Source organism: Ambystoma mexicanum, chromosome 7q (assembly GCF_040938575.1).
Source record: "Ambystoma mexicanum isolate Mex_15411 chromosome 7q, UKY_AmexF1_1, whole genome shotgun sequence".
In the NCBI taxonomy this organism is placed as follows: Eukaryota; Metazoa; Chordata; class Amphibia; order Caudata; family Ambystomatidae; genus Ambystoma; species Ambystoma mexicanum.
Genome location: NC_090941.1, coordinates 1,136,536,801 through 1,136,608,889, shown reverse-complemented (window position 1 = coordinate 1,136,608,889; position 72,089 = coordinate 1,136,536,801). Strand labels below are relative to the sequence as shown.

Below are 72,089 nucleotides of genomic sequence, written 5' to 3'. Positions count from 1 at the left end.
TGGAAAGATGGCAATTGAAGGTCACGTGCAGTAATCAGGTGCAAATTGTCAACTGCGGTCCGAAGGGATACATGAAAACCCAAACCCAAGGCCGGGCTATGGTTTGGAGGCACCACATGGGTGACCCATAGCAGTTATAACTACACAGCCTCACCTGGCACTCAATCAGAACACATCAACCAAGCAACATACACATTGTTTGCACACACATGCATGGCCACTCACCGGACATTGCCTCAAGATCTGGTAGGTCTCCCACGCCTTGGATCTGATCCTGTGTGATGAAGCCTCCAGCGATAGACTCATGTTATGTGAGTACTTCCTCCTCTGGTGGAGACCCACTGCCAGTCACCAGAGTAGAGGCATGATTGGAAGCCAGCTTGTTCTTTGCTCTGCATTTGAGGTCATTCCACCGCTTAGAGCAATCATCAGGTGTACACCTGACAAATCCAAGGGCACTAATCTGGTCCGCGATGCACTGCCAGTGGGCTCTACGTTGAGCAGTCGTAGTCTTGCACCCTGCAGTCACCAGCATTTTGCGGCCAATGGCCGACACGTAGCCCACAAGTGCGTCTAGTTCCACATCATTGAAACTACGCTTCCTTGACGTGCGGAGGGAGGAGCCGTGTCTGGGGTCCCAGCCTATACCGCAAGAGCACCCTTCTTTCTCTTGGGAGGTGGTGCGGACCCTGAGTGGCTTACGCCGCTCTGGTTGGTAGGGGCAGAAGCGCAGGTGGACTTGGCACTGGAAGTAGCCAAAGGCACGATGACCAAAGGTCTCATTGCAGGCATTGGCTGCTGGATGATGTTGGCAGGACCAACCTCGGTGTGATGGACTTGGCTGGGAACACTGAAACACTGTCCCGGCTGGGAGACTTGGATCTGGGGTGGATTGAGCTGCAGCTGCCCCTGCAGCTTCCTCACCCTGCCTACTTGGGGCAGCAGATGACATTACTGCCCCAGATCCACGGGACCTGGTGACAGCAACTTTCACCGCCACACATGGCTTTGACTTGGTGACACGGAAGTCAGCCTGGGAGTCATCATGTGCCGGTTTGGTTGACAATATGGGCCGGGTTAACAAGGCCTGAGCTGGGATGGTGTCTGCTGCATCTCCCCGACCTATTGGGGATGGGGGGGCATAGGTGTCCCTGATTGGTCCTCCACACACTGGCCTCTTGGGCCACCCTGCACATCCTGGCCACGTCCCCTACCGCGCCCACCTCTTGGAGGTCGGCCACCTTTGCCTCCCTTACCGCTTGGTCGCCTCCCAACGATGGCACTGATGTTCTTGTGCAAATGGGAGGTGCAGTAAACAATTGTCCAGGGCAATTGAGGTGAAAGGGGCAGGGTTCTAGATGGAATACGTACCCTTGTGCTCTAGCAAGGCTGTCTGTGACCCCTGGGGGAAGATGACGGGTCACGCAATGCTCAGGTACCCCGAAAACAAAATTTAACGTGCACGCAACCCCTGGTAGCCCACATGCGTGGAATAAAGAACCCGCACTATGGTGTGGCACCCAGAAACACAAAAAGAATCATACGCGTGGTACACGCTGGCTACAATGACCTCTGAATGGGAACGCGACACACAGGGGCAACCACAGTTGTAAAATACGTGCACGACTCACTGTCTGCCTGGAAAAAGAACGTGAAAAAGACACGTGTGTGCGCGTTGGCAATACCCCCGCCAAAAGAAGAATTGAACGCTGTCTGAGTATACAAGAAGTACGAACTGGAACCGTTGTGAAGTAATCGCGTGTGAACCGACAAGAAGTACAAGAATCACCCGCTCAACCTCCACAAAAAGCACGTACAAGAAAAACGGCATCCTACGCTTACCTTTTAACCCAGCCCACACGTGCGACGTCACTTACGCGCTTATGCGCTAAGGGCCTTTCCTCCAATTACCTGCAGTGACACCCAGACGTGCAGTTGTTGCATGTGTACAATCAACATGCACCCGTGTGGAGGGAAACGCCCGTGTGTGTTACGTCATAGAGGGGCGTTAGTGCTAAGGGCCTTTTCTCGAATTACACGCTGACGTGCAGTTTTTTCAAGTGCCAAATCACTCTGTATCAAGCTGGCCACGCAACAACACACGGAAGACCACGCTCCTGCCCAGAAGGCCATTTTCCTGCCCCCCCAGAGTCCCGAGCACGCTCCCACTTGCCATCTGCTGCTGCCTGCCTGCCTGCTGGCCACGTGCTCTGCTGTTTGGTGCCTGCACGACAGCCATCTGCAGGGGTCCAGTTGCTGTGACCACCCCTGCTGGAACAGAAGACTCCCGACTGGCATTCCATCGCTCCACAGCCCAGCCCCAGGACCCAGCTGCCCACCCACACCTGCCTCAGGGGTTGCCATGTCCGTCACAACACCATCTGGCACCAGTGGCAACCCCCCAGCAGAGAGGCAGAGGTATGCCAGCTTCAGTGCCAATGAAGTTGTCATCCTGGTGGAGCAAGTCCTGGGGCATTATGATGCCCTCTTTGGAAGTTCACGCGCCGACAATGAAGGACGGAAGAGGATCTGGAACGACATCATGGCTACCATCAACGTGGAGCGGGTGGCAGCCCGTGACATGCAACACGTCCGGAAGCGCTGGGAGAACTTCAGGTCCAGGACCCTCAGCAAGGCCCAGCGCCTCTTGAAGGCAAAGCATGCAGAGGGGTCCGCCTTACCAACATCCAGATGAGGGTCCTGGAAAGCATACACCCAGCGCTCCACCTCCAGATCCTTCAGAGGCAGACCCGTCTGGAGTCGAGCGGTAAGTGTCCATGCGTACTGATTGGACGCTGTGCATGTTGAGGTGTGGCGGGAGTGTGCAGGTTGCACATATGTCTTGGATGGGCCATGTATGGATGTGTATGTACAGGGACATGAGCCTGCCGCATGCGTGTCCAGTCATGTGTGAGGCACATCAATGGTGCATGTGTTCAAATGCATGGTGCCCAAATGCATGTGTCGGTGCACACATGTGAATAATTATGTGTATGTACTGTGGTATGGTTGTGGTGTGACACATGAAAGCTGGTTCCACCTTCATGTATGTGCACAATGTACATGTGCGTGTGTGTGTATTTGACATGTGTGCCACTGTGATACACCATGGATGCATGTGACACTGACATGTAGGAGGCTGACTGGCAGATGTGACATGGATGCTGATGATTTAACTGCGACAGGTAGTGGAGATGTACAGATGCATGTATGTCTGGTGGCGTGTGTGCATGTTTTTGGCACTCCCCGTTTTGCATATGACGTCAGGCTAACCTTCGGATGCTCATGCTGTTGTATGTGTATGGATGGTGCTGCCTGCTGCAACATTCCTGTTAATTTGCGCATGTGTGTGGGTTCAAATGATAGGTGTGTTGGGGATTGTGATGACATGTGTGAAGTTTGACACTGCCACTCATGTGCAACTGTCATGTGTGTATCAGACCATTGTACAGTGCCCTGATGGCTGTGTTCTGTCTCTCCCTGTCTGCAGCGTCAACTGATGAAGAGGGCGGAGACGGTGCTGTGGAGCACAGCGGCAGGGATCCCACCGCCAGCCGGAGATGCAAGGCCCAGCTCCCCTCCCAGGTTGTCATTTCGTCAGGGAGTAAGGGGTCTGGTGCCGTGTCTGCGGCCGCCGCTGCCGATGGTAGGTCCAAGAGGTGGAGGTTGGAGGTGGACTCCTCGGCAGCAGACGGGGCAGCTGAGACCCCACAGGGGCATATGGAGGAAGATGGCACAGCATCATCCAGGTTGGTGGAGGGTTTGGTTGAGGAGGAGGCCATGGAAGGGCCACACATGGGGTCTGGAGGGGGGATTCCACTGGTGCAGTCCAGGGGCAGGGACAGGAGGCAGCACAGGCAGCTGTGGATGTGCCTGTGTATAATCCTGTCCCCGATCCTGTGACTGCATCATCCCGGACCAGCAGGGATACCTTCGTCCAGACCCGTTTTCAGGGAGGGGATCCGCTAACAACAACTGGTTCCTCTCCCTGCGGACGTGGCAATCCGGGACCGTGTTGAGCCTGTCCTGGCTGGGGTGGCGTTGTGTCAACTTGGCATCCAGGGTAACGTGCAGGGTTCTCGTGAGGACGCTGCACGTTACTTCAGATGCCTCATTGACCGCATCGACTGGCTAGGAGGGATCACCGGTGCTGGGTTCCTCTGTGTGCTGGGCCTTGTGCCGACCCCCTCGTCAACTGAACCCCCTATGCGCCAGTCTTCCTCCGTGCCATCTTCCGGGCCAAGTATCACCTGGCCACCCTGTGGAGCTGCCTCTGACCCAGCAGCCAGGCTGGTGGAGGACACATCCCTGCCACAGTCGGGAGTCGGAGGTCCAGCAACTGGAGCCCAGCAGGAGGACGGCATGCAGGCATCAACAGGCAGGGCATAAGCACGGCAGCAGCAGGCTCAAGGTGGGAGACTCTGTGAAACTCCCCGCGTACCCCCCAAATACACGTACCCTGCTCTCGCCTGGAGTATCGCATGTGCGTGCACCCCCAAAATACACGTACCCCTCTCGCACAAGGCCTATCGCGTGCGAAACTTCCTGCGCACCCCCAAAATACATGTATCCCGCTCGCACAAGACCTATCGCGTGTGAAACTCCCCGCGTACCTCCCAAATACACGTACCCTGCTCGCACGATGCCAAATAGGGTGTGAAACTCCCCGCATACCCCCCAAATACATGTACCCCGCTCGCACAAAGCCTATCGCGTGTGAAACTTCCTATGCACCCCCAAAATACACATACCCTGCTCGCACAAGGCCTATCGCGTACGAAACGTCCCGCGCACCCCCAAAATACATGTACCCCGCTCGCACAAAGCCTATCGCGTGTGAAACTCCCCGCGCACCCCCAAAATACATGTACCCTGCTCGCACAAGGCCTATTGCGTGTGAAACTCCCGGCTCTCGCCTGGAGTATCGCGTGTGCGTGCACCCCCAAAATACACGTACCCCGCTCGCACAAGGCCTATCGCGTGCGAAACTTCCTGCGCACCCCCAAAATACATGTATCCCGCTCGCACAAGGCCTATCGCTTGTGAAACTCCCCGCATACCCCCCAAATACATGTACCCCGCTCTCGCCTGCAGTATCGCGTGTGAAACTTCCAGTGCACCCCCAAAATACATGTACCCCGCTCGCACAGGGCCTATCGCGTGAGAAACTTCCCGTGCACCCCCAAAATACACATACCCCGCTCGCACAAGGCCTATCGCATGTGAAACTCCCCACGTACCCCCAAAATACACGTACCCCGCTCTCGCCTGGAGTATCGCGTGTGAAACTTCCTGCGTACCCCAAAATACATGTACCCCACTCGCACAATGCCTATCGCGTGTGAAACCGCCCACGCACCCCCAAAATACACGGACCCTGCTCTCGCCTGGAGTATCGTGTGTGAAACTTCCCACGCACCCCCAAAATACACGTACCCCACTCGCACAAGGCCTATTGCGTGTGAAACTCCCCGCGTACCCCCCAAATACACGTACCCCACTCTCGCCTGCAGTATCGCGTGTGAAACTTCCCGCGCACCACCAAAATACACGTACCCCACTCGAACAAGGCCTATCGCATGTGAAACTCCCCGCGTACCCCCAAATACACGTACCCCGCTCTCGCCTGGAGTATCGCGTGTGAAACTTCCCACGCACCCCAAAAATACACGTACCCCGCTCTCACAAGGCCTATCGCATGTGAAACTCCCCACGTACCCCCCAAATACACGCACCCCGCTCTCTCCTGGAGTATCGCGTGGGAAACTTCCCGCGCACCCCCAAAATACACATACCCTGCTCGCACAAGGCCTATCGCATGTGAAACTGCCCGTGCACCCCCAAAATACATGTACCCCCCTCTCGCCTGGAGTATCGCGTGTGTAACTTCCCGCGCATCCCCAAAATACACGTACCCCGCTCGCACAAGGCTTATCACGTGTGATACTCCCCGCGCACCACTGAAATACACGCAGGCATCCCATTCACCCTGGCCATGCCCCAAAGGCAGCCCACTCACCCTCCCCATGTCACGCAGGCAGCCCATACACCCTGGGCATGCCCCACAGGCAGCCCACACCACAGGGGGGTGCTTTTTCTACACAATTTATCTGGCGAGAGCGGAGTACGCGTATTCCGAGGGGTGCGCCAGTACATTTTCACGCTTTTGGGTACCATGAGCGGGGAGCGTAGTATTTTCACGCGATTACAGTGTACCGGCCCTGTAAGCTGGTGCAGGATTAGCACGGCCCTTTGCGCTGCATTGGGGATTTCAATGCCATTTCCTTGCGCAAGGGGCATTCTTGGGGGCGTAACTGGCATTGCGGGATGTTCTCTGCGCCAGTGCTCAAAATGGCTTAGGAATTCCATGAATATGCAGTGTGCCAGAATGCTGTTTAGCGCACACGGCTGGCGCACTCTCCCTCTCTGCGCTGCTTGCGTGTGCTGCCTCTGTGCTGAAATCTATGAATTACCCCGGGAATCTTGTGAGCATCTTGAAGTGGAATCCCCTAATGAACAAACACAGATGGGCAACAATAATCCACATCAAGAGATCAGACTAGATCCTGATCATAAGGTGGTGGAAGACTCTCAAGTTATAAAAATAATGTGCTGTAATCCCTTGTCTAAAAATGCACAGTCAAATAATATGAAACAAATGAATTTAGCTGGGTTCTATCAGGTTACTAAAAACAAAACAACATTTAAGAGAGATGGCTGTAATGGAAATAGAGGCAAATTAATTGAACTTAAAGACCCTCAAATAAAAGTAGACTGTTACGCTCACATGGCTCCCACGGGAGCGTCGATCTGAACTGGCCAGCTGTTGTTTCCACCAGTGAGACGCGTAGTGCCGAGATGATGGACTGGACTGGCTCACCCAGCTTCGTTTGTTTGACTCGTAGGAATATCCTTCTGTAATGGAGAAAGGAATTAACCACCTGTGGAGTTTGAGCGCTAACCCTATCTTCCCCTCTCCCGTAGTTCTTCCCACAGGTCACTTTTGGATTCCCTCTATGCTCTCACCTGATGGTTTGGAAAGATGAGCTCTTCATCCTGCTTCGAGCGCAGGGGCGCGTAGATGACCAGTTTCTTCACTGGCGTGGAGGAGTTGGAGAGTTCCAGAACGGTATTGACTTAAAGAATGCCGGCGAGACGCTGTAAGTCTGTAGCTCGTAAGAGTTAAAAACGTCTGACCTTCACTCTGTCCAATTCCTTTTAGGTTGCTGAATTGCCCTTATGAAGAATTCCACGTGGCAACCGGTAAGATGCAGGTAAGGGTTTATATTATCTGGCTCAGTTCGATAAAATGGTGTCAATGTTTAACATGTGGCTTTTCCCCCATTCAGGCGCTGATGTGGTATGAGGTCTTGGGGATTGATGCCTCCAGCGGTAAAACCAGGTAAGTCTATTGGGAAAAAATCGGTTTCCCCTTATTGCGCCTTGCTGTTCTGTTGTTTCCCCATAGGGGCCGGGGCACGGCAGAGATGCAGTGGAGGCTGTGCCGACCCGAAATGAGGTAAGTACCTCCTGTGGTAAATCAGGTAAGTCTTAGGGGGTAGCTTGTACAGTCTTAGAGTATCCCCTTGGCTCACCTTGCTGTTTTTGTCTCCTTAGGTGTCGGAGAGCGGCCGCGAGATGGAGAAGAGCGTGATGGAATGCTGAAGTGCTGCAAGGCAGGTGAGTACAGCGCGGCGCAGCAGGATGCGAAGTAAGGCGTTTTTAAAGACTTCTTCTCCAGCTCCGTGGCGTGATGGATCAGGATTCAGGTAAGGATTAAAGGTAAAACTCCTGTTCTGACCTTTCCTCCTTCTTTCTTCTTGTTTCCAGGAGCTCCGGGCTCGAGGCGGGCGTGGCTGAAGACTGGAAGCTGCTGCAGGCACGGTGAGCGTTACGCTGCTGGATGCAGAATAACACGAAGCGTGTGCTGCTGTCCGGGCGTGGTTTAAATAGCCTTGGAAGTAGTTCCAGGTATGTATTCTTCCACAGCCCCCCACCTAGTAAAAAGTAGTCCCTCCTAAGCCTCATTTGGCTTGTGGCTTCTTGCAGCATGGTCAGCATCAGGTAAGTTTGCAGCATGGTCTGCATCAGGTAGGTTTTCTACTATGAGCCTGGCGCCCATGGCGCCAGGACTGACTCTATTCTTATGAGCCTGGCGCCATAGGCGCCAGGACTGCACCCAAACAGCCCCTAGCTGGGGTTTTTGGGCTTGCTCCAAATGGCATGATGCCTGCTTCTGGGGTTGCTGGGCCTGGTCTGGTTTCCCGGGGGCAGGCATCATGACATAGACCTAAAAAGCTCTAATATACCCTTGGAACATCCTACTCCAAAGATATCTAACATCGATATTTTAGGTAGTCAGACTGGAGCAAATATTGATCTACCAAAAAATATGGATGAAGTGGACCGAAGTGAGCCTTTCAGTGACTTTGTAAAAAAAAAAAAAATTCTTTAGAAGATCTGGGACACATTCCACAGCAACAGGGATCTCAAGGTGGAGTGAATCAGAGCACCTCAAATGATGCAAAAGAGAAACACTTAAATGTTTTTGGGCCTCATTCCGAGTAGGACGGTAAGGGATACCGGGCACCGTTAAGGAGACCGGTGCCAGTAATCCCTTACTGCCCTACTACGAGATCCCTTAGCGGGTCCCTCCTTTAACGCCTGGTCTGACCAGGCATTATGGACGGGACTCGTTAACGGACTTCAGAGCTAATAACGGTACCGCAAATTGTGGTACCGTTATTAACTACTTCCCCATTCCCATTGAGCCCTATAGGGGCTCAAATGGGAATGGGGAATGGCTTTTTCAATGGGGATTTACCAGTCCTGCAAAGGTCAGACTACACCGGTAAGTCCCCATTGAACGAGACCGGTACCGTTATTGGGGGCAGTCATGGTGCAAATAGCGCCATGACTACCTACAATCTCTGAATGAGGCCCTTTGATTCAGAGGGCAGTGCTGAGATCATGAAGGAAATGCAAATGGTTATCGGATGGAGTAGTGATTCACAAACACTTGGTAACGAGAGAATTAATTGTTCGCACCTTTTACATATATTCCAAAAAATACCTACACTCAGGAGTCTGATTTCCTGTGATATTGATTGGATCAAACTATCCATTGCTAATAATCATAGAATGGTATGTAAGGTGCAATCCACTTTAATTGCAAAACTGTTACCGGAACAAAGTGAACATTTTGAGATGCTGGGCTATGAAATACATGGCTTTGATGATATGAATGAAGTGACCAGTTTTATAGAATTTCAGAAACCACATATGTCATGTCCTTCAACAATAGGAACGAATTTGAGCGCTGATATACTCATTACACAAAACTTACTTATGCAGCTTACTTCAGTAGTTAATGCCATTAAGGGTCTGGCTGGGCTGGAAAACTTACTGAAAGAAGCTGGGTCATCTAAACCATCGCACAGTCACTCATAACTCTCTTCAACTTCGATATTAAGCTGGAATTGTTGTGGTTTTAACAATTTACAGAAATGTATTAAGAATAAGATGCTACCACCCAATTCCAGTGTAATAATGATACAAGAGACAATGGCGTTGAGTCCCATTAACATAGATGGATTCACCGCCTTTAGTCATCCCGCAAAGCGGGGAGAGTATGGGCTTCCGTCTGGTGGACTACTTAAGTTAGTAAATAATGCTTGCAAAATGGATGCAAATTTGATTTATTCACCTGATGCGTTACTACTTATTGAAATCAAAGTTGGCATTACCATGGTATTAATGATTAACTTGTACTGTAAGCCGAATGTTGGCCAATGCGTCAGCACTATCAATGAATTAGATGCTGTATTGCAGAATGCTTTGCTGAGGAATGTTGAGTATGAAGTTGTTTTGGGAGGTGACTTTAGCTCTATTCTTAGTGATTCTGCTCCCTCTAATACAACCTCACTAAGAAGGGCATACCCAGCCTGTGCAATGAATCAAGGGTACCACTGGTCGAAATTTCTATATAACTGGAATTTGCATATACTTTCACATGCCTCAGATCAGAAACAATGCACGTGGTTTAGAGGTACACTATGCTCAAAAATTGATTACTTTGTGGTCTCTAAATGTCTGCTTAAAATTGCTACAGCCATTGATGTGAAATATATGGGTTGCAGTGATCATTTGATGCGGAATTTAAAGCTGAATGTAGAACTGGAGTGTCATACGAAAATTACTCATCTATCACTAATTGAAATTGACAAACCTACAAAGTCTGTTAGATGGAACCCGAAATTATGCATGGAACTTATATTTGGTAAACTGTGACATTTGGTGCAAAGAAATCATGTCAGGATTAGTGTGGAATAAAAACAAGATTATACAATTAAATACAAATATAATAAAAGGCCATTTGATAATCTTAGCAAATGCCCAAAAAAACTCCATAAATTCACGTGCGTGTAAATTTAGTGTTCAATTTGCAGAAATCAAAAGTAAACGCAACTGGGACATTAGAGGAGTTAAATCCTCCATTGAAGATCTCAAGGAGTTTGCAACTGTAAGAAAACAGATACAAAACAGTTGTAGACAAGACATTAAGGGGATTAAGACCTTGCAACATTTAGCTGAAAACCAAAAGCTTATTAGTTTGTTATGCAAGCGTAAAATCAAGGATATCTGGGGTATTCTACGTTCCCAAGCGACCCGGCCCAGCTTTCACGCAGGAATCTCTGATAAGACCTGAAATCAGTAAAAATTGGCGAGATATAGGCTACCGTCAAGTTTCAAGTCTATTAATATCTCTGATTTCACTAAGAGTTTAGCGTGTATATGTCCCTGGACACTGGATGATGTTATATGGGCAATTCATAAACTATCATATTCGAAGGTTGCTGGCCCTGATGGGATTCCCTCTTGTGTATTAAAAGATTATCCCCATTTTTGGTCAAAAATGATTAAGCCTACCTTTGACTCAATTTTTCAATCTAAGAATATTCCACAATCGTGGCTGTCTGCCATAATTGTACCTATTCACAAAAAAGGTCCAATTGATAACTCTGCCAACTTTCGTCCGATATCCTTGATTGATGTGCCAGCTAAGGTGTTCTCTACCCTTTTGCTGAGGGAACTAGAGTTGTGTGTTACTAGCAAGCAACTATTATCAAAATACCAGGTTGGATTTAGAAAGTCAATGGGAACTACACTTAATGCTCCGATCCTTGCTCACTTGCTAGAATCTTCTCTTTCATCTAACTCGGGGGCTGTATATATGGCATCTTTGGATCTCTCAGATGCCTTTGACAGCATCATAAGTGAGCGGTTATTGAACAAGTTATTAAGTTATGGGGTACCTAGTCATATAGTAGTGCTTATAGCACTATTACACTTTAACACATTCTATATGGTACGGATTAAACAAGATGGAACTACCACAGATGCTATCATCACAGAGATAGGTGTCAAACAAGGATGCCAATTGGCAGCTACATTGTTCAATCTTTATATATGTGATATTGATAAGTTGTGGGAACAATTGGTGGTATTTCCTGTGAAATTGGGTGATACCCAAATCAATTGGTTAGCATTCGCTGATGACATTATTCTGTGCGACCGTACTCCGTGTGGGTTGCAGACCAAATTGAATGCATTTTATGTGTACGCAAAAAGTAATAATCTTGCCTTTAATGCTAATAAATCAAAGATAATGGTATTTGCCAATAGAAAAAAGGTATGTAGATATACATGGAAGATGAACTATATGGTCATTCAGCGTGCGCTGAAAATCAGGTATTTGGGATATACCCTATGTGACTCGAACTCTTTGGCAATGTGGAATACCACTTTGATCCAGAAAGTAATTTCTCTTATATCACAGATAAAACATATTTATAACAAGTATGCAAAGTTTTCTCTTAAACCTTTGTTTGAGTTTTACACCTTAAAGGTAGAAGCTGTATTATTGTATAGTTTAGAACTGTGTATTTTGGACTTAACAACGATACTTAATAGGATTCAAGGGAAGATATGGAAAGCGGTGTTGGGTTTGCCTAAATCCTTGCCTAATACAATTATAATTCATGAATTTGGGTTGAATTCGTTGGCCTCTAAATTTTGGTGCCGTAAGTTAACAAATGATGGCAAAATGTTAGATCCACCTGCTAACTCTTTGTATCAAGATTTCTCTACCATGGTTATGAAGCGATATCTGATATCAATCCATCGATATGTTATGAAGATGGAATCTCTATTAAAAAATATAGCCATGGATCCGAAGGACCTATACGAACGTCCGAATGTGGTAAAAAGGAAGTTCTTCGAAATGGACTAGACTAACACGATTGAGATCAATGCAAAATATAAAGGCTTCAAAGATCAATATTGCTTCTTCCACAAACAGCTACCAAGATTGCAATATTTGCTTATCTTTCCGTGTTCCAAAGCAAGGAATTTGTATTTGAGATTTAAATTAAATCTTATACACACAGCAGAAAGAACCAAGTATTGGTCTAAAGACTGTACACTCAGAGAACGAGTGTGTTGTAGATTTTGTTGTAATAAGGATACCCCTGAGTCTCTTAAACATCTTGTGATATATAGTACCCATCTTGAAAAAATTTGAAGCTTTTACATGGGCAAATATTACAACAGTCATTTGGTATACTCTAGAGAGCTGTTATAGTCACAATGCATGTGGGGAAAATCTCAGATGCTGATTCTTGCATTAACACGCTTTATTGCAGTTCTTGAGGAAAAATGTTCTCTGGCTCTGTAAGTCTGTTTCTTTAAATGGTGTAAAGTTATAATTGTTAATTTTGTTTATGTGACGGTTTTAAGTTTGAAGAGACTTTTAATGTATGTATTTTATGAATATGATGTTATTGTTTTATAAAGTACTTGATGAATTCTAAAGAAGACAAACTCAATGTTTTTATTGTTGTTTTAATGTATTTGTAAAGGTGTTCTACACCAAAAACAAATAAAGAATAAACAAATACATATATTTGGCAGATTAAGTATCACACAAAACTATCTACTAAAGAACATGTATACAGTCACATTAGTTAGTGCACACACACATCAATTACTTCACCAGTACATGCAAAGGAAGAAGGTAAGTAATTTAGTTTGCACCAACACTTTTCGGAAATTACAACCCTCACTTTAGAAGTCCAACCCTAAGAGGAATGGGGCCTTGTGCCCAATGTTCAAGGTGTGCATAAAGGTGCACAGGAATGCATAAAGTTCCAATACTTTTCGAAGACTGGATAAAGTTATATTTATGAAGATGTGAGTAAGGATTAAAAAGTCAAGTAAATATCTATTATTGCTAATAAAACTGTTCCACGCTTTTGCAATGTGTTGGACAGCAGGTACTACAAAGCCAAATAGTGACAAAACATAGCTCAAAGTTAGAAAACACATTGGAAGAAATAACGCTACCGCCAAGTATCCTCACTACTCAACGCCCCACTTTAGTTTTGGTCAAGACATGGCAGGTCCAGAGGTGGTGAGTTTTCCCACCTTCCTTTCGGTTCCCAGATGCAACGGGTGCATAAACAGGCCTGACTGGTCACAGGAGCTGTTGCACTCCATTGCCGAGGAAAAATCCAAAATGCACCACTGCAGCATGTCTCAGGACACTGGACTTGATGCGGGAAACTAGTCTTCGGCGACCATCACTGTTGCATGGCGACGCAAAGGGAATCGGCTACCACAGCCTGACCTTCTATCTCACAAACCAAAGGTGCTGGGAAGACGAAAATCGGCAGAAGGGCATCTTGTGGGATACGCTGGTGATCCCCAAAGCTCTGGGTCGAAACACAGGATGACAGTGCTCCTATCGCAGTAGCCCAAATTTGAGCTGGCTAGCCCACTGGATGCCCCAGAGACACGTCCAAGCAGGCTCACTTGCAGGGCTACCAGGAGATGTCTGGAATGGTTGGCCCCACCACTCCAAAGGGTTAAAGCACCCAATGAAGGCGTTTGGAGATCTGTCGCCAAGCAGGGCTTTGCTCGGAGAGCAGTGGGATTCGGTTGCCAGGCCTTGTGGAGTACGCCTCATGATAGTCCTTCGTCTGCTCAGCTTCTAAAGATATGTGGCTCCTTCAGATCTGCTGGAACGGCTGCAGGGCTCCTCTTCTTATCCAAAGTCAGGTGAGTGATCAGACTCAGCCCTTCAATGGTAAGATCTGCCCCACACATGCACACCAGCAGTGGTCCCATCATGGACCACGGTGGGTCTCATGCATGCATGCATGCACACCAGACTTTCTGGAGTCAGGTTGTGGATCAGGACCAGACGGTCCCAAGCCGCTTCCTGGATCCACCCACACATGCTGTTCACTAGCCCACAAAACCTTTGTTTCCGGGGCAAGTGCATGACCATGCAAGAATTTTGACCTGAAAGGGCAGGAAGAAGGCAGAAACACAAGATAGCCAAGGTACAAATGAAAACCTTGTGACACGGCCATTGTAGGAAACTTGCCATTGTTGGTAGCCAAACGTGGTGAGGCCAACCAATAATAAAGTAACAAGTACCAAAATGTAACTGCTGCCACCAATTTGTCCTTTAGCACATCTTGGGTAAACAAAATAAATCACTTGAGTGAGTGGAGTCTAGGGAGCTCCGATTGCTGGCCCCCTGGTGGGGCTGTGTGGCAGGGCCTTTGGCTCCCTCAGGTGCGGCAAGACTCCTGGGTTCCCTGCGGCGCTCGGGACCCAGTCGAGTCAGGCTCCCTTGCCTGGTTTCTGCTGGGCTATGGCCAGCGCAGGGCATCATGGTCCGGATCTTTGGAAATGGACAATGTTCGAGCGGATCTTCTCAGCCGCTGGTTTCCCTCCTCGGTGGAACTGGTCCGGTCGACCCAGGTCTTTGGAGAGATCTGTGTCAGGTTCGGGACCCCTGTTCTGGACCTGTTTGCATCTCCGGCCTCAGCGAAAGTTCCCCTCTTCTGCTCTCGTTTTCAGGCCGAGGGTGCGTGGGGGGTGGACATCCTCTCCGTGCAGTGGCCTCAGGGTCTCCTTTATGCTTTTCCACCCATTCCTCTTCTGTCCCGGGTGGTTCAGCGCATCAGAGTGTCCAGGGTGACTGTATTGTTGTTGGCTCCGTTCTGGCCTGGCTGGAGTTGGTTCCCCTCTCTGTTAGAGCTTCGGTCCCAGGAGCCTTGGCTGGTTCCAAAGTGGCCTTGTCCCCTTCTAGGGGATCTGCAGTTGGGGGTCCGCCAGATACAATGGGCAGTGTGGCTATTGAGCGGGCTAGGCTGATATCTCAGGGGTTCTCTGGTCCTGTGGTAGAGTCCATAATGAATGCTCTTAGACCCTCCACTCTGAAGCCTTACGGCAGGCATTGGAGCCATTTCTGGGACTTGTGTGGGCGGTATGGGATCCCTCCCCTAGGTTCTGGCCTTCCCGCTATCCTTCAATTCCTCCAGGATGGGTTTGACAAGGGCCTGGCGGTTTCCACGCTTCGCTCTCAGTGGGCCTCCATAAAATTCCTTTTGGAGGACTCTGATGGGCACTTGGATGGGGAGGTGTTAGTGGGGAAGTTGCTCAGGGATTTTTCTTCTTCCCGTCCTTGTACTTATAAGGGGCTTCCACCTTGGGATCTCCCTCTTGTCTTAAAGTTCCTTCAAGGGCCTCCTTTTGCGCCCATTTCCGAGACTGATATGAAACATCTGACGCTGAAGACTGCCTTTCTGATTGCCATAACTTCTGCACGTAGGCTTGGCGAGATTGGTGCTCTATTATGTCACCCCCTTTTCCTGAGGGTTCTGCCAGACTCGCTGGTGCTGAGATGTGACCCGAAGTTTCTCCCTAAAGTTGTTTTCTCAGTTTCACACCTCTCAGGATCTGGTTCTCCCTGCCTTTTTTCAGAATCCGCAAAAATCCAGAGGAAGTGGCTTGGTATAACATTGATGTGCGGCGGGCGGTGTTGGAGTATTTGGCTAGGACTGCCCCTTTCCGCCACTCTGACAGTCTTCTGATTACTTTTGGCCCGGCTGGGGCTGCGCGCAAGGCATCTGTAGTGTCCATTAGCCAGTGTATCCGTGTTGTGGTCTCCATGGCCTATGTGGCTTCTGGCCTGCCTCTGCCTGCTCACGTTCAGGGGCGGTCCACCAGAGGGTTGGCAGCCTCATGGGCTGATGCAAGGGTGGTTTCTCTACAGGAGATTTGTAGGGCTGACACTTGGGCTGATCAGAGCACCTTCATCAACCACTATAGGTTGAATGTCTCCCACATTCGGGGGTTGGTTCCTTCGGGGTTGGAGTTTTGTCTGTGGGGATGTACATTTGGAGTTATTAAAGGTGTGTGTTTCTGCACTGTTTTGACTCTGTGGGCCTCACTATGAGTATGGAGGTAGCCATGGTGCTATTAGCGCCATGGCTGCCTCCATATTGGGCTCCAATACTGGGTTCTGTGAATGAGGAATTACTGGGTAATTCCGACCTTGGAGGACCCGGTAATTCCTCATGCAGAGAACCATTCCCCATTCCCGTTTGAGCCCCCATAGGGCTCAATGGGAATGGGAATGGAGCTAATAACGGGCCCGTTAATGATGGACCCGTTATTAGCTCCTTGGACCCCTCGCGGGACCCGGAAAGGACATCTGGTTTTACCAAACATCTGTTCCGGGTCCCGCAAGGGAACCTCATAATAGGGCATCCCGTAATGAAGGGCGCGGTCCTGTACCGGCACCCTTCATTACGGGACCGCCAGGGTCGTAATGAGGCCCTGTGTCTCGTTGGGACCTTTTCCCCGTTGCTGCTTTGGTATACCTCATGAGGTAAGTACTGGGACAAGGAAGAGGGGACGTGGAGGTAATGCTCTGATTACTTACTGATAATCTTCATTACTCCTAGCCCTACTTTTCCTCGTCACAGTACTGACGACACTTCTCATCCTCCCTGCGGGGAAGGTCACATGCTACGGCTTGGTAATATGAAACTAAGTGACGTGGGTGTGGGAGAGGAGTTGCAGAAATGAAAATAAATAAAAGAAGGTCCTGTGTCGGAGGCAGGGGCCTCATGAGGTAAGTAATGTGACGAGGAAGAGTAGGACTAGGAGTAATGAAGATTACCGGTAAGTAATCAGAGCGAGCATTTGCATTGCAATAAGGCCAGGTATTAAGAGCCATTAACACATTGTTTCAATCACAAATGGGGCAAGCCAAACGTGAATGACGCTGTGACATCAGCACTGCAATGTGGGCAAGTGTCCTGCAAAAGGATCTCAAAAAGTTGCCCACCCTAGATCCCAGCCATACATGCTTATGTGACATGTGACTCCTAAATCATTAAGCAGGAAGTAATCCCCACCGCCCAGGGTCACCCAGTCACGCTGGCTAGCCTTAAACATGGGTTTCTCTGTCACTTTGGTGCAATGTGGAAAAAGCTGCACACCTGCAGGATGTACTGTCTGGATTCCACTGGACCAAGCGTCTAGATTCGCACAATGTTCTCGGCGGTTGCCATGGTGCGGGGGCGAGGGGGCAAATGCACTCGCCTGAAAGTCATGCATGCACCGGGAGTGTGAGCGCGTGCAATGGACTGCAGGACAGGTGCTGCACAGAGGCCAAACCTGCCGCATTGCATAACTGGGAACTTCTGCTTAGAAACCGTCCTGCGCATGCTCTGGTTCTGCACAGCCTCAGTGCAGCATTGGGGGGGTTGTATTGCTCTTAGACTGTCCTGCGCACGCTCTGCTAACTTGTGTCTCTAGTTTCGCGCAACCTCAGTGCAGCGTTGGGAATCTTCTGCTCTTAGACCGTGCTGCGCACGCGCTGCTGATGGGTCTCTGGTTCTGCGCAGCCTCAGTGCAGCGTTGGGAATCTTCTGCTCTTAGACCGTCCTGCGCACGCGCTGCTGATGCGTCTCTGGTTCTGCGCAGCCTCAGTGCAGCGTTGGGAATCTTCTGCTCTTAGACCGTGCTGCGCACGCGCTGCTGAAGGCTCTCTGGTTCTGCGCAGCCTCAGTGCAGCGTTGGGAATCTTCTGCTCTTAGACCGTGCGCACGCGCTGCTGAACGGTCTCTGGTTCTGCACAGCCTCAGTGCAGCGTTGGGAATCTTCTGCTCTTAGACCGTCCTGCGCACGCGCTGCTGATGTGTCTCTGGTTCTGCGCAGCCTCAGTGCAGCGTTGGGAATCTTCCGCTCTTAGACCGTCCTGTGCACGCGCTGCTGAAGGCTCTCTGATTCTGCGCAGCCTCAGTGCAGCGTTGGGAATCTTCTGCTCTTAGACCGTCCTGAGCTGAAACACTTTGATTACTCACAGCCGAGAGATGTTGACTGTATCCGAGCCGCTGCCGTCTCTACCCTACTGAGTGTTGCTCCGATTTCTGTGAGAGGTGCTTGACGAGAAATCCCCCAGGATCAAAGGCGGGAAATCCCCCACGATCAAAGGAGGGAAATGTCCGGGCAGAGTCCAGATGATGTGGGTTGTTTTATTGGGGTCTACTATACTCTCTGCTGCCAACTGGACCCAGGTCACGAGGGTCCCCTTCAGCCAGCACTGACCTTGCAGCCAACATTGGTTTAAATTCTGGAAGTTGGAGTTTAAAGTTCTCGCATTAAAGAAGATGCTGTAAGGTCTGTAGTTCCCAGAATGCAGGGTGCTGTCTTTTAAACACACATACATGGCTAAAGGTGTACTTTATGACCTGGGGCTAGTGGCCAGCTATCAGCACATGTATTCTGTATGTATTGAAGGCCCAGGTGCTGCAACCAGTCAACCCTCTCAGCCTCTGATGCTACCCACTCACTGCATCACCTCGCTCTGGTACTGCTACCCTCTCACTGCAGTGCCTCACTCTGATACTTCACCATGCTACCCACTCACTGCACCACCTCACTGATACTTCAGCATGCTACCCACTCACTGCATCACCCCACCCTGGTACTTCAGCATTCTACCCACTCACTGCACCACCTCGCTCTGGTACTTCAGCTTGCTACCCACTCACTCCATCACCTCACTCTGATACTTCAGCATGCTACCCACTCACTGCACCACCTCGCTCTGGCACTTTAGCATGCTACCCATGCACTGCATCACCTCACTCTGGTACTTCAGCATGCTACCCACTCACTGCACCGCCTCGCTCTGGCACTTTAGCATGCTACCCATGCACTGCATCACCTCACTCTGGTACTTCAGCATGCTACCCACTCACTGCATCGCCTCGCTCTGGTACTTCAGCATGCTAACCACTCACTTCATCACCCCACTCTGGTACTTCAGCATGCTACCCACTCACTGCACCACCTCGCTCTGGCACTTTAGCATGCTACCCATTCACTGCACCACCTCACTCTGGCACTTCACCATGCTACCCACTCACTGCACCACCTCACTCTGTCACTTCAGCATGCTACCCACTCACTGCATCACCCCACCCTGGTACTTCAGCATTCTACCCACTCACTGCACCACCTCGCTCTGGTACTTCAGCATGCTACCCACTCACTCCATCACCTCACTCTGATACTTCAGCATGCTATCCACTCACTGCACCACATCGCTCTGGCACTTCAGCATGCTACCCATTCACTGCATCACCCCACTCTGGTACTTCAGCATGCTACCCACTCACTGCATCACCCCACTCTGGTACGTCAGCATGCTACCCACTCACTGCATCACCCCACTCTGGTACTTCAGCATGCTACCCACTCACTGCATCACCTCACTCTGGTACTTCAGCATGCTACCCACTCACTGCATCACCCCACTCTGGTACGTCAGCATGCTACCCACTCACTGCATCACCCCACTCTGGTACTTCAGCATGCTACCCACTCACTGCATCACCTCACTCTGGTACTCAGCATGCTACCCACTCACTGCATCACCTCACTCTGGTACTTCAGCACACTCTCAGAGCCTGACCTCTGATTTCTGTCTTCATCTGGATGATAGAAATGCACTCCCAGTCTCCTGGAGTACTCATGGATACTCAGGCTCTTAAAGCATGTACATGCTACACCGCTTCCTGAGCGCATGCTCATGCAGGATGATAGGAAGGGGCTTCAATATGGAGTACTCGCGGATACCACAGGTTCTTAAAGCATGTGCATGTTACACCTCTCCCTGTGTGCATGCACATGTATACATTGGGTACATGGGTATGTGAATGCTCACTTCTAGTGCTCATCGCAAAGCTGGACAACTGTAAGACATTATTCTTGTGGCAAGGAACCCCTACAAACAATGGCATCAGTTTTAACTTGACCTACCACAACTAAATTTGTGAAATGAAAATAGTTTTCTGTTTGGCAAAAATACAAATTCCTATTCATTATCTCAGAGTGGAAGATTTTACATGAACACAGAATGGGCCTCATTACAAGTACGGTGTTCAGTATAAAACAGCAGTTATTGAGTGGTAATTCTGTTACTGCTGCATTTTCGTACCAGAAAATTATCGCTGGCAGTAATTCCCTTGAAATCCCCATGAGTCCTCTGGGCTCCAATAAATGGGGACTAACACCGCCTGCCGCTACTTGTAATCCGGTGGTAAATCTGCCGGCTCAAGTGGCAGTAACAGTAAACCCTTTTGGTGCGTTTTCAGCAGATTTACTACTGAAATACCACCAAACCTGTAATGAGGCCCATTGTATCCATATAAACAATAATGGGAATAACAAATTGGATATATTTAAGATTGAGGGTATTTAATGCTATAAAATGCCTCTCTACGGAGTTACCTGTTTGAAGTATCCTACACATGCTGAATTTATGGGCCTTACAAAACCTGCACCGGCAGTGAGGGATTTGTGGGGGAGGGCCATGTTAGACAGGCAAGACAACCTCAGCCCGAGGACACTTGTCGGGGAGAGGCAGGTTATGGACCGGAAGAGGTGTGCATGGAGTTACACCTCGTTATTACCCATTCGGTATTAACAGTTAAATCTCTGCTGAGCAAGATAAGTCATTGAGAAGATATATGAAGGATAATGATACCAACTAACCCAAACCTTTGGGCATATTAAGGGATCAAGGGGGATCTGCACTGAGAATTAGAGGATCATACGAATATTAAAGGATCAAGGGGGCTCTGCATCAGGCATTAAAGGATCATAGCAATATTAAGGGATCAAGGGGGCTCTGCATCGGGCATTAGAGGATCATAGGAATATTAAGGGATCAAGGGGGCTCTGCATCAGGCATTAGATGATCATAGGAATATTAAGGGATCAAGGGGGCTCTGCATTGGGCATTAGAGGATCATAGGAATATTAATGGATCAAGGGAGCTCTGCATCGGGCATTAGAGGATCATACGAATATTAAAGGATCAAGGGGGCTCTGCATCGGGCATTAGATGATCAAAGGAATATTAAGGGATCAAGGGGGCTCAGCATCGGGCATTAGAGGATCATAGGAATATTAAGGGATCAAGGGGGCTCTGCATCGGGCATTAGGAGATCATAGGGATATTAAGGGATCAAGGGGGCTCTGCATCAGGCATTAGAGGATCAAGCATAATGGGAAAAGAATAAGGGACGATTTGTGACTTTGTGATTGTAGAGTGCACATATCTCTGGGCATCAGGGCGCTATAGTATCAGATAAAACAGAGAACTCTTGGGATTATCACTCCTTTTATGTAATAATGAAGGATGTTAATTGTTAGCAAAGTCTGATATATTTTGTGTCCAGGAGACTTGGTTGTTGCAGCCATGTTATGTTGATGACTTTATTCTGAAACAAAGGGCCTCATTATGAGTCTGCCGGTCTGGAAATAAGGCTGCCAGTAGCAACGTACCAACACAGTTTCTGGACTGGCAGATTACAACTCTGCTTTTCTGGGTCTATGTGCCCAGCAGGTCTGACCTGATGTGCACAACAGCCCCAGAAAACAGAGTTATCATGGAAGCACCAGGACCGTTGGCAACAGTGCTGGTGCTTCTGTCTCCCCACTCCCATGGAGCCCAATAGGGGACCAACATTTTCCGACGCCCGATATCCCGGGCTGCCGGGACTTGCGGTGGCACTGGGATATCAAGTGGCGGAAACAATGTTTCAGTCCGTCGGTAACCTACCGGTAGCACTGGTGGGTTACCGACGGACTTGGAATGAGGCCCAAAGAATGGCAACAAAAAAAGGATCTGGGGAGACCTACTGGGGGCTAGATGGTTGGTGCAACATGTGATTATAAGATAGTAGAGTACATGCCTCAGTGGCAAGTTAAACACGTGTTTTCAGTTGTTGTATCTGGGCTAGGAATCAGGCAATTTGAGCTTCTTGTGATTAATTGATATCATCCTTCCGGTGGGTCAAATAACAAACTATTGCAAGATTATATAGTGATGACCTTGCACCACTGGGTTTATCATAATAAAGGACAATATTATTGGTCATAGGATTTTAATACATTCTGTCGTTAAGAGACTACGATGTTCTTCGAAGAGATGTAATCAAACATCTTGTATTGACTATACATTTTTGTCTAATTCTCTCAAAGTGGTTCTTTCTGACTATACCCCCCCTTTTTTACTAGTCTTAGCGATCATATTGTACTCAGATGCATATTCAATATTGGGAATATCTATAGACAGAATGTTCTTATTCGAGAAGTACTGCAATCTGCAAACAAAGCAATTTAAATTGCTCCGGGTACAATTGTTTAATACTGTAATCCTGCAATAATTCCATTAGGAATCTTGGGCTAGTAATTATGGTGCAGCACAAAGTGAGACTTTTATGGCATATATTCTGTCCAAGATCGATATGATAGCATAGACTATACAATATAAGTGTAAAAGAATGATTCCTCCTATTACTATGATAGGTGAAGTTTATGATGCTAAGAGGAAATTGAATCGAGCCGCCATCAGGAAAGTAAGGAAAGACTGGGCACAAGATCATATAGCTAAAATGAAGACCAATGCTAACTAAATAACCAAATATAATAATTGGTTAAGAACATATAAGCAGTCACAGCTCAGTGCACATTGGTCTTTTGGTCACCCACTTTGTTCTTTTTCTTTTGTCTATAACGGCGGTCAGCTGCTAACTTGCATTGTTCACGGAGGTGGACCTCTGCACTGTAATAGTGCTTCACTACTTACAACACTGATCCTTGTTGTCATAATGAACCAGGAGTCTGTTCGCTATTTGCATCCCAAGTGGGCGGAGCCTCACTGCAACTGGACCCAGCAGACTACAGAAAAGCACCAGTTTTGCGCAGAGCACAATTGGAGCCAAGTGGTCTTCTGGTCTTCTGGGTGTGTCGTGTCTACCTTACTCTACTTCCATTGCCATGGTAAGCAGGGCATTGTGGGCCTGTAAGTAACTAATGTGAAGGCAGTGAAGGAGACATCATGTCCATCCCTAAATTGTGGAGTGGTAGGCTTCTAATTACTGAGAAGGGCTTAGCAGCACTTAAAGAGAGAGAGGGGGAAGGCACCCTCTGACTCTGAGGGCAGCTTTCTAACCAGAGGGGCGCCAATCAATGCACATCAGAGGGAAATGGTCAGCATGTGCTTCTGAGGACCCCACATAGTGCCCCTCCCCCCTACTCCCAAGTACTGGCTGGATCAGCTCGGAGCACTGGGCCACTGGGGTCGCCTGTCACACAACTTTCAGAGGAGGCAACAGATCCCTCACTCAGAAATCTTTCATTTAGTTGGCCAAACCACTGCACTACTTTAGTGGTGGAACTCCACTCTCCTGTGTTTCATACAAGGGCCACTACAAAGGGTGAGAGTGCTGGGTAAGTCTACTTCTCACTCTGGCCCGCGGTCCCCCTTATATCAATCTTGAATCATTCTATGATTTTGGAGGACTCTTTCGAAAAACTTTGCGAAACCGTGGCGGGGATCGCCGCACAGGTCCCACTCGCTGGGGCCTAATCCACATGCTCAACCGATGAATTCTTTCATAAATCTCCCTTCTTCACGCCCAGAAATATTGAAATGAGGCGGGACTCCTTCATGGATTCGCTGGGGCCAGCATCTATCTCGGCACTTCACTTGGTGCTAGAATCCATGCTTAGGCTATATGATAACATCAAGGCCATTAACCGGACAATTCAAGGAAGTTGGGTATGTTGAATTCCAAAATGACTATGATGATGGAAGGGCAAAAACCTCCACAGTGCACTTCTATCACTTCTAAATGTGTCTGCACTGATGTGGACGTCTGGGAAGTTCTTGTATCACTCGCTCCGGAACAGCAATCTCCTTTTATTTAGTACACAGCCCTAATCCCGATACTACCACAATGTTGGTAGACCTTCATCAACGTGAGGTGGCTCTATAGCAGGCTGTTGGTGACTCTCAAGAGGCACACGGTGAGATGGAGCACCAGGATGCTGTGGATCTGTCTCCTCTCAACATCCATGAGAGCCTTCAACAACTACAGCCAAGTAAGCTACGTACCAAAAAGAAAACAAAAAATCTTCCGGTTGCAAATTTTAACAAGAGGAAAAAGACCTCTAAGTTCTTAACTTCACTCTCGGGAGAGGACACAGTTAAGGACCTGGCTTTAGAATCGCTGCCCCCTCCCATTACGGGCCAGGATCCATCAGGAGTGATCCTTCTCAACTACAGAGCCCCAAGAGAACAAAAACCACTGAACAAAGCAATATGACATAATTTTTGGGTAACCTTATCCCACTCAATGCCCCCAAAATCAGTCAACTAACGTGATCCCCATGGCTTCAAGTCTGTCGGTCATCCAGCAAGGTGCCTTGGAAGCTACCGCTCTACCGTCTAGGACAAGGGAATCCGGCGAGGTCTCCACCGAGATGACACTGCCTGAACACATTGGTACATTAGATACACACAGAGATGATATCTTCCAGGGGATCATTATGGGATGGGACTTTGTTCTACAATCAGAAGGCCACCAATCCATGAACAGATCACAGATGCTTAGAAGCTTCCAAGAAATGCCATTTCTGCATGCTTTGCATTCTGATGACATCACACGTGATCTTTCCCAAATCATGCACTTACAGGTCTGTTTGCCACTTCAAATCCAATCTGATCGCACAAATTGTATGGAGGGAACGAGAATTGTTGAAGGTGGTTGGCTACGATCTCTTCGATCTCCATGACCCAAACACCCAGGTTGAGTTCTTAACCCCTCAATACTCTTCCTCCAACCTGAACACGCACAAACCAATTCTCTCGTCCAGTGCAACTGTGGCCTTGGAGGACTGGTCCTGGTTGGATACTGCGGCACAGGTGTTTTCGGAGATCAAGTTGTCCAAAAACATGGTCTAGGATGGCGAATGTAAATTCTTATCATGGAATGTTTGTGCTTTTTCCAATTTATTCAAGGGGCTCCATGCTTGGGTGGGAGAGACGAATGTCCTCGTTTTGCAAGAAACTTTGTCCACAAGTTTTTGTTTTGGAGGGGCCCCACACCTATTACAAGGAGGCTACCAGGCGGCCCATGGGCTGTCCTTCTGGGGGGCTCGTTGTTGCCATTGATCTGGTGATGAAGTGCTCCCACCAGGAGGTACCTACTACTCTGGAAGGTCTCCTGGCAGCAAACATCACATTCAAGGACTGTCTGGATGACCCTCTATTGGTGAACATATACTGGAACCCGGCAAAGCACACCCTTAGGTCTTTTCTGGAAGGCCTGGGCTGGCTTCTTGAAGGGTGGCTGGTGATGGCTAAAGGCACCATGATCATTCTGGGTGGTGACGACAATGCTCGTTGCGGGGAGCCTCCAAGATCTAAACAGGTGGTCCTTTAATCCTTCTCTGGAGCCCATAGACCCCTCATCCATCTGGACAAATCATCTGTCCGACTGGGACATGGTTATTTGTTGCACCCCCAACCCCCTGAAAAATTTAGCTCTTTTTTCACTTGGTCCTGGAGTATTAAAAGGTATTGGATCGCCCATTTCTTTGTCTCTTCCCCCTTGCTAGCCTCCAGTGAACCACTCACTGGGGGCCCGCCTTTGGGAAGTGACCAGGTTCCCATATCTCTGGCCCTGCATATAAAGCTGGAGCATTCCCCAATTGAGTTGACCACTGTTTTTACATCCTCAGCCAGAGGAGGTTTGACAGTCAAGTGAAACGCTTCCAACTGTAGGACATTTCTCAACATCTATAACCAAATGTCAAATACAGTAGGTTGCTTGAGCTTCAAATTAGGGGTAGAATCCTTCAACGCCATAGTCCGAATCTGCTTGACCTCCGCGGCAGCCAAGGGCAAATTTAATTCTGGGAAAAAGCATCTCCATCAACATGATGCCACTATTGCCCTAGCAAAGAATCACAAGAGGAAGGTCTTGCGCTCCCTTCGCTCAAATACGCTTCCGACATCACAATATGTGCTCGCAAAGAAGCAAATCCAAGCCCGCTACAACGCTGTGATTATCTACAGTAAAAGCAAGCCCACACTGCAACCAATCAGGCAATAATAAAATCTTTGGCAGGTAGCAAACACGCCAATTTCTGGTCAGCTATCGGGCAATTCCCCCACAGTCCTGTTGTTGACAGGAGCTGTGACATAACAGAGCATGTTTGGGTGGGCTACCTGCAGAATAAATTTGCCTGACCAAGTAACAAGCTTAACTGCCCAACCCTCAACATGGGCAAGAAGGATTCGGGGGTTTGTCCTTGCGACGAGGGAGACGTTAGATGGGCCATTGGGAGGGCTAGGTCATCTGCAGCCCCGGTTCCTGATGGCATCCTGCCAATGTACTTCAAGCAGGAGCCAGAGCTATGGGTGGGTCCTACGCTGACTCTCTTCCAGAGTATTTACAGAGAGGACACTATTCCCAACACTTGGAAGCAATCTTTTATTATCCCCATCTTGAAGCAGGGTAATGTATCTGATCCGAACAACTACAGACCCAGCGCCCTGCTAGATGCTTCCAGTAAAGTCTTTGCCTCACTTATCCAGAGAGAACTTTCCCACCACGTGGAGGAACTTAATCTTTTGGCCAAACATCAGGTGGGTTTCCGCTCGGGAATGGGGACCTCTCTAAATGGGACTATCATCTCAAATCTCTCTGCAGCTGTAAATAAGGTGGTGGTGAGCTCTGTCTATATGGCTTCTATAGACATGTCCAGCGCCGTCGATACGCTTAGCAGAGAGACCCTTTGAAGTAAACTCCTTGAGTGGAAGGTCCCACCAAAAACCATCCAGATTTTGGCACTGTTACACAGGGAGTCTTCCTTGAGAGTCAGGCTGACTAGGGATGGGGCGACCTCTGCCCCAGCTCTTACCTTTGTGGGGCTGTTGCAGGGTTGTGTGGTTGCGCCAACCCTCTTCAATCCGTTTGTTTTGGACATTGCAGCCCTGTGGGAGGTGGGCAGTACCAATCCGGTAAAGATGGGCAACCTAGTTTTAAACTGGCTTTGCTGATGATATCATTCTTTTTGATAAAACACCAATTGGCCTCCACAGGAAACGGACATTATTCTTCCATTATGCTGTTCAGAACAATCTGCAAATCAGCGGGCAAAAATCCAAGGTTGTTATCTTTTTCTCCAAGAAAGGTCCTAAGTACAATCCCTGGAAAGGGTGGCATCAATACGGTAACTGGGATTCAATCTTGCAAATAACCTCTTTAGAGGGGCTTGACCTCATTAAAAAGAAATAAAGGATTTAGCACCTTACTAGCCAAAATGAAGCATATTTATTCACAACTGAGGGGTTCATTACGAGTTTGCCGGTCCGGGAAGTACCGTACCGGTAAGCATGCCAGTACCGTACTTCCCGGACCGACAAACTACGACTTGTGATTGTGGGTGCCTTTCAGACCAGCACCTGCGAGCACAACTGGATGGATGCACGGGCACCGTTATTAACGGTGCCGGTGCATCCGCCTTCCCCAATCCCATTGACCCCTGTTGGGCTCAATGGGAATGCGGAAGAACATTTTCCGGCACCCAGGAAAGGGCAATCACTGGGTACGCCAAGGTCATTTTTATTTATTTTTAAATTTCTTTATTGACATTTTCTTAATTCACAATTGCATGTAATCATTTCCGAATCAGTGTGTTTCACATTGTAACAATCTCAGTATTCTAACAACAACTTCAATGCTATATGACAAACAACAATAACTGGGCCTCATTCCGAGTACGGCGCTAACCAATGGCGCTATTAACGCCTTGGTTGACGCCGTACCCGGACCGGCAGCGCCTTGGTGGTTGGCGGAATTACCGCCCCATTCCAAGGTTGGCGGGGCGGTAATTCCCCAATCCCCATTTACCCTTCCCCATTCCCATTCTTGCCCCATAGGGCATAATGGGAGTGGGGAAGGCGTCAATTACGCCACCGTAAATTACGGTGGCGTAATTAACATCAAGGTCCCTTAGCGCCATGGTATTTAACGCCTGCTAAAAGCAGGTGTTAAAAGCACCATGGCGCTAAGGGAACTCGGAGTATGGCGGTAAGGGATTACCGCCACCGCTCTCGTTAGCGGTGGCCGCTATCCCTTAACGCCATACTCGGAATGAGGCCCACTGTCTCCATGTATAGCACATTTTTGCAGTATATAACGGGTGGGAAGCATGAGGTGGGAGCAAGTGGGGGGTAGAATAGAGTGGCACAGTGGCTCAGGCCCTCCGACAATGCCAGGCTTATTATTAACAGTATGAGCAGTGGTTCGGGGGGCATGTCGTCGTAGGGGTGGAACACTTCTCTTGTCAGGGCCTTCCATGCTTCGAATGTCACACTGGCGGCGGCGAGGGATCTGGGGATGCCGTCCTCCCAGGCCCTGGTTTCCGCCTCTACCCAGCGCTCCAGCTCACTATGCCACACAAATAATTGTGGTCCCTTGACACTTTTCCACGCCATTGCAATGGTTCTCTTAGCAAGCGCACATGCAATATCCTTGAGTTTTACAATATGTTTTACCTTGGCCAACCTGGGGTAGGTTCCCAACAAGCATTCCTTAGGGCACCAGTTGTATCGGAACACTCCAGCCCACCTGCAAGTCTGCTCCACTTTAGACCACTGGCCCTGTGCCGTGGGGCATTCCTAGAACATGTGCATCAGGTCCGCCGGCTTTACCTTGCAACAGGTGCACTCAGGGCAGGTTTGCGCATTAAACGTAGCCACCCTACTTGGGGTCATGTATGTAGGGTATAATACATTTAATTGTATCATTCAAAACCTAGCATTCCTTGACACTTCCTTGGGAAATGCGAGGGCCCTCTCCCATTCTTTGTCTGTAATTTCTAGGCCCAGGTCCGTTTCACACCTGGATTTCAGGACTGTGCTTCTGGGGTTAGGTCTATCTATTAATTGGCCATATATCCTGGACACCAGCCTCCACCCATCTCCCAGGCTATAAAGCAATGTGACAAGCGGGCCAGCCGTTGGTTCTTCCGGCCACTCACTCCATTTTGGCCGTGCCTCCCACTTGACACGATGGTACCACAGGAATTGACTTCCAGGCAGGCCCTCTACAGATTGAAGTGATGTGAAGTCCCTGAATGTTCCCTCATCATACAGGTCCCCCCAGGTGTATACCCCTTTTCTTTGCCAGTGTCTAATGTTCGCTAGATCCGTTTTGGTTTTGCATAAGTCTGAGATCAGTGGGATCTCGGGGGGGGGGGTGGGGAGTAGGGGTGATCCATCCGTAACAGTGTCTTGGTCCTATGCCAAATCTGCCTCCCCAATGTTACTATCATGGGCATTTTGCCAGGCGTTGGGGGGGGGGTGCCCAGACAATTTCTCTCAATTGTAGCGGGTCACCAAGTGCTGTAGCAGTCCCGCCAAATTCGTAATGACCTGGTAATTGGCCATTCCTCGGTGCTGGAAAAAATTGCATGTTTGGCAGCAGCCTGTCGGTTTTACCTGAAAGGCTACCGCCAAACTTTTAATGAGGCCCATTGTCTCTAATCCCTGGTACCCTTGAATAGGTTATACTTCCAAAACATTGAACCGATAGATCGTTATGGTCTGGGCATTGTCCTCTTTGATCTGGGGGCTCCACTCAACACCCTCCAAGGGCTCCTCTGGAAGAGAACCATTGGTCTGCAGAATTATGTGCCCAACGCTGTGATCAGACACGAGCTGGGACTTGTTTCTCTGGCGGCCAGAGCTTTGTGGAAAAAGTGCTGAATACGCCAAAATATTGAACCCCCTGCCCGATCAACTCTCTGTATCAACCTCTGGGCGAACCGTCCCAAGCTCAATCAGCTTCCACTTTGACTCAGTTCAAGCTTACTATGTGTGGTATACTCAGATTGGTTCCTCTTCGGGGGAGTTGAGGGCGCTGCTGGAGGTTGTAAAGCGTAAATTATACACTGCCGACTGGGCCGAAACCTCTTACCTACTGGGAAACCAATCGCTTTACAGAGAGTATGCAAGGTTCAGAAGGTTCAGAAGGAAGTGTGGGGTAAACTTGATGTATGTGTCCCTTTTCCCCTGCCAAAAGATCCGGGTTATCTACCTGTGCTTTCGCCTGAATCAAGAAGGTCAAAGTGGGACAAGTCAATAACAAACAACTGTAGATTGTGTAAGTCCGCTACAGTAGAAACCCTTAAACATATCATCTTGACTTGCCCTGGCTTTGGGAAGCGCAGCTGCGTTATTTGGGTGAAGTACTATTGACTGAAATGTTTTAGCTCAGACTCATGTGGGGAAACTCAGTGAAAATGATCCTGGCGTTGTATGCTTTCTGTGTGTTTTTTTGGGGCAAACAGAATGATTCACTTTTAAGTTCTACATTTTATTCACTGCCTAAGGATGTATTAAGTACACTTTGTTGTACTTCTGATGAAATGATATACTATTGTTTCTTCATCTGTGAAAAGCTTACTTTTGTAGGCTAAACAGTTAAACACAAAAAGAAAATGTTGGTTTAATCAAAGAACACAGCTGACACATGTTTCGACCTTCACAATCTTTTTCCCAGGCATTCAAACAAAGTAACCAGGTATATACCGATTGCCTCCACTTAATGAAACCTCCAAACAAACTGTTATATTAAGAGGATTTCCAGTTCTGAAATATCAGTTCTGATTCCACTCGTATAACCCTCCAATGCGGTGAAAGATGCTAAATGAAGGCGTCTTTCGGCATATGCATAATTTCATTTGTATCCCCTCAGGGTCTAGTTGGGCACAGGGACCCAATTGTCACGGTCCCCCGCAGCAGATATGCTTCATTGTATAAATGTTTTAAATGCGCAGTGGGTCCAACATCTAAGTGCCCTTTCCTTTGTAACTGCATTAGTGTATGAGGTATACAGGCAGGCTACCTCCAAACTTGCAAAAAAATCCAGCACCCACAAATGGGTCATTACGGCCCAGCTGGACCCGGTAATTGCCCATCCGCAGGTGCTGGAATCGTGTGATCGGGGGATGGGGATGCCTGTAGCACCGGCACCGTTAATAACGGTGCCCGTGCTACAGGTATGCTGTGCTCGCGGGTGCCTTATTCCGCCAGATCAGACCTGGTGGAATGGAAGGCACCCGCGACCACAACTCAGAGTTTGCCGGTCCGGATACAACGGTACCGGCAAGCTTACCGGTGCCTTTGTATTGAGACCGCAAGCCCATAATGACCCCTACAAAACAATAACACATGTTGGCATTATGTGAATACATTTATGACAAAGTTAGCATCACCATGGCCAATCCGATAGCAGGAACTGTGTCGGAGTCTTATATTAAGAGTTTATATTATAGAGACTATCAAAGTGATGCAGTACTTCTGGATAGAAAGACCAGAGAGATTATAAAACGGGATTATGATTATAGCTGGTTATCCTTATAGCTGGTTATCCTTTGAGGTGGATGACATTGGGAGAATTATAATGAAATTAAAGCCGTCCAGAGCACCAGGGCTGGATTGTATACCGCATGTTGTAATTAAGGCCCAGCCTTTGCTCGGGGAGAAGATTTTGCATGGGCTGTTTTGGGAAGTGGCAAAAGCTGTTGGGATACCTACGGCATGGAAACAAGCTAATATTGGACCTATATGTAAAAAAGGAGAGGAAACGGATCCTGGCGATTACACTTTATTAGCTCTCACGGACAGCATGTGTGAAGGCATCAAGAAGCAAGACACAGACAACAGATTCAAAATCCTAAACAAACACTTTTATTAACTTAAATGTCAGGATGGAAAAGGGTCTAACTTGCCCTATACTAAGGAGAGATTTCCCTACCTGAATGAAACTAAGGACAGTCTGAGTCACAGAGTTCAATTTATGAATCTCTCTGTGTCCAAAACCTATGCTTGCCCTCGCAACTAACCTATACAATGTGTAGGGATGTCAGCAATCAGAAGAAAGAGTGTCCAACGTAAAGTCCTGAGCCTCTTCCAGCTCGCAGCTTCCTTGCAGCTCCCTTCCCCAAGTATAAAATAGTTCCAACAGAAAGTCTTAAAGTTACCTTTCTTAAGTTCAAGGCGATGCAGTTTAAACCAATATCAGGGGTTCCCTTCCCCAAGTTCCAAAGAATATAGTTTCAAACACAAAAGCGCTTTAAGGCTCCGTCCTCAAGTCAGTAGATACTTCAGATCTCAGGGTTCTCTACCCCAAGACTCAGCTTCAGTATCACAAAATTACCCTTGATATTTGTTTTGGGTCCTTTATCACACTTGCACCCTCTTTTATTTGTTGCTTTTCATGTATTGTAGTTTTTACACAATTTAGTATTCAATATGCCTTTCTTTGTTCAAGGTTAAAGTTCCATTGATTTCAGTATGCTGCATACAATGGTTTCACTTGAATTTAAAGTTTCTTTTAGTTTCAGTGTTAAAGCTCTAATGATTTCAATGTTTCATTAATTTTAGGATTTAGCACATGGTTGGCTTTCACTTTAGAGTTAACATATAGTGGGTTTAAAGTTTCATTTATTTATGAATTACAGATATAATAGTTCTACTTATTGGTAGTGTTTTTATTCAGTTCGGTATTCAATAAAGGTGTGTTGCATTCATAAAACACTTTTGATTATTCAACCCGTGGTTTAATAATGCTTAATTTTGCTTCAATTGTAGAGCCCAGCTCTCTGAGACTTTTCAAAAACGTGTTTCCTTCAACATGCGCCCACTCTGATACAAAGTATTCTGGGTAATTCATTAGACAATAATGGTTCATACCGGAGACCTTCGAAAAAGTGTTCCTCAAACACGCGACAGCTCCGATACAAAGTATTCCACGTGAATGAAAAGAGTTCAAACACTCACGTACCGGGTTTCGTACTTGTTAGAAACTCACTGGTCGCGTTCACAGCTTTTCCCGACAGCATGGATCATACGGCCTTCTGCGTGTAATGTCAGGACCCAACTCCTGCCCCTCAGACACTCCTGTGGTGAACTCCTGCCACCGGGGAACAAGCACCTCGATCACAAGGAAAAGGGACAGCCTCTCCACACGGCTCCCTTCCAATGTCCGGTTTATTCAACAGAGCCCCAGCTATTGTTACACGCTTCCATAGATCGCCTCTCTCTGCTGACCCCAGCGTCTCAGCATGTTTTCCAGACAAAGTTCCTTGCTGCTTACAACATCCTTCCTGCTGCTGTTCCTGGTGCTCCCTTTGCTCATGGGCTGCTCTCCGTTTATACACATGCAGCCCCTTGAGACAGGCTGCCGGTGTTGATGTCTAATCAGCCCTGCCTGACTACAATTAAAGGGACATACCTGAACTTCACTGCTCTTAACAGGCATCTTGCTCGTCCCAGTACCAGAGTGGTAAAAGAGTGTGGACTTCATTGCTCTTGGTTGCTTCTACTTTGTCTCAGTACTGTCAGGGTTTATATGTGGGAAAACAAGGGGAGCTGATTATGATTTATAAAGGTTGTGGAGGGGTTGGATTGGACATCAGTAGGGAAAGGGGGATATCATGTCTCACCCAAGGACCCCTCACCCAGGCGATCCTCCCTTGCCTCTCCGCCCCCAGGGTCGGGATCCAATAGGGATGGCCTTTCCCTGACCACCTGTGCAAAGAAATCCAAGGGGTCTATGAGTGAGAATACCCTCAGGTTTCTCACACATGTCAAAGACTTTTTCAACATGCTTGTTAGAAAAAGTAAGTAAATGGGTAGAAGAAAAGAGCTTTTGCCGTGTCAACAAACATAATTGCATTAAGGTATTGGGACTCCCCCTTCCTCTCAGTCTTGAGCTGGACCTCCTCAAGTTACGGAAGCTCCTCAAGACTTCCCTTTTCACCACCTCCTTCCCTTGCTAATCCCACAGTCGCAGATATTGGTTACTAGGGCCCTTATGTGTCCTTCTGGGCCCTGGCCTCCCCCCATAGCCTTTAGCTTAAACCCATTCGCTGCACTTGCCGTTGGGTCCCCACTAGCCTGTGCGATCTCACATGCCTGCACTTATGTCTTTTTGTCAGTTGACCTCGCTCACCAAGTGATCTCTGCCTGGCACTTAACAGTTGCAACTTATTCCCTAGCACTTCAATTTGTGGCACTCCTAAGCACTTACCTCCCCCTCAAACCCTCCCTCTCTCTCTCTGCACTTGCACTTTCTGAATTCTCACAAGCCCTAGTGGGACTGCCTCTTTCCTTCTTCATTGTTGTTATAATTTCCTTTCATTCCATGTTCCTCCCCCTTGCCCTGTGGGCGCTTTGAAACACAATTTACTTGCTGTAAGCACCTTACCAATGCACAAGTCTGGATACCGTGCCTAAAATAGCTGTCACCCCTCCCAAAAATAACATTGACACTCCTCGTTTCAAGTTCTCTAAAGTATCCATTATTGAGACTGAAAAAATTATACTGTCACTCAAACCATCAAATTGCCAGGGAGACCAAATTCCCAGCCCAACTGATAAAGGACGCAGCCAGAGACTTGGCTCCTTTCATCTCAAAACTTATCAATGCCTCATTCGCAACAGGGTCTATACCAAGTAACCTAAAAGAATCCTGCGTACTCCCACTTCTTAAAAAACAGACCCTAGACCCAGCCATACCCACAAATTACCGCCCAATCACCACCGTGCCATTCCTCTTAAAAATCATAGATAAAGTGGCGTACTCACAAATACAGAAACACTTAGAAACTAACCACCTGCTAGGAGTACGGCAGTCTGGCTTCCGCCCCCAGCACGGTACTGAAACAGCCCTTTTAGACCTAAAGGCACAAATCGACGAGCTGAGGGATCAAGGGAAACCTGCCTTACTCTTCCTCCTGGACCTATCAGCTGCATTCGACCTTGTCAACCACAAGGTCCTTTGTAGGCATCTGGACATGGCTGCACACTTCTCTGAAGAAGCCACAGCATGGATCCAATCCTTCCTCAATAACAGGACCAAGATAGTCTTCTCCTCAGCAGCAGCAGACTCCATCCCCATCACATGCGGCGTGCCCCAGGGATCTTGCGTTTCTCCTACACTCTACAACATCTTCACTAAGCCCCTTTTCGATGATCTGGACCTTCTTGGTATCACCTACACTAATTATGCAGATGATACTCAGATTCTCCTACCACTTACTGGTGATTACGACAAGGATTTGGCCTTGGTGAACAGGGTGTATCTCATCATCAAGGCATGGATGGCCACTCATGGACTATGCCTGAATGATGACAAAACTGAAATCATTATCCTTGGCACACCCCTTACCTTAAAAAAACTGGGCCCTAACTATTCCTCTTTCAATATTGATAACGATGAAATCACCTCCGCTCACGCGGTCAAAACTCTGGGTTTCTATCTGGACTCTACCCTATCTTTCAACAAGCAGGTTAACGCGATGGCCTCCACCACTGCTTACACCTGCAAACTGATTAGGGCCGGCAAACCCTTCCTATCTAACAATAGCTGCATCATACTTGCTAGAGCACTAGTTTTATCGAAGTTGGACTATTGCAACTCACTTTACACTGGGGCTAATAAGGAAGTTATCAAAAGAATTCAAATCTTGCAGAACAACGTGCTTAGAGCAGCACTAGGTATTCCCAGAAGAGCCCACATCACTGAATTTAGAAGAGCCAATAACTGGCTTTCAACTCAGGAGAAAATCTAGCTAAAAGTAGCCTCACTCGTCTACAAATGTCTCAATAATGCTGCACCTCGTTACCTTTCTATGAGATTCACGAGAATAAATCCGACCAGACTCACCAGGTCCTTAAACTCAAACAACATCTCAACACCTAGGCCCTCATTACGACCCTGGCGTTGGACCATGGTGCTAATAGCACAATGGTCCATGCCGGTAATTTACCGACTCCGCCATGGCGGAATGGGGAATTACCGCCCCATTCCGAGGTTGGCGGGGCGGTAATTCCCCATGCCACCATGGCCCTTCCCCATTCCCATTTTTGCCCCATAGGGCTCAATGGGAATGGGGAAGGCGCTAAGTACGGTGCCGCAAATTGCGTACTTAGCACCAAGGTCCCTTTGTGGGTTGGTTTTTAACGCCCGCAAAGGGACCTCGTAATCAGGCGTTAAGGGGTTAACGGCGTCGCCACCTTTTACGGCGCTGTTAACCCCTTAACGCCAGGGTTGTAATAAGGGCCCTAGATTTAAACTATCTAGAGTTGATGGCTGCAGCTTCCAGGTCAAAGCAGCTCAACTATGGAACTCCTTACCATCCACCTTGCGAACATATCAACCATACTTCACTTTCCGAACACAACCTTACAAGATGGATCAAAGATGTGGACAAATAATAGACTACTAACTGCCCGACCTTGACCTATCCCGTTTGACCTTCCACTGTCTTGTACTCTTGCACTCACCTACCTCTCTGCATTTACCGCCTGGCTGAGTAGGACTGTAAATACTTGTATTATTACTTTTTTGCCTTGTATATATTTTCGTCTCCATATTTGCCTTGTGTTTCTATAACAAAGCTGTATGTTGTCATATGCATTGCGCCCGGTTACCCCTGGGTCTGGTGCGCAATACAAGTAATAAAACAAACAAACAATAAATAAATAAATATTCCCATAAGTGTGTAAAAAAATATGTTTTACCTGGAAACAGGAAATGTTTTTTAATAACTATTTATTTGCACTTGGTTATTCATGTGCGTTAAAAGATGCATGTTAACTTCTTCGGATCAGGCAGTGATGATACTTTCCTCCTGTGGCACTATGTGCACGACCGGTCCATAGCTATCCATGGAGCTGTGTGGGTGAAAGCAGGGCCACACGCTCCTACGTGTCCATTTGCTATTTTTTAGGGCAGTCTTTTTGCTCCCTATTTTTTTGTTATCGGTGTGTTTGCCTACTTTTAGGGAGTAATCTGAAGGACTGAACAAGATCCACTAACAGCAATGAGGCGGAATACAAATCCTATGATAAAATCCCAAAAGTGATTCCTAAAGATTTAATGATGCACTTGTTGAACTAAGGAAACTGATTCATGAAGTCACAGGAGGCTATTTGCGAATCAAAGTCTAATACATAGGACATACATTGGCTCTAAGAGTAACTTTAGGAAAATGGAGTCATTCTTTGGATGGAAGTTCGTTTTCATAGTGTTAGGGTCAAAGTGTTGGACAGCGGACCTGTTTATTTGCACACTCACGACTGACAAACAAGCACCTTAGCTAGTAAGATAGGCAGGGATCACCCATAATGATAAGGAGAGGTAGGCTTTTTGAAGTTACTTGAATATAGATGAAGGGCATCTTGTCTTCGAAGGGTCATTTCCTCCTTCTGACTTGCCACAGACCCCTAGCGCATGTGCACAATTCTGTTCCATACGCGTGAGCTGAGCACACCTCTCCCTCCAGTCAGGCTGCTGGGCAATGCAATCCACCACAGCACCTGTGGACTAATGTAGCAACTACAGTTGGAAAGACCTTCATTCCAGGGAGACCACGAAAAGCAAGACCAAACAATCTCATTGGACCAAGAAAAAGGACATCGCAGTTGAACTCCACCCAAGCGCACAGTACGCTTATCTTACACCATGGGCCTCATTACAAGTTTGGCAGTAGCCCTGACGGTAAAATCAGCAGGCTGCCACTAAACTTGTGAATTTTTCTGGTACCCGCGAATGGGCAGTTACCGGGACATTACCCAGTACTTGCACATTCCCGGCAGCCGGTAAAAAATGCTCCCAATAGGGCTCAATGGGAATGGAGAGGCTGGTAGCACCAGCACCATTCAGAATGGTGGTGTGCTACTGGCAAGTTATGCGGGCGGGCGCCCACCCACAGAACTTGTAGTTTGCTGGTCCAGTAGCAACGGTGCTGGTAGCATACCGGCACCGTTACTACCGGACTGGCAAACTTGTAATGAACCCCATGTTTGTGGACACAGGCCACAGACAGGGCCACCCATCCATGTAGCCGAGAATACAGCTATGACTATGCTATTCCTGTCTAACAGCACACATAGCCATCTACACTGAAACCCCCTGACGTACCTCAACAACTCTGCCATTAGTATACAACCGACAAAACAACATTTGGTCTAGCTGGGCACCCATCTAATCTTCAGCACTGGCACTCTATCCTAAACCCCCAACAGCAGCCGCCCACGTGCCTGACCTCTGGGTTGCTTACTGGAGCCTAGCTAGCCACTCTAAGTCCTGACATGTCAAAATGCACACATGCCTTTCTAATTTAAACTCTTAGAAACTCCTACACATGGACTGCAGTCACCGAGGGCGTTCCTACCATAAAGCACATTGAGGCCATACAAGTGGGGAAAGGGTGCTATATAAATGACTCATACAGTACAATACAACATGAGATCAGGAATTGAGTCGAGCATCCTCTCTCTGTGAGACGGCCAGGCTCCCTTGAGGCCCTCTCTAATCACCTTTTGGACCCACATTCTGTAGCAGCCGGATCACCCCATTCCTCTGTCTCTGGAGTTTTGGGGGCTTCTCCAACTCACCTCACTCCTCATTATCTACTGATACCCAATAGAAGCAGGGAAAGGTCATAGCCACAGCTTTATTGACAGAGCATGATCTGTGATTCTGACTGTTTATAAGAACTGTGGCTCTATCACTGCCAGAGACCGCTCTGCCTTTGACAGCACAAGTGCTGTGTCTCTTGCAAACAGTTAGACTTGTAGCTTTTGCTCTTCAGCGCAGGACACTCTGTACACTTCATGAGAAGGTAGCTGTCTTGTATATGTGGTTCCAGTACCATCTTGCCGTCCCTCTCCACACCATGCAATGTTTATCTGTCCTATTTATAAGGTGCAGATCTATCGCCAGCCAGGGCAGTAAGGCACTAACTTAAACGCTGAGCAGCAGGACATGTCACGCAAGGTCCCTTAACATCCAAATAGAGATGTGTTCAAGGGCCTGCCACCCCACCTTTCATGTCCATGGGGACAGCACATGTGAGTATAGAAGGGACACAGGGGCATAGACATCATACAGTTATGTACGGTGTAAGGGTGCAGAAGTAAGGTTCAGATAGAATGGTGACCTGTTTCTGGGTTTAAACTTTTATTAACTAAGAAAAGGTTTGAAAAATGCCTCTATGTCCCTAAAGCTAAGAGGGTTTCCCCTACATCAAAGAAAAATAGTGACATTGCCCGGAAGTCCAAAACTAACAAGTCTGTCACTGTTGTGTCCAAAATCCTGCTTCTGACCCTAACACTAATAATCCATAGCATCTGTGCGAGGGTGATCTTCTTAAAGTAAGAAGTGTTCTTTGTGTTTTCAATCAATAGAAAAGTTCCTAGTCTCTCTGATAATATAAGGTGATGAAATAAACAATGTTAAGAAATGCAAGTTTCCCATGCTTGGGATATTTATTTTATAAGTTATAATTGGTTATTTATAACAAACTTAATACCCAGAGGTTTCTAAGCGTGGACTCGGGGATCAAAGCTGTGTCTTGCTTCGAAGGCGAGCATTTTGCCCGTGAGCTATTCTTATGCTCCATCCCCCTAGACGTCTTCAAACTTGTGCTCCTTTTGGGCTTGTGAGCCCTGGTATCCTCTTAGGCAAATGTCACTTTACAATTCACAGGGATATGTCTCTTGGATTTAGAATTCTTTATCTTATCATCTTGACGTAGTTCGTTATAAAATGTACGATTCCTTTTTACCAATTCCGTAATCCATGAACCTTTCAATCTCTCACATGGAAGCGGGTCCCAGACTCGCAATATAGCTCGGTTCACTCTCCTGCCAAGCTAATATCCACTCATGGCTCATGTGGGTGTGGGTCCCAGACTCACAATATAGCTTGGATCATCTCCTGCCAAGCTGGTGTCCTCTTGTGGACCGTCTCTCTTTCATGTGGGTCCCAGACCCTCTTATTCTTCCTAATGTTTGGGTGCTTGCCTCTCACATGGGTGTGGATCCCAGACTCACAGTTCATTGATATATACGTTTGATTCACTCTCCTGCCAAATCTATACGTCCTCTGTCTTGCTGTTCTCGTTGCATTGTATGTGTTTAGTTTACTTGCCTGCCAAACACCTGGCTCTGTTATCTTAGTGGTGCTCGGAGTCCCAGACCCCCTTTATTACATATGGGTGTGGGTCCCAGACTCTCAGTTTCCCTTCAGGTCGTATACCCTCCTTTTCCAATGTTCGTATTCAGCCTATGCTTCCCTGGACCTCCAACACCTCCTGGAGAATCTGCGTACCTTTTTCCTTCTTGGTAGGTACCAGAGTTTCTCCAGCGACCCCATTGTTCTATGAGGCTCTGGTTGCTGTCGGGTAAATGTCTGGGTCTGCAGCAGTTCTGCAGGTTTCTCTCTCCGTCCGGCGCCTCATGCTTCATTGTCGGTGACTCACTAGAGCCTGGGATGCCCGGAGGTATGTCTTGGCAGCAGCCTGTGTAGTCCCTCCAGCTTGGACCACATTCAGGCTCTCCTGTCCCTCGGTTCGAGGCTCCCCTTGTAGCTTCTCTCTGCCTGCCCGGTCCACAGCTCCTGCAGTTCCTATTTGGAGGATCATCCTCTCTAATCCCTTGCACACTTTTGGTGCTCAAGGGTTTCCCCCAGTCAGGGAGACTCCAGCTTCCCTCTGTTCCCAACAGAATGCTGGGGTTCATGGGTTCCCCCTCTCTCTGGGTATTACAGGGGTCCAATGCCCCTTGTTCTGCAGTACAGGATTTCCTCTCTCTGCTCCTCCAGGGAAGACTTGACAACTGCTTCTTCAGTCTTTTCTCCTTTTCTACTCTGAGAGAATGAGTAGCCGGCAACCACTAGGCTACTCATTGCAGTTCTCAAGAGTAATCTTCTTTGCTCTGTTCCTCCTCCTCATTTCAGTATCAATATTAGAACTCTCCTTTGGGTAGAATAGTATCTTCTTCATGTCTGTAATTGCTAATGAGGCTCTATCTAGGAAGTTCCTGTTCTTCCTCATCCCAGTACATTTAAAGGGGATTGATACAGAAGTGAAGTGACCAGGGGAGTAGTGTGTGTGAGATGATGGTATATTATCAGCGGTGTTAATCGGGCAGGGCTGACCTACTAGGTTGGTTGACCTCATGACAAAAATATTGGGACTAACTGGGAACAAGGAAGGAGAGTTTGGCTTGGGCAAGGAGGGAGGGTCTTCTATAGTGGAGGAATACCACATTCTCTGGGAATGGTCATCCCTAATCCCATAAAAGGCTTCCTTCCCCATGTGATCCTCCCTCGGTGCACCACCCCCCGGGAGACTATTGTACTGTGGATGCACCACCCTGGCCCCATCAGAAAGGTCTCCCCCGAGGGGAGAAGGGACGGCATCCTCAGATTTGTCACATACGTTTACCCTTTTCTTCTTGCCTCCCGCTAAAGGGGTTCCCCTAGGGTTTTGAGGAAGGTGATTGTCGCCCTGAAATCCCATTTCACACTGGGTTTCCCGATTCCCAGAAGGGTAGACCCTCAATTATCCCAGAATCTTCCCAGGTGTCCATAGGGGAATATTTACTTGGGGCTTTTTCTTGGTGGGGTGATCTAAGTTGTTTCAAGATCTCTGTATAAGTTTGGGTGATATCTGTGGATCCTAGATTAATTTCCATCTGGGCGATTTGTGATGCCGTTTGGAAAGCTGGGGATGGCTTCTACCTATGATTAGTGGAGCCAGTAGTTTAGGTATCACTGCCACCGGGACATGTACCTCCTCCCCTAAATGGTGACTCTATGTTAGTTAGGTGGTATTTTTGTTGTTTCTCCATGGAAACAAAAGGACATTTCTCCTTGAGGTTCTTACCGCTCCCAGAGGACTTATTTCAGGACGGATGACACATCCCTTGCTCCTTGTGTCTAATTGGGCCAGAATGTCTTTATTCTTAATCCTAAAGTACAATATATATGTATGATATTTTGGTTGTCTCCCGTAGAAAGTGTAAGGTAGGCATGGTATCAAAGTAACACAGACACAAGTAACCACAGTTTAAGGGTGTTTATTGACCTTTATCAAGGGTGTGATTAATGCCTATCTAAACCTAAATCTGCAGATGGGAACAAGCTACAAACATCAAATAATAATAACGCAGTCCTAGTGGAGTCTTGTCAAAATAAAAGTGCCTTTACTAAAACACCTATTGCCAATCCTTACTGCTAAGTTAAAAATAGTGTGGGGAAATATTCATGAAAAAGAAATAAGTGTTCACAGAATGATAAGTCAGGATGTTCAGGCCATTGGCCTCGCTTCCCCACGTTTTCAGCACGGGACAAAGTAGTTCAATCGAGCATAGCACACTCTTGGGCTTCTTTGGCACAAGGGCACAGTTCCATTACCAACATCAGGGCCTTCTGTGCCCAAGATTCTTAAGATATCAAAGTCTCTGGATTCAGAAGGCATGATGTACCAAACCAACGAAAAGTTCCTTTACAAATATTCACATCTGTTGATTCACGCTTCACCCTGGATCCCCCTCACCTGGGCTCAGATCCCTTTTCTACTACAATCTTTACTTTGGATCCCCCTCTTCTGTGCTCAGATCCTCTCCTCCAGTGCTTATAAAATATTTTTCACCCCGGATCCCTCTCAGCGGGGCTCAGATTGCTTTTCCACAATTAGTCTCCATCAGCCGGGCTCGGACCGATTACAGTACGTATTAGCTATGGAAGACTTTCGAATGTGCACAGGGTTTATCTTAACCCGTTGCTGGACCACTTCTATTTCACAGTCCACAATTTTACACTCTCAGTTGGATACCTAACAGAGACCTTCGAATGAGCACCCATGCAGCGCCAGACCACTGTGTATATGGCATCTACCTTGGTTTCAAAAGTTCAGTCACTCCTTGGATATTCAATTTTATTCACATTGCTCATCACGTACGCTTACATTCTGTTGTTTGCAGATTTCTCCATACAATGTTGCCGCTTGCAACCTTGGTTCAAACACAGACCGGTCTGCTATCAGTCTCCCCAACTCACTGGCTGTGCTCACTTTACTGGAGCGGCTTTGTTGTAGGAGCCAAGGACAGTACCACCGTGGCAATCACTCTTCCCCGCCTTGGATATCGATGCAGGAGAGTCCCGGATACCTTCGACACACAATGCACCTTTCTTCAGCTTTAATTCCTGGTCTTGGGCCTCATTACACGGTAGGTGGTAAGGGTTTACCGGTACCGGTATTTTACCGGTACCGGTAAACCCTTACCGCCTTACTACGAGGTCCCTTTGCGGGTTGGGGAATTTAACGCCTGCTTTTTGCAGGTGTTAAAAACCAACCCGCAAAGGGACCAGGGAGCTAATTACAGTACCGCAATTAGCGGTGCCGTAATTAGCACCTTCCCCATTCCCATTATGCCCTATGGGCAAGAATGGGGAAGGGCAATGGGGGAAGGGGGAATTACTGCCCCACCAACCTTGGAATAGGGCGGTAATTCCCCTTTCCACCAAGGCGGTGCCGGTATTTTACCGGCATGGACCAAGGTGCTTACAGCACCTTGGTCCACCGCCGTCCGTGTAATGAGGCCCTTGTGTTTCTTTTTCTCAAGAGCTCGTGAAAGGAGTCGTTTTCTTCCACTAAAAAGGCCAAGAGCAAATCCCTCCTTGCACCCCTTTCTGGTCTTGCTGTCTTTCTCCTCGTATTAAACTTCCATCTCAGAACTGCTGCTTCCTTGTGTGTTTTGCCTTGTGCAGAGTGTGCTTTCGTGATCCCCCTTTTATCTGTGTGGGGAAGTGTGATGATATGATATATGATACGATAGGTTATTTCTAACGTTCTTAATACCCAGAGGTTTCTAAGCGCGGATCTGGGGATCGAACCTGTGTCGCTCCATGTCGTCTTGCTTCTAAGGCAAGCACATTGCCGCTGAGCTATCCTCCCGGGACTAGGATGGAAGTCAGGTGTGTGTAATTATCAGTAATAATTGCCTGACTTTGCCTGACCCTTGTGTTGGGACATGTCAGGTATACAGCTCAGGTAGGTGTTAGTCTATTTTCTCTCACAGTGAGCTGTCCGTGAAAAAGTGTTTGTGTTGGAAATAAAGGGGGAGGGGTGGAGTTCCTAAGTATTCTACCTGGTAGGATGGCAAAAATGTGTTAAAAAGAAGGGGATACTGCACCTCCCTGCATGCTCCAACACCTGAAAGCACCCCTCCCACAACCCAGACCCGCCCCCTCCTGACTCGGAACTCCCCTTTTTAATAGTCCTTCCCAGGGCAGCCCCTTTGGCTAAGTGCCCCAAGGCAAAGAGCGGCTCCGATATTGGCGGCTCCAAGACGTGGCTGCAGATGTCAGCAAGTGAAGCAAAGGAAGCCAGCAGCCAACAGACACCAACAAAACTGTAAGTGTGGCATGGGTGGGGTGTAGAGCAATCACTCTACTCCAGAAAGCCCTCTCCACTCTACCTTACCTCTCTATATCATAGGGCCTCATTACGAGTTTGGGGGTAGCCATGCCCTTAATAAGGGCATGGCTACCCCCAAACTCGAGTCCGGCTCTGGGTCCTGCGAAAGGGGGATTACCGGGTCATTTTGACCTCGGCGGGCCTGGTAATTCCCTTTCGCAGGACCCGGAGCTGGTACGTCCCCATTCCCATTGAGCCCCCATAGGAATCAATGGGAATGGGGAGGATGGTAGCAGCGGTACCGTTCATAACGGTACCGTTGCTACCATCCATTTCTGCTCACGGGTGCCACTCTGCACGCCTAGATTCATGCTTAGTATTGTACCTGTAAATAACTGCTGCACTTTCCAGCAAGCATATTTTGTCAGTTTCTCTCTTCTGATTGGTGAAGTCTTTCCTGCTAGAGCACTCCGCTCCTCTAACTCCAACTCTCTGATTGTCAAATGCTTTTCCAAGCAGAGACTGGGAGGTAGGGCTCTCTCTTCAGCTGGTGCCTCTCTCTGGAACAACATCCCTGCCCTTTTCAGACTTGAGTAGGACCTCCTTAAGTCCCGGAAACTTCTCAAAACTCAGATTTTCTCTATCTCTTTCCCTCTTCCCTTCCATTCTAACCACTCCACTGCCACTGAGACTGGCGACCTGGTCCTACATGAATCTCACAGGTTACCAGACCCTTTGCCTAGTCGACACCAGTACACTACCCCCCCTCAGCACTGCACTTGTGGGCCCCCTGCTTGCTGGCTGTGCATCTCCCCTTGAGATCCCTCCGCTCAGCACTTAGCCAGCGTACACCTCCCCTGGCTACCCTTTGCACTTCACTCCTGGGCTCACCAGCACTTGCCCATACCTTACTTCCTCCCCCTACCCTTCTTTATCTCCTGCACTTCTCTGTACTGCACTTGCATGTCCGACTGTCACAAGGCCTAGTGGGAAAATGTTTGTATACTTACTGTTCTTTTGCATTGTGTTCACGCCCCTTGTTCCCTCCCCACTTGCCTTGTGGCGCTTGGAAACACCATTTTGCTGTAAAAGCGCCCAGCAAATGCTCAATAAATAAATACATAAAATAAACAGATTTATTTTGTTATGATAATTACTAATTGGACTGTGCTGAGATTTCAAGCTCCTGATTTTTCACTCCTAGAATTGATTGGAGGCAAGGCACAGATGGCTTCCCTCAGGATCCCAGCGAGTGTGTGATTGGGGAGTAAAATGAGGATGAGCAGCTCTGCAGCAGGTCGATTACGATGACATAAAATAATACTTTTCACCTCTGCTTCTTTCAACAGAGAATGAGCCGCCATCAAGGACCCATGCCAGGAAGAAGTCCTACGAGTACACGGAATGTGGTAAGCACTTTACTTGTGCATCTAAACTAAGAATACACCATAGATCCCACACAGGGGAAACGCCATTCAAGTGCTCAGAGTGTGGGAAAAGCTTCATGCAGAGCTCAAATTTGTACACGCATGAGAATGTGAGAAAAGCTTCATTTTCTCCTCTTCTCTGAAAATCCATCAAATGACCTATACTGGCAAAAAGCCATATAGGTGCATGGAATGTGGTAAACACTTTAATTAGTTAGCGTCCCTGAGGTGTCATCAGTGATCCCACACCGGAGTGAAACCATACCAATGTACAGAGTGCAAAAAAAGCTTCAGTAACTGCTCAAACCTGAAGAAGCATTAAACAAGCCATACCGGGGTGAAGCCCCACCAATGCACACAATGCAAGAAAAGCTTCATTCAGTCCTCAGATCTGATCAAGCAAGCATCAGAGGATTCACACAGGGGGAAACCCTATGAATGCAAAGAGTGCAAGAAAAGCTTCAATCAGAACTCATCTCTAATTATGCATCAAAGGATTCATACAGCGGGGAAGCCATATGCATGCACAGAATGCAAGAAAAGCTTTAGGTACTCCTGAAGCCTGAGTCGGCATCAAAGGACCAATTCAGGGGAGAAGCCCCATCAATGCCTGAGTAAAAGAACAGCTTCACTCATACCACAGATCTGAAAATCAATCATTAAAGAGCCTGTACTCTGGAGAAGCTATGTGAATAAACAGAGACTAATTCTCGATCATAAGCACCCATCAAACAATCCATTCTGGGGGTGAGCTACAGGGGTACACAGAGTGTGGTAAGCATGTCAATGTGATAAAAATCTTGAGACGGCACCACTGATCACAAAAGAGGTGTTTGACCTGAGAAGCTGTAACAGTGTTGACAAAGCGCTCTGGGCTCATTAGTGTGCAGTTTTTTAGGGAGAACATGTAGCCCCCCTGGGAATTTATAGTGAAGCGCAGAAGATTTGGAAACCATTCTGTCCTTCCTGGAAGGTAAACAGGTACCGAAGAATGGACACATGCATTTGGGTATGTTCAAGTCTAATACAATAGACTGCAATAACTTTATTGTGTTGTGGATTTTTTTGCAGAGGGTAATGTGCAGTGAGAATCTTAGGGAAATTAACGGATGGATTAGGAGGGTCCACATATAAGAATGTAAACATGCATGATGCGTGAGATTATATAGAGCTCCTGGAGAATGACCAGACAGAAACATGACAGGTTGAGCAAGAGGGCACAGAACAAAACTGTCCCTATAATCAATTTAATCTTATGTTCTAAGCACAGACATTATATGAATTAGGGAATTCATATCCCAATGTGGTGCTGTTATTGAAATGGTCATTTGGGCGAGAAGTCACGCATGGTGGCAGTTTTAAATCAATTGTGTTCAAAAGGAAAATGTTTCTTTGTTATTGTGTCATCTTTTAATATATTTGTAAGAATAAATGATTTTAATATTGTTGTAAAATGTACAGGTATGTTTGTCCACCTAAACTGCAAAAACAGATCAGATTATTTTCCTTCAGTGAATGTTATAGGATTGATTTTGCGAGTCCAGGGCAGATCAGTGTGTCGCACCCCCTCTCAGGTGTGCAATTCCTGGGGTTGCATTGTTTTTGTAACATGCAACAGTGTTGACCCTTTGTAACTAAACAATGTACCTGCTAAGGTGTTGGTCCTTTGTGTAATGTCCAACAACGGGACCTAGATAAAAATATCTTTTTTAAAAAGCTGCAGGTTTGAACACTGTGCACAATCAGGACGGTTAAAAGAAGCTGCTTTGCCGTTACTTCTAGTGCAGAATATTATCCCAGAGCCCCACCAGCTGAGCTCAAGTTAGGTTCGGTCTGCATGCATTGACTCAACTGTAAAGCTATCTTGCATTGTCGCGCTCTCCCACTGAACCTAACTCACCCCTAACTCACCCCTCCTCGTTCAAATCTGCCAGAGTTCCTTGAGCCCACCAAATGATAGCAGTGGGCCTCATTACGACCCTGCTGGTCCGGAAAGAATGGTGGTGGTAAATCCGCCACCACCGTTCTTTCCGGACCGGCTGATTAAGAGTCCTGCAGGTGGGAGGTATCACTCCAGCCAGGTCTGACCTGGCGGGTTTAACACCACACGCATGCAGGCGGACATGGAAACTCCGGCTCTGTCATAGACCGAGCCGGTGTTTCTATTGACCCCATCCCCATGGAGTCCTAGGGGACTCCATGGGGATGGGGACTTAAAGAATTCCGCCTCCGGAATTCCCGGGTCGCCGGGGTTGTAATGCCCCGGTAATTCCGGGAATCACATAGGCGGAATGGTATTACGAGTCCGGCGGCAACCTGCCGGTTTTTCCGGCTCAGTTACCGCCAGACTCGTAATGAGGCCCAGTGTGTGGTGTAGATGACAAAAATATAACATGAAACCCTGATTTTAGGTTCCTCCCTATCATGGAATATATGAAAACATGCCCAGAACTAGGAGATACTAACCCCAGGTGAGAAATGAAAAATATGGGAAATAAAAATATAATAAAGAAGACAAACCTCAGAGGCAGCCCAACCAAAAACACGGTGCAAGACGTTACACGCAGCGTAAAGACGATAAGTGGGTCCATGAGTACATGGAAATGTACATCAAACTACTGAAGAAACAGCAGCTGAGGAGGAGTTAGTACATGACTGGTAACAAAAGTAAAACTGAAACCTAAAAATCAGATTATTGATGACAGGACAAGGGTGTTGAATGTCAGACACAATTGTTCACAAGGCTGAGAGAGAATGGAAAATCAGATATTGCAATTCTGCCAATCTCATGTTTGTAAATACATAGGGCCTCATTACACGGTAGAGGGTAAGGGTTTACCGGTACCGGTATTTTACCAGTACTGGTAAACCCTTACCGCCTCACTACGAGGTCCCTTTGCGGGTTGGAGAATTTAACGCCTGCTTTTTGCAGGTGTTAAAAACCAACCCGCAAAGGGACCAGGGAGCTGATTACAGTACCGCAATTTGCGGTGCCGTAATTAGCACCTTCCCCATTCCCATTATTCCCTATGGGGCAAAAATGGGAATGGGGAAGGGCAATGGGGGAAGGAAGAATTACTGCCCCACCAACCTTGGAATAGGGCGGTAATTCCCCTTCCACCAAGGCAGTTTCGGTATTTTACCGGCATGGACCAAGGTGCTAATAGCACCTTGGTCCACCGCCATCCGTGTAATGAGGCCCACAGCCATGAATACATAACATTGGGGGTCATTACGAGTACGGCGGTAGGGGGTTAACGGCACCGGTAAGGATGCCGGTGCCTTTAACCCCCTACCGCCGCATTCCGAGGTCCCTTAGCGGGTCCCACTACGGCTGGCTGGTTTTACCAGCCGCCCTTAGCGGGACCCGTTAAGGGACAAGGGAGCTAATGCTCCTTCCCCATTCCCATTGAGCCCTATGGGGGCTCGAATAGGAATGGGGAATGTTTTTCAGAATGGGGATTTACCGGGTCCTCCAAGGTTGGAATGACCCGGTAAGTCCCCATTCCGACTACCTGGACACGGGTTTGGAGCTACCTCCAAACTCGTAATGACCCCCATAGTGATAAGAGTAAAGACAAAGCTGGAGACTAAGCCCAGCATTATGCCTTTTATAAAATATTTTTGAATTACCGTACATGCAGTAATTCCAATTCCTCGGGAGGTATATTAGGGTTTAGGACTCAATACAAGTTTACAGCTGCTAGTGTGGTAAAAAGGGTGCACAGCTGATGAATTAAATTACATTTACATGCAGTAAAACTGTTACCTCTGATGAAGTCGCGTGTGGCCGACATGGGATATGGGGTATTAGGGACTCTGTGGGCCGGGGATCACTGCTGCTCCTTGATATCCACCCCGGCAGCGGTAAACTAGGGTTTCTCCAGAGCCAATCTCTTCTCCCGAGCCTGCTCATTCTTCTCAAATCCAAAGGTTCCAGAAGAGAGAGAATGGGGAGCACAGATCCCAAAAAAGAGCAAAGGAAAGGGCAGATCACTTCACAGAGTGGGACCACAAGCGTACAGAAGACCATGCCCAAGAAGACAGACATGTCATGCAATCCACCCCCAGACCACCGAACGCCAATGGTGAGAGATCAGAACAGACTTTGAGAAACACATGAGGAGGAATTTTTATATATCTTCAGCGTACAGAGTCACTGACAAGATGAATATTCAAAACAAATCATGTGGTGCACCTAGTGCTACAGGAAGTGTGGAGGCTATCTGCATCCTGCGGCCTCCGGTCTACATCGGTTTCAATAGCTGTGCAGACTACAAATAACAGGTACTTATGGTGGGGGAGTACAGGAGAACCCTGGTATATGATTTAATAATTAAATGCCTCCTTGGTAATAAGGCATTATTTGCTGACGTACGTCTGTCCTGACCATAATTCATGATAGTTAATATGCCCCCATTTCATATACCCTACGCAGCACTAAGCATATGACGAACATTACAGAGTGAGAAGCAGTGGAAGCTCCCTCATAAATTAGGTAATTCAAAACCAGTCTAATTAAGGCACCAAAGGTAAAATTGTGGCATACCTTCCTGCAGCTAGAGTATAGCAGTATTTCCTTGTAGAATAACAGACTCAGGAACCATGAATGAACCTGCTGATATCACTCCAGTTGATAACTCATTATTGGAGTTATGCCGTAGCCTTCAACAAGACCCTGGACCAAAATCTAGCCATGAAGGCGTGGGTGAACAGTCTGGTTACGGGTACCTATTATCACCTGAAGCTGTTGGCACAAGTACAGCCGTTCTTGAATGCCAACTGTGCCTTGGTCGTGTGTGTGTAACGCTCACCTGATTCCCGCAGAGGCGCCGGTCTTGACTGGGTGAATGCCGTATCTTCAAAGGTGATGTGTAACACACGGTTGGCTCTTTGGGCTGGACCTCTGTGCACTGTATGTCTGACTCAAAGAGTAAGATGTCTGCAGATAGAAAATATGGGATTAATGAACTGGGGTTATTGGGTGCCTCTCTCCTCTTCCCTTTCTCTTCTCCTGGAGAACCCCAAAGGTTAACGCCCTCACCTTAGGTAAGTGAACGCCGAGCTCTCCATCTGCCTCGGGGCAGGGTGCCGTAACCAGTTTCTTCACTGGATAAGGGTGCAGGCCTCTTGACCTCAGAGGACTGCTGTCCGTCGTTAACTGCACGAACGGTAAGTTCTGGGCACTTCAAATGTCTTAAAAGTCTTTTGTAATGATATCTCTTGTTTTGCAGGGTTCCGGCGATGGCGGATGGCGGGCTGATGAGAGTTGAGGATCGAACCCGCGTGAGGAATAGAAGCGCCTGGAAGCACGTAAGTAAGCGCTTGTAGCCTGCTTCACGATGCGCACTAACTGTCCCTTTTATCTTGCAGGTACAAGTTCGGAGCTTTAGAGAAGCTGAAGGGTGCTGGAATACCCACTGGATTCGGCGTGGGAAGGAGTAATGGCACGTGAGTAATAAAGTTGCCCAATGTCTTTAAACGCACCTTCTTTTGTCTTTCAGGTGCGGGATGCAGCGCCGAAGGCCTCCGGTGCGTGCGAAGAGCTGGTAAGCCTTTGTCTTTCAGATGCCGGAATGCAGCGCAAGGCGTTGGTGACAGCCGATGGACCAGGTAAGAGATGCGCTGCCACTGAAGACCGTAGTGCTAACCTGTTCTTTCTTTGTCTTTACAGGTGCTGCTGAAGACTGGATTCCAGGATGGTAAGCCTTTGTTCCCTTAGGCCCAGGATCAGAAGCAGAAGACACGATGAGCGTTCTGCTGCAGAGAATGCAGAATAACGCAAAGCAAGATTCATCCATCGGGTGTGGTTTAAATAGCCTCCTGTAGTGCTTAGGTGTCTCCTTCCACAGCCACGCCTAGGTAAGAAAAGAGTTCCTGCTTTCCAGAAGAGTTCCAGTGTTCTGAACCTAGGGAGTGGCTCCTGCCCCACCCAAGGAAAAGTAGTCCCAAACAGAAGAGGATCAGGGGTTCAACTGGCAGGTAAGTAAGCAGCATGGTCTGCTGCAGGTAAGTCCACCCAAGCATTATGAGCCTGGCGCTTCCAGCGCTGGGACTGGGCATCTTTATGAGCCTGGTGCCACTGGCGCCAGGACAGGGTCCAAAAGGTCCCAATTGGGACTGGCTGGCACTCGGAACCGGGGTTATGGGTCTGCTTCCAAGGGAGTCGGGCAAGTCCTGATCTTTTGGAAGCAGAGATCATGACAGTGTGCCATCATTGGGGCAAAACTGGATTATTGTGCCAACCTCTTGCTAGGCATCACTAAGGGGGATTTATCCCAGCTCCGGGCTATCCAGAATAACGCAGTCAGTATAGTAGAGGGACTGACAGAACAGACCATGTGTCGGCTGCACGCAGAGCTCTACATCGGCTCCCAGTGAGCAATCACATTCTGTTTCGGGTACAATGCATCTCCCATCGTTGCATTTGTGGCCAAGGGCTTCAGTACTTGGCTAAATGTCTGACTTGGCTCCCAGCACATAGAACACTACTGTCAAACAAAACCTGCTTGCAGGCAACTCCACGTGCCAAGCTCTTCTGTGTTGCACAGGGGTCTTTTCCACACGTGGCTCTGTGTACAATGGAATGCCCTTCCCCCAGATTTGCGAGCTTGTCATGTGGATATAGGTTCGCACCAGTTGTGTTTGGGGGGATTTAAATATCTATTGCCGTTCAATGGAGGAAATGGAAATGAGTAAATATGATATTACTGCGGTGCTTAGACGCTCTTTTTACATCCTAAAAATAACAGAAGGCGGATAACGCATCTCACCAGTCAGTGTCCCACTCCCACTCCCCAAGGACCCCTCATCCAGGTGATCCTCCCTCACTAGTCCAACCCCAGGGACTGGATACAATAGCGATGGCCGTGTCCTGTTCACCCGGATGACAGATCCCTGGATACCAACTAGGGAGACACCTTCAGGTTTCTCACACCCCTCAGATACCTGGCCCGCCAGCGCAACAGCACCAGACAGTACAACAGCACGCACCCCAACACACATTCCAACAGGGGAATGGAACAACCCCGTTCAGAGGAGCACCAAATGGTACAATCACCCTCTTGCGATGCACAGCTTTGGTGGGGGAAACCCCTTTTTCTTTCACGTGACAAACACATATCCTGATTAGGACGGCCCACAGAGAACTCTTGTGTGTCCTGTCAATGACCCCACCCTGAAAGGAAGCCTTGGTGGGGGCGGAGATAGGAAACAATTCATCTTTCATGGTCGATTCGGGTGCAGCAAAATCATGCATCAGTGAAGGGGACTTCCCACTATCAGACAAAACTTAACATGCAGGGCTTCTCTGTGGCTATTTCTATGGTTCCATACACTAAAGAGCTGGATGTAAAGGTGTGAGGGAGGGAGGGTGGTGCATGCTACCTCATTGTACTCTGAGACTTCTCCTGTCAACGTTTTTGGGAGGCACCTTCTCAGCAAGTTGAACATGACCATCTCATTCACAGATCAAGGCATTGTTTGCACCACACCAGGAATGTGTGCAATGAGAGCAATGATACCGATGCATGCAATGGCAGGAGAGGTGGTGGTCTGAGGGATACCCATGGACCCGGACATGTTTTTATATGGAATAACAGTACTTGCCAAGGTGGTGCCACAAATTGCCAAGAACTGTTGGAGAGTGCCGCCGGACTTTCAGGGTAATTCATAGAATTTCGCACAAAAGTGGCGCACGCGGCTGGCGCACAGTGTCCCCGTGCGATACACTGCGCCAGCCGCGTGTGATAAAATCCTTTTCATCGCACAGCGTATTCATGGATTTTAGCCTCAAAAACCAGCCGTGGCGCAGCGACCATGCAGCAGCGCCAGTTACGCCCCCAAGAACGCCCTCGTGCAAGGAAAAGCCTTCAAAATTCCCAAATCATCGCAAAGGGCTGTGCTTACCCTGGACCAGTTCACAGGGCTCCCAAACAGCAAACGCCAAGCGGGGAACGTGTATTTCAGTGGTTCGCAGGAAGTTTCACACGCGATTGTCCTGGGTGCGGGTACATCAGGGGTGCGCGGGCAGTACCCCACGTGATTCCATCAGGGAACGTGTATTCCAGGGGTGCGCGGGAAGTATCACATGCAAAAACAGCAGGGTACGTGCATTTCAGGGGTGCACGGGAAGTATCACATCCGATTCCATCAGGGTACGTGTATTCCAGGGGTGCGCGGGAAGTATCACACGCAAAAGCAGCAGGGTACATGTATTTCAGGGGTGCGCAGGAAGTATCACACGCAAAAACAGCAGGGTACGTGCATTTCAGTGGTTCGCGGGAAGTTTCACACGCGATTGTCCTGGGTACGTGTACATCAGGGGTGCACGGGAAGTAACACACGCGATTCCATCAGGTCACGTGTATTCAGGGGTGCGCGGGAAGTATCACATGCAAAAGCAGCAGGGTACGTATATTTCAGTGGTGCTTGGGAAGTATCACACGCGATTCCATCAGGGCACGTGTATTTCAGGGGTGCGCGGGAAGTATCACACGCAAAAGCAGCAGGGTACGTCTATTTCAGTGGTGCTTGGGAAGTATGACACGCGATTCCATCAGGGCACGTGTATTTCAGGGGTGCGTGGGAAGTATCACACGCGATTCCATCAGGGCACGTGTATTTCAGGGGTGCGCTGGGAGCACTACATGTGAATTGCCTGTGTGGGACCTCCCAGGTGTTTCCTCTACACCCTCCATGGACCCTGCAGGCGGCCCACACCACAGGGGACTACCCTGCACATGTCCCAGGCAGCCCATCCACCATGCCCCCCAGCCACCCACATGTCACCTTGCACTACTGCCCACCAACGCATGTCCCCCTGCACCCCCACCCCCCAGCACTTTGGTGCACCCTCCACTAGGCCCCCACTCATGTCTCCCAGCACCCCCACCCCCCTGCATCCAGGGGCACCCTCCACCAGGCCCCCACTCATGTCCCCCTGCACACCCACCCCCCAGCACTGTGGGGCACCCTCCACCAGGCCCCCACTCATGTCCCCCTGCACCCCCTCCCTCCAGCAACCAGGGGCACCCTCCACCAGGCCCCCACTCATGTCTCCATGCACCCCCAGCCCCCAGCACTGTGGGGCACCCTCCACCAGGCCCCCTCTCATGTCTCCCAGCACCCCCACCCCCCAGCACTTTGGTGCACCCTCCACCAGGCCCCCACTCATCTCTCCCAGCACCCCCACCCCCCTGCATCCAGAGGCACCCTCCACCAGGCCCCCACTCATGTCCCCCTGCACACCCACCCCCCTGCATCCAGGGGCACCCTCCACCAGGCCCCCACTCATGTCCCCCTGCACCCCCACCCCCAGCAGTGCAGGGGCACCCTCCACCAGGCCCCCACTCATGTCTCCCAGCACCCCCACCCACCTGCATCCCGGGGCACCCTCCACCAGGCCCCCACTCATGTCCCCCTGCACACCTACCCCCCCTGCATCCAGGGGCACCCTCCACCAGGCCCCCACTCATGTCCCCCTGTACCCCCACCCTCCTGCATCCAGGGGCACCCTCCACCAGGCCCCCACTCATGTCTCCCAGCACCCCCACCCCCCTGCATCCAGGGGCACCCTCCACCAGGCCCCCACTCATGTCCCCCTGCACCCCCACCCCCCAACAGTCAGGGGCACCCTCCACCAGGCCCCCACTCATGTCCCCCTGCACCCCCACCCCCCAGCACTTTGGGGCACCCTCCACCAAGCCCCCACTCATGTCCAACTCATGTCTCCCAGCACCCCCACCCCCCAGCACTGTGGGGCACTGTTAAGACGGATTTCTGAACTCTGTCCTGGTGGCACAGAAGTTCAGAAGGCCAACCTAATTACTTGGAACAGGGTAACCTCTGGACGAGCCAGACCAATCAAGGTAGCGATCGCGGCGGTCAAGACTAGGTCTCAAGAGGGGTGAGGGTGACTGAAAGCCCGCAATGAGCACACAAAGCAAGATCACTTACAAACTACTCCAAACATTTGTTATATTAAAAATATATACACATTTATTTCAAGGCCTTTAAAACAATGACCGTAGCGATAGTACGATATAACGATAGTAAACCAACACATACCATATCAACACAATATATATACAAATACGACAGGTGCCAACGGGCAAAAGGAGAAGCTCTTCAAGGGAAATCAGGCAGTTCAGTTTAGTGCACAAAAGAAGAAGAACAAGTTCCGCGACTCAAGCGCAGCCTCCACAGTGGGTAGAAGCAGAGCGCGAGTACGGACAAGGGTGCTGTTTGACACAGCGGGGAAAAGCAATGGGCTCCTGCAGGAGGGCGACCAGATCCTAGCTATGCTACTCACCGGTCCCCGATGCAAGCAGACCCAGGCTTCTCCGCGTCCGTTTCAGCAGCTGGCAGGTTCAGAAGAGCAGGGAACGCCTCGTCGTCGGGTTGAGTAAAAATACGTCCCAATCGAAGAAACCCGCACAGTTTGTTACCACAGCAGGGCAACGGAGCGGCCGTGTGTATCTGAGCCAAATGTACACTACTCACTTCAGACCTGGTAACGCCAAGTGCACGAAGCGTGTGAGAGTGACAAGGACTCGAAATACTACACAACCTGGCGGCGGTTACAGAGCAAGACTCCCGTGTAAGCTGGTCAGTCAGCTGGATGGCCCAGAGACGCTTCCGAAGGCTTACTGGCAGGAGATGGTGAAGATGCCGAGAATAGCTGTTCCCGCTATTCCAAGGGATGAAGTACCAGTACAGGCCTTCTGGTTCGATCAAAGGTGAAAAGGGTTTCACAAGGCGACAGCAGTGCAGAGGAGAAGTCCTTCAGCGGGTCACCAGCGATTCCTCAGTCCAGCCTCTTGGTTGCAGGATACTTGGCTTCTGTATTCCTTCGTTCGGGAGAACTCAGGAGATCGACATGGTAGTGGTGTTTCCAGCCCCATCTTATCCACGGTTCCCTTCGCGCCAAAACGGAGGGGACCCAATGGGAGATCCGCTCATCAACACTCACACCATTCGTGGACCAATCACGGACCATGGCGGTCCCAGGCATTCACACCACCCTAGAATCTCTGGCACCCAGGATGTGTATTGGGACCGACATCCCAGCCCACATCCTGGAGGCACACACAAGACATGTAGAAGCCCGCGAAAGCATCCGTGTTTCGCGGGAAAGTACATGCCCAAATAAGGAAGGCCCTGGGTCGGCCCGACCTGGGGAAGGTGAAGGGAGCAAGACGGTCAGCGGACAGGACAAAGGAGCCTCGTGGTCTGGCCATTTTGGGAGCCAGGCCACCATTTTGGGTTAAGCGCGGGAAACGCGCTTAGAACGCCAAAAGGAGCTCAAAACACAAGAAACGATCGCTGCCACCATTCCCGTCCCTGAATCACTTGCACCGATCAGATACAATCCTAAACGAGTATCTAGGGCCTGTAGAAGGCTAGAGACCCAAGAGAGCTGTAACTTAGCTTACAGTGCCCTCTTTTGTCATGTTGCACGAAAGCCGCAACATAAAAGAAACTACGGGAAACAGCGTTCCCCGGTACTGACTGTCTTAAGGGCATGTCAGTTTCCCCGTAAGAAAGGAGTGAAAGCCCAGAGGAGTGCGGCAGAAGGCTGCACCTCTCTGGCAAAGTCAAGAACAAGGTGAAAAACAACAGCAAAAAGTTAAGGGGTTGCCACATGGAAGGAAAATTACCTACAATTACGAAATCTTTCCTAACACTCGCCCCTCCCAGACTATGGACAGGGGGAACTAATCCACCCCTGGATGAGTCTCCTGTTCAGGTCGGTTAAACATTCTGGACAACCCATCAGCATTGCTATGTTGGACACCTGGCCTATGCTCAATAGTGAAGTCGAAGCCTTGTAGACTTATGGACCACCTAAGCAACTTTGGATTCTCCCCCTTCATGTTCATTAGCCACTTTAAGGGCTTATGGTCAGTTTGCACAGTGAAGTGGGTCCCATAGAGGTAGGGCCTCAGCTTCCTTAGGGCCCACACAACAGAGAAAGATTCTTTCTCTACCGTGGACCATCTGAGCTCTCTGTCCTTAAGCTGGCGGCTAATAAAACCAATAGGGTGTTCCTTACCCTTCTCATCTACTTGTGATAGTACAGCTCCTATCCGAGTGTCAGAGGCGTCCGTCTGCACGATAAAAGGTCTTTGATAATCAGGGGCCCTGAGGACAGGGGCCTGGCACAAGGAGTCTTTTAAGCCATTGAAGGCCTTCTCACACTCGTCGGTCCAAGTTACCTTCTTGGGTTTCTTCGGAGTTGTGAGGGCAGTCAGAGGGGCAGCTATGGTGCCATAGTCTGCCACAAAATTGGGTAATACCCCGTGAGTCCTAAGAAGGCTCTCACTTGGATTTGCATAGTGGGGGTAGGCCAGTCTTGTACTGCTTGCACTTTACTGGGGAGAGGCTGTATCCTCCCTCCACCTACTTCATGTCCAAGGTAAACCACTGAGCCTTGTCCAATCTGGCATTTACTAGCCTTTATGGTCAAGTGTGCTTTCTGAAGAGCCTGGAGCACAATCCCGAGGTGTTTCACATGGTCTTCCCAGGTGGCACTGAAAACTGCTATATCGTCCAGATATGCAAGACAGAATTCGTCCAACCCATTCAACACATGATTCACAAGCCTCTGGAAAGTGGCAGGTGCATTCTTCAACCCGAACGGCATTACCCGGAATTGGTAAAGGCCGTCTGGAGTAGAAAATGCTGTCTTCTCCTTGGCATGTTCTGCTAAAGCTATTTGCCAATAGCCAGCAGTGAGGTCAAACGTGCTGAGGTACTTGGAGGCACCCAAAGTATCCACCAGCTCATCTGTTCGAGGCAAGGGGTGTGCATCTGTCTTGGTGACAGCATTCAGAGCCCTGTAATCCACGCAGAACCTCAATTCAGAAGTGCCTGCCTTTGGAACCAAAACCACAGGGCTGGACCAAGGACTACTAGAGGGTTCAATCACCCCAAGGTCTAACATCTTGTTGACCTCGGTCTTAATATAAGACCGTACTTTGTCTGACATCCTGTATCCCCTACTTTTGGTAGGTACACTGGGCCTCATTACGACCCAGGCGGTAAGTTACCGCCTGGGCCGTGACTTTACCACCATGGCGTAAACTACGTTTACGCCATGGTGGTAGGCGGACTTACCGCCCCATTCCAACCTTGGCGGGGCGGTAAATCCCCATTTTCCCATTTTCCCTTCCCCATTCCCATTTTGCCCCATAGGGCATAATGGGAGTGGGGAAGGCGTTAATTACGCCACCGTAAATTACGGTGGCGTAATTAACTCCATGGTCCCTTAGCGCCATGGATTTTAACACCTGCTAAAAGCAGGTGTTAAGTCCGCCATGGCGCTAAGGGACCTCGTACTCAGGCGGTAAGGGTTGGCGCTGTTTACGCCGCCGTAAAACCCTTACCGCCTGAGTCGTAATGAGGCCCACTGTCTCCTGTGTCAATGTTATGTTTGCACCAAGGTGTCAAACCAGGCGAGGGTGGAAAACTGCCTAAGCAAACTTTTCACCTCAGCCTGCTGGTCAGAAGTCAGGTGAGGGGCCACTCGGACACCCTCAAAAGAGCTATCTGAAGGACCGCTTTGGAACAGGTCGGGGAGAGGTTCAGACTCCTCTTCCTCAACATCTGAAGCCAGTAGCAGTGCTGCGATTTCGACTCTTGGGACGAAAGCCTTCAGCCTATTCACGTGAAACACTTTTGGAGCCTGTCCAGGCCTTGCAAGGTCCACTAAATAGTTAACCTCACCCAGGGGCTCCACCACTGTGTAAGGGCCTGACCATTTGTCCTGTAAAGCTCGAGGCCTTATGGGATTCATGATCAGGACTTGCTGACCAGGTGTAAAGTTGATGAGGGAAGCTTTCTGGTCGTACCAATGTTTCACCAGTGCTTGTCCTGCCTTCAATTTATCACTAGCCAAGCCCATCAGAAGTACCATCCGTTTTCTGAGCCCTAGCACATAATCAACTACGTTGGTAGTAACAGGGGGAGTGGGCAACTCCCATCCCTCTTTGACGATGGCTAAGGGTCCCCGTACGGGATGACCGAACAGAAGTTCGAAGGGGCTGAAGCCAACACCCTCCTGTGGTACCTCTCGGTAGGCAAACAGTAAGCATGGTAAAAGAAGATCCCATTTTCTTCTGAGGTTCCTCCAGAGCCCCAATCATGCTCTTTAACGTTCTGTTGAAACGTTCCACCAGACCATTGGTCTGGGGGTGGTATGCAGAAGAGAACCTGTAGGTGACCCCACATTCTTTCCACATAGCCTGCATATACTTCGACATAAAGTTGCTGCCACGATCCGACACAACTTCTTTAGGGAAGCCAACCCTAGTAAATATGCCAAGTAAAGCTTTTGCAACTGACTTGGCAGTTACAGTTTTCAATGGGATGGCCTCAGGATATCTGGTTGCATGGTCGACCAGCACCAGGATAAACCTATTGCCCGAGGATGTTTGCGGGTCAAGGGGACCAACGATGTCGATCCCTACCCTTTCAAATGGTACCCCCACAACTGGGAGCGGTACCAACGGAGCTTGGATTGTCGCGCCAACCTTACCAGACAACTGGCAGGAGGCACAACTCCTGCAGTGACTTTCTACTTGCACCCCCATCTTGGGCCAGTAGAAGTGCATGGATAACCTTTGCTTGGTCCTCTTCATACCAAGGTGACCAGCAAGGGGAACTTCATGCGCCAACTGCAGGAGGAAGGGCCTAACAGCAAGGAGAACCACCAACCTCCTATGGTCTCCTTCTGTAGACTCTGTGGGCTCACTATACAGGAGTCCACCTTCCCAATAAATCCTATGCGTCCCAGGAGGTTCACCCTCAAGCTGGGAGCAGGCCTGTCTCCTTAGGCCTTCCAGAGATGGGCACTCACGTTGGCCTTTACTGAATTCGTCCCTATCAGGACCTCCTTCAACTAACAAGTCTTTTAGTTCAGGATGATCGTTGGGGTCAAATACTTCAGGCATCGCCACCTCCTCGTCAGGCCCGGGCGATTGACCAACTTCCTCCACCGCAGTGGTAGGCGAGCTCGGGGGAATATTCTCTTTCCCTCGTCTTGACTTGTCGACTCCTTTCGCCTTGGGTTTCCCCTTCGGCTGGGGCAGCGTATTGGTCTTGGCCAATGCTGCCCGTGCTTGAGACCGTGTGTAGGGTCTTTCGGCAGTGTCTCCTACGAGCCCTAAAGCTCTGAGATCATTACCTAACAAGACCTTTCCCGGGACGTTTCTCTGAATGCTCACTGGAATCCTGACTGCTGTACCATTTAAAGTAAGATTTACAGGTATTACTGGGAACATACGGAGTGGGCCGTCAGCCAACTTAGTGGGCATCAGAGTAGCTCTGGCAACTTCCTCTGAGTCTACCAAGGTAGAATCCACTACAGTGAGACTGCACCCACTATCCCTAAGAGCTGGAGTATCTACTCCATTGATCAGCACACTGTCTTTAAAGTAGTGCTTGGTATTATCCGGAATCCTAGCATAAGCCTCTGCGACTTTAGGCTCCCAGGAACCCAGGGAAACTAAAACTACCTCAGCCTCTATCCCGCTGGGAAATGAGTCTGAGGAGAAGGATGCTCCTGTAATCTCTTCTTCCTCGTAGGAGGAGAAGGCCAGATTAGCGGAGTGGACCCCCAAAGGTCTAACCTTACACCGGGGATCCCCCTTCACGTGGTCAGTTGCTCCACAAGCAAAACAAGATCCATTGGGTCTGTTTACATAGGGAGGCTTATTGTAACCAGAGTTCTGTTTTGGAGGCTGACCTCCACTACCCTGTGAGTTCTCTTGTGTCTTACCCTTATTTTTCTTTTTGTGGCCCTTATGAGAAGAAGATTTATCAGATTCTCCACCCTCCATATCTTTGGACTTTTTCCCTTCCTCCTGCTTACCAGGATGAGTTTTGTCCTTATGGGACACTCGATGTGACACCCATAAGTCGGCTGCAATGGCCAGCTTCTTAGGATCTATCTCCTTCGAATCGGCCAAATGCTGCTTAAGCTCCGGGGAAGAAGATGCAAAAATGTGTTCCAGCATGACAAGATTTATCATGCCTTCGAAGGTAGAAACCTTATAACCTTCGACCCAACCAGTTAAGTTTTTCAAGGACTCAGTGACATAAGATACCCAAGTACTACCTTCCTTTTTCTTATACTCTCTGAAACGTTTCAAATATTGGGCCGGAGTCTTCCCAAACTTTAAAATGAGAGTTTGCTTTAATATTGCGAAATCAGCTCGCTCAGCCTTTGACATTTCCATAATGGCACTACAGCCAGAATGGGGCAGTCTGCTGAGTAACCAGGCAATCTTATCAGCATTGTCAACTTGTTGAACTTCGCATGCATACTCAAACGCATTCAGCCAGTCCATAATGTCATTCCTTTCTTCATACACACTGAGCAGATCTTTCGGAAACCGTGGATGAGAGGAGGCCCCAGACCCATGTCCAGGACCCTTGGACCCATTTGCAAACTGAAGCTTGGCCAGTTCCAACTGGTGATCCCTGTCTTTTTGTTTTTCTGCCTGTTCGATTTTTAGTTTGGCTATGCTGAATTCAAGCTCCTGCTGCCTAAACCGCAGCTCTTGCTTCTTGAATTCAAGCATAGCCTCCCCATCAGCACTGGCAGAGGAAACATGAGACATCTCGTCCTCCCTGTCCTCGTGGTCGCGATGGATCAGTGCAGCGGCGTACCGTCGGTTCTACCAGTGAGAGCAGCCCCACCACCTTCCGCACTGTCCTCAGAAGTTATAGCGTCAAGCTGCGCTTCTTGCCACGCCACGATTCTTTGGATCATTTCCAATTTCGTGCCTTGAGAGGAAACACCTCTCTCTGCACACATCTTGTTCAATGTTTCTGATTTGGAAGCATTTAAAGTTAACAAGGTATTTGTTTCCATACTGTTAGATAGGACTATGGCCTTTTTAAAGTTATACTACAACAATTCACTACGTGTCCTGGTTGGAATAACCTGAAATGCCTTAGTTCGTGCGCAACACTGGATACCTTCAGTCGTATCCCACCGCTGTACACCAATTTGTTAAGACGGATTTCTGAACTCTGTCCTGGTGGCGCAGAAGTTCAGAAGGCCAACCTAATTACTTGGAACAGGGTAACCTCTGGACGAGCCAGACCAATCAAGGTAGCGATCGCGGCGGTCAAGACCAGGTCTCAAGAGGGGTGAGGGTGACTGAAAGCCCGCAATGAGCACACAAAGCAAGATCACTTACAAACTACTCCAAACAGTTGTTATATTAAAAATATATACACATTTATTTCAAGGCCTTTAAAACAATGACCGTAGCGAGAAAATCACATTATAACGATAGTAAACCAACACATACCATATAAACACAATATATATACAAATACGACAGTCTCAAGCGTTAGATGCACGAAATGGGTAGTCCACCTTAAAGGGAAGGAAGACAGGCAGTGCGAAATAATGCTTAGACCCAGTTCGCCTTCAGAGGCACCTAACTAGATGGAAGTCCGAGCCCTGCGAAGAGTGGAGCCTTGTGCTCAAAAATACCTGCACGCACTGGTGCCAACGGGCAAAAGGAGAAGCTCTTCAAGGGAAATCAGGCAGTTCAGTTTAGTGTACAAAAGAAGAAGAACAAGTTCTGCGACTGAAGCGCAGCCTCCACAGTGGGCAGAAGCAGAGCGCGAGTACGGACAAGGGTGCTGTTTGACACAGCGGGGAAAAGCAATGGGCTCCTGCAGGAGGGCGACCAGATCCTAGCTATGCTACTACCCGATGCAAGCAAACCCAGGCTTCTCCGCGTCCGTTTCAGCAGCTGGCAGGTTCAGAAGAGCAGGGAAAGCCTCGTCGGGTTGAGTAAAAAGACGTCCCAATCGAAGAAACCCGCACAGTTTGTTACCACAGCAGGGCAACGGAGCGGCCGTGTGTATCTGAGCCAAATGTACACTACTCACTTCAGACCTGGGAACGCCAAGTGTACGAAGCGTGTGAGAGTGACAAGGACTCGAAATACTACACAACCTGGCGGCGGTTACAGAGCAAGACTCCCATGTAAGCTGGTCAGTCAGCTGGATGGCCCAGAGACGCTTCCAAAGGCTTACTGGCAAGAGATGGTGAAGATGCCGAGAATAGCTGTTCCCGCTATTCCAAGGGACGAAGTACCAGTACAGGCCTTCTGGTTCGATCAAAGGTGAAAAGGGTTTCACAAGGCGACAGCAGTGCAGAGGAGAAGTCCTTCAGCGGTTCACCAGCGATTCCTCGGTCCAGCCTCTTGGTTGCAGGATACTTGGCTCCTGTATTCCTTCGTTCGGGAGAACTCAGGAGATCGACATGGTAGTGGTGTTTCCAGCCCCCTCTTATCCACGGTTCCCTTCGCGCCAAAACGGAGAGGACCCAATGGGAGATCCGCTCATCAACACTCACACCATTCGTGGACCAATCACGGACCACGGTGGTCCCAGGCATTCACACCACCCTAGACTCTCTGGCACCCAGAATGAGTATTGGGACCAGACATCCCAGCCCACATCCTGGAGGCACACACAAGACATGTAGAAGCCCGCGAAAGCATCCGTGTTTCGCGGGAAAGTACATGCCCAAATAAGGAAGGCCCCGGGTCGGCCCGACCTGGGGAAGGTGAAGGGAGCAAGACGGTCAGCGGACAGGACAAAGGAGCCTCGTGGTCTGGCCATTTTGGGAGCCAGGCCACCGTTTTGGGTTAAGCGCGGGAAACACGCTTAGAACGCCAAAAGGAGCTCAAAACACAAGAAACGATCGCTGCCACCATTCCCGTCCCTGAATCACTTGCACCGTCAGATACAATCCTAAACGAGTATCTAGGGCCTGTAGAAGGCTAGTGACCCAAGAGAGCTGTAACTTAGCTTACAGTGCCCTCTTGTGTCATGTTGCACGAAAGCTGCAACATGATAAAAGAAACTACGGGAAACAGCGTTCCCTGGTACTGACTGTCTTAAGGGCATGTCAGTTTCCCCGTAAGAAAGGAGCGAAAGCCCAGAGGAGTGCGGCAGAAGGCTAAGTCAAGAACAAGGTGAAAAACAACAGCAAAAAGTTTAGGGGTTGCCACATGGAAGGAAAATTACCTACAATTACGAAATCTTTCCTAACAGGCACCCTCCACCAGGCCCCCACTCATGTCCCCCTGCACCACCACCCCCCAGCACTGTGGGGCACCCTCCACCAGGCCCCCACTCATGTCTCCCAGCACCCACACCCCCCACCAGTCAGGGGCACCCTCCACCAGGCCCCCACTCATCTCCCCCTGCACCCAGGTCCTGACAATCCTCAATCATGGCTGTTATGGCCAGCCTCCCCAGCCAAAAGGCCCAACAAAGTATCCCATCCACCCACATAGAAAAGGCAATTACATGATACACCCCCAATCTAAAGTATGTAAATGAACACATGTCCGTCACACACACACAATGGTGGTTGCAAGTGAATGTGAAAACCCATATCATGACATGCATAAAACCAATGAGACGATACCACACATCAAAGTATGAATCCAAAAAATGTATTTAAAAAAACATGAATGGGAATAAAATGAAAAAAACATGAATGGGAATGAAAAAATGAAACCTGCATGTCCCTTTTGAAATCAAAAACAAGAAATCAGAATCCAAATGAATGTAGTCCAAAATCAAAGTAAAAAAAAGTCATCCAAGGGAAAAACCATAAACAAAACCATTTCTCCATGGTGAAACTAAAAATAATCAGGAAAAGATAAATCCAATGTTGAACTATGTACAAATGAACAATCCAGGGTCCATGAGCCCAACTAACTAAATGAAACCTACCAAAAACTAATACCTAAGAAAAAAACTATATACAAAAATGTGGTGCATAGTCCAAGCGCAACCAAAAGAAAAAAATAACAAAGGAAACCTAACAATAACTAACTAACTATATACAATGGCGGCGGGCAAGTCCAGCGGCTCACTCCTGGTCGATATCCCGGAGGCGGTCCACTTCCATGGCCCCGAGGGTCTGCAGGGACGACGACATGCTCTCCTCCAAATCCCTGCGGATTGCCTCGAGGCACTCGGCCCGCCTCAGGGCCCTCCGCATGGAGTTCTCCGCCCTGACCATTGTGAGCCACGCCTCTTCCGCCCGCCACCGCTCCACACCTATCTGCTGGCCCAAACGCTGCCACACGGAAGATACTCCCATTCCAGGGTCCTCCTGCCCTCTGGCCGATGCCTGCCCCTCTGATGTAGATGTCCCCGAGCCATGATGCCTCCCACGTCGAGCCTGCCGCTGCCTCCGATGCAACTGCCTCTGCCAGCACGACGGCATTCAGGCTGATGGCATCCACCGACGCCGTCGTGCCCGTGCCCTGCCCGATGATGCCGTCACATCCTCCATCTGCTGGTGTCCAGTTCCTGGTGTGTCCACCCCTGCTGGACCTCCGACTCCCGACTGTGGCAGGGCTGGGATCCCCACTGAGCTGGCTGCGTTGGTCAGGGCAGGTCCACAGGGGGCCCTGGTGGCATCTGGGCCGGAAGACGGCATGGAGAACGACAGGTCGCATAGTCTCCACAGAGGAGGAGAGGGCCGCCAGAGTGGCCGACACATGTACGAAACCCCTGACCATGGCCACTCCCAACTGGGTCACGTTGGCACGGTGCTCTTCGTGATGACGTGCGTGCTCCACCCGTGAAGCACGCACGTCATCACGAATGACACCCGTGCGCAACGCGACACCAATCAGGACCTTCTCCATACGGCCAGGGGTCCCCTCGTCCGCAGGTGGAGGGGAGTCAGATGACATGGACATCCCCCTTACCTGCGGACGGGCCTGGGATGGGGCATCCCTGCTGGTGCATGGTGGTGCAGTAACAGTGTCAGGGACAGTGACATGCACATGTCCCTCCACGGCGACCTGTGCTGCCTCCTGCCCTTGCCCTGCACCACTTGCACCCGCAGGGATGCCCCCACCAGGCCCCATGTGCGGCTCAGTAGCGGCTTCCTCCTCCTCTGTGGAAACCACCAACCTGGATGGCTCCACACCGTCTTCCGCCGTTGCAAGCCCCTGTAGGGGCTTACCCACCCCTTCCGCTGCAGCCGTGGGGGCATCCCCGCCGCTTTGCTCCACAGTGCCGTCTCCGCCCTCTTCTTCACTTGCCGCTGTGTAGAAGGAGACATAGAACACAAGCATCAGGGTACTGTACAATGGTCCCCTAGACAGGAAGCAATAGCAGATGAGTGGCACTGTCAAAGATCACTTCCATCATGTCCCTCCACAACACATGGGTCAGTGCAGGCAAGACACATGCAGTAACAGGCATGCCGCATGCTATGGACATTAGCATACATGTCCAAGGGACTCTTGAAACATACAATGTTGTTTTGGAACTCACATGCATCATGGGTCATGCCTATCACATGCACACACTTCACCGTAGTTTCATCCATCTGGCCTCGTACACCCCAGACACAGTGGATACAAGGGTAACTAGGCTGCATCATTGAATCTGAACATTGTCACAGACATGTGTCATGCATCCATGGCATTCACAAGTCACAGACACGCAGGTCAGACACACAGACATGCACACCATACATGTACATGGCATCAGCACCCATCCCTCACCCCCACCCATGTCCAGGAACACAGACTGGCATGCTCTCATGTGGCCATTCCGCATAGGGCTCCCCATGTTGCATTTAAACACATGCACCAACCATGTGGTACACACATTACTGGCCTCACATGCATGACCATGATGTCCCTGCACACATACATGCATACATGGCCTATGCCACATAAGCAAGTATCAGACAACCAGCACACTGCAACATGCCCTGTCTCACACAGCAATGCTTAGCCACTTACCGCTCAACTCCAGACGGGTCTGCCTCTCAAGGATCTGGGTGTGGAGCGCTGGGCGTACGCGTTCCAGGACCCTCAGCCGGATGGTACTCATGCGGCCCCGGCCCCCCTCCACGAGGTGCCGGGCCTTCAAGAAGGTCCTGGACCTCAAGTCCTCCCAGCGCTTCTTGACTTGCTTGATGTTGCGGGTTGCCACCCCCTCTGCGTTGATGGCAACCACAAAGTCGTCCCAGATCCTGTCCCGTCCTTCCTTGTTGGCGCGTGATGATCCGAAGAGGGCATCATACTGCCCCAGGACTTGCTCCACCAGGACACCAACTTCGGTGGCAGTGAAGCTGGTGCCCCTCTACCTCTCTGGCCGGGGGTTGCCAGTGGTGCCAGATGTTGCAGTGCCCGACATGGCAACCCCAGAGGCAGGAGTGGGTGGGCAACTGGGTCCTGGGGCTGGGCTGTGGAGCGATGGTATACCAGTCAGGAGTCTTCTGTTCCAGCAGGGGTGGACACAGCAACTGGACCCCTGAAGATGGCAAATGTGCAGGCACAAAATGGCAGGGCACAGTGGCAGCAGGCAAGCAGATGGCTCGTGGGAGGCTGCTCGGGGGTCTGGGGGGCAGTAATTCGGCCTTTTGGGCAGGAGCGTGGTCTTCCGTGCGTTTTCATGTGGCAGCTTGATACGGAGTGATTTGGCAGGTGAAAAAATTGCACGTTAGCGTGTAATTCGAGGAAAGGCACTTAGCGCGTAAGCGCGTCAGCACGCATACGCAATTTCATTGGACCAAAGGCCCCTAGCGCATAAGCGCGTCTGTGACGTATGGCGCATGGGCGTTGCCCTGGCAGGGCTTGCAGATCCCACGTGGATTTCCCCCAATCGCGTGTGGAACTTCCCGCGCACCCAGAAACACACGCACATGCTATTTTTCACACAGCGGGTGTCTGTGTTTGTCGGTACCCCTTTGCACCTCATTTGTCCTAGAGGGCCACTGTATGGACCATTCATCATAGCTGTATATGGGTGCTTTTTGTTACCGCACATTTTGGAGCACATTTATTTCAGGCGCAGGGACACTACCGCCTGCTTTCTTGTGGCGTACTTGTTTGGCCCTGTGCGCGTCTTTCACCGTGCGCTGGTTTGCCCTATTCGATTCCATGAATACGGGTTGTAGGCGAGCGTGTGGGCATTCCGCGCACTTGCCTCCTGTACTTCCCCCGTGACGCCCATATTTTCACGCGTTGTTCCCCATTCCGAGTGTTATGCCCTTTGTTGTTCCGCCTACTTTTGTGATGTGTGCCGCGCTATGTGCGATTTCGCAGTGGCCGTGGCGCACGCCGTTGGATGACCTGTGCGCCAGCCTGCGCCGCGCACTTTTTAAGCGCACATCCAATGTTTTTCTCGCGCACGGACTTCCATGAATCGATGTGCGCTGGTTTCCCTGCGATTTTCGCACTTTTACTGCGAATCGCACGTTTTGGCACCTCTGCGCGGGAATTTTTTCGGCGCACATTAATTCCATGAATCGACCAGTTTATCTGTTGCCCTGTGGTGTCCCCGGAGTTGGCGGTGGGAACAATATTGTCCCTAGACCTGCAAGGGTCGTTGGTGTCAGCGAAGAGAGTGGTCCAAATAAGGACAGCCAGGGATGGGTGCGAGTGGTGTACAGTACTTTGCATTGATCGCACTGTACCGCTGTGACCGAAGCAGAATACTTCACACACTGATGGAGAGATAATACTGGAGATTTGTATCCCCTGTGAAATGATGGTGCAGTATCAAAGAGTGCAGTGCCCCCTGATGGCCGTTGCGACCCCACCCCACTTCACTGAGGAAGACCTAAAGTTTGTACCTGAGCGATTGTGGACCACCAGTCCACACAATGTCAGGCTTTTACAGGATGTAACCCCATTGCGCATAACACTAAAAGCAGGGGCAGTGCTAACTGGGGTCAAACAGTACTCACTATCGAGAGAAGCAGAGGAGGGGATTAGACACACGATACAGCCCTGCTCAATCAAGGTATCATAGTGCCATACACATCCCCATGCAACACGGCTATCTACCCTGTGAAAAGAACAACAGGGCTATTGGAGGATGATCCAGGAGTTACGACCCCTACACGATGTGGTACAGAAGGAATTTCATGTGGTCCCTAACCCCACAACCATTTTATGTAGCATCCCTCAGGAGGCGACCCACGTTCCAGTGGTGGATTTGAAAAACGCCTTATTTTCTATACTTTTGCACCCTGATTCCCAGTATCTTACAGTGTTTACCAATGGTGGAATATGCTTCGAAAATACTTGTTTGCCTCAGGTGTACTGAGAGAGCCCAAGCATTTTTAACAGAATATTGCACGCTGACCTTGGAAACATCTAAGTATCCAGTAAGTTCATCCAGTACATGGATGATTTGCTTGTACGCAGCGACAGTGATCAGCACTGCCAGAGAGACTCTATCACACTCCTACAACTACTGGCCATAAGGGGTACACGGTTGATAAGGCCAAACTACAGTACTGCCAGCAGGAAGTGTTGTATCTAGGTCAGTTAATAACAGCAAACGGCAAAAGGATCATACCAGATCGAGCAGTGTCTGTGCGCACCACCCCCCAACCCACCACAGGTAAAGACATGCAAACCTTCTTAGGCTTATGTAACTACTCCAGAACATGGCTTTTAGAATATGCAGCATATACCAGACCGCTCCTACAAGCCCTTAAGGAAGCACAGAAAAGTAATAACAAAGTCGAGTGGACAGCAGACATGATAAAAAATGTTCAATGCTTTAAAGGAAGTGATATCTCCAGCCTGGTGCACGCCACCCCAGACTACACACAGGAATTCTATATATTCTCACATTCTAACTGTCAATTTATGACTGCAGTATTGACTCAGAGGAGTACAATGGGCCACAAGCCATTTGCTTACTACAGTGGTACACTAGATCCAGTGATGCTAGGACAGTTCGGGTGCGAGCGAGCACTTGCTGCAACTGCGTTCACGATCGAGAAAAGTTCCACTTTGATGATGGGGTGTTCCATAACTTTGTATGTTTAGCATTCAGTGTTTGCCATTTTAGAAAGATCATAATCTATCCTGACCACACAGAGAGCTTCAGCATGTGAGATTATCCTCTCAAGCCCAAACATCCACATTGTACAATGCAAGACAATGAACCCTGCAACTGTTTTAACAGAAATGTGTACTGAAGAGGACTTAGCAATGCATGACTTTGTGACATATAAAGGGGAGGAGACTGACATCCCCAAGGCAAGGGACAGCCCATTGGAGGAGTGGGAGGTTCTTTTCAATGATGGGTCAGCAACAATTGATCAGGAGACGGGTCAGAGTCAGAAGGCCTTGTGGACAATGCAGAGGGTTTTGAACTTAATCCACACAGCCACAGGGAGCCAGTGCAGAGATTTCAGTCCTGGAGAGATACGATACCTGGGTTTGAGGCCAAGGACAAGTCTCGCAGTCCTGTTCTGGATGAGTTGCAGAGGGCGGAGAGTAGAGGCAGGCAGATTAGAAAGAGGCTTTTGCAATAGTCCAGCCTAGAGAGAACTAGAGTTCTGGAGACAGTGAGCTTCTGGAGGAAAGTGAGGAAAGGAAGAATACCTCTGAGGAGGTGTAGCTGGTAGTTTGACTTCTTAGAGACATCAGAGATGTGAGGAGAGAAGCAAAGTGAGGAGTCGAAGATGACTCTGAGGTTCTTAGCCTCACAGGTGGCAGAAGGAAGTGGGCCCAGGGTGGGCGGACAGAAATAGGCCAGAGGCCAGAAAGAAACAGGAAAGGAAGGTGCTGGTGTGTTGAAGAGGATATCCATCCTATTGGCATTAAGGCAGAGATCATTGGCGGCACACCATTCCTGGATTGCAGACAGACAATCCGGGATGAAAGAGGGAGAAGAGGCAGCTGAGGGAAGCCTGAAAGCGTGCTGAGTGTCATCTGGCTAGCACTGAAAGTTGGAACAGAGAGCATTGATGCGGTGGGCGAGAGGTGCCAGGTATTGGTTGAAATGCCAGGGAGAACGGTTAGACCCCTGGGGAACGGCACAGGTAGAGAGTGAGCTAGAGGAGAGGATGTACCCAAGTTGGAGCTGGGTCAGTCTGTCAAAGAGGAAAGAGATACCTAGGTTATCACAGAGCCAGTTGAGCAGGATGGCATGGTTTACCATGTCAAAAGCAGAAGAGAGATCAAGTAAGATGAGGACAGAAGAGTGTTTGGCATCAAGTTTAGAGAGCAGGTCTTCACGGATGTTCAGGAGAGCAGTTTCTGTGCTTCTGGCTGCTCTGAAACCAGACTGTTGGTCATGGAGACAATCAACAGATTCAGT

General features: G+C 49.0%; 1 long non-coding RNA gene across 1 annotated transcript; it reads left to right on the top strand.

The window, feature by feature from the left end:
- The first annotated feature begins 18,212 nt into the window (after positions 1-18,212).
- LOC138528702 (uncharacterized) lies at positions 18,213-47,398 on the top strand. The gene is made up of 2 exons (XR_011284208.1): positions 18,213-18,391; positions 45,867-47,398. It is a non-coding gene; the product is annotated as an uncharacterized lncRNA (long non-coding RNA).
- The last annotated feature ends 24,691 nt before the right edge of the window (positions 47,399-72,089 follow it).